At 45.0% G+C, this 70,477-nt stretch overlaps 5 protein-coding genes across 8 annotated transcripts; 2 read left to right on the top strand and 3 right to left on the bottom strand.

Moving 5' to 3' along the window:
* Positions 1 to 17,647: 17,647 nt before the first annotated feature.
* Positions 17,648 to 21,924, top strand: lyl1 (LYL1 basic helix-loop-helix family member). Its single transcript, XM_041867362.2, has 3 exons — positions 17,648 to 18,787; positions 19,960 to 20,054; positions 20,454 to 21,924. The coding sequence occupies exons 1-3, from the start codon at positions 18,102 to 18,104 to the stop codon at positions 20,975 to 20,977; spliced, it is 1,305 nt and encodes a 434-aa protein (XP_041723296.1). The 5' UTR covers positions 17,648 to 18,101; the 3' UTR covers positions 20,978 to 21,924.
* A 3,085-nt stretch (positions 21,925 to 25,009) lies between these two features.
* Positions 25,010 to 37,162, bottom strand: LOC121553872 (pleckstrin homology-like domain family B member 1). 2 transcript variants are annotated; one of them, XM_045205712.1, is made up of 7 exons: positions 36,360 to 37,162; positions 34,958 to 35,304; positions 34,425 to 34,658; positions 33,156 to 34,170; positions 32,892 to 32,957; positions 32,368 to 32,792; positions 25,010 to 26,436 (listed from the first exon to the last, which is right to left on the bottom strand). In XM_045205712.1, the coding sequence occupies exons 2-7, from the start codon at positions 35,300 to 35,302 to the stop codon at positions 25,231 to 25,233; spliced, it is 3,291 nt and encodes a 1,096-aa protein (XP_045061647.1). In that variant the 5' UTR covers positions 35,303 to 35,304; positions 36,360 to 37,162; the 3' UTR covers positions 25,010 to 25,230. The 2 variants fall into 2 exon arrangements, with proteins under 2 accessions (XP_045061647.1, XP_045061646.1); XM_045205711.1 differs by having other exon boundaries at positions 34,958 to 37,162.
* A 99-nt stretch (positions 37,163 to 37,261) lies between these two features.
* Positions 37,262 to 42,400, bottom strand: LOC121553944 (HMG box-containing protein 4-like). 3 transcript variants are annotated; one of them, XM_041867346.2, is made up of 6 exons: positions 42,189 to 42,400; positions 41,284 to 41,464; positions 38,737 to 38,867; positions 38,101 to 38,325; positions 37,718 to 37,846; positions 37,262 to 37,587 (listed from the first exon to the last, which is right to left on the bottom strand). In XM_041867346.2, the coding sequence occupies exons 2-6, from the start codon at positions 41,453 to 41,455 to the stop codon at positions 37,543 to 37,545; spliced, it is 702 nt and encodes a 233-aa protein (XP_041723280.1). In that variant the 5' UTR covers positions 41,456 to 41,464; positions 42,189 to 42,400; the 3' UTR covers positions 37,262 to 37,542. The 3 variants fall into 3 exon arrangements, with proteins under 3 accessions (XP_041723280.1, XP_041723278.1, XP_041723279.1); XM_041867344.2 differs by having other exon boundaries at positions 42,111 to 42,399; XM_041867345.2 differs by lacking the exon at positions 42,189 to 42,400 and adding an exon at positions 41,702 to 42,032.
* A 7,983-nt stretch (positions 42,401 to 50,383) lies between these two features.
* On the top strand, positions 50,384 to 56,331 carry LOC121553904 (heme oxygenase). The gene is made up of 7 exons (XM_041867285.2): positions 50,384 to 50,500; positions 52,624 to 52,672; positions 53,358 to 53,469; positions 53,819 to 54,034; positions 54,402 to 54,674; positions 54,956 to 55,073; positions 55,643 to 56,331. Exons 2-7 carry the CDS (start codon positions 52,626 to 52,628, stop codon positions 55,768 to 55,770), a joined length of 894 nt encoding a protein of 297 aa, XP_041723219.1. The 5' UTR covers positions 50,384 to 50,500; positions 52,624 to 52,625; the 3' UTR covers positions 55,771 to 56,331.
* A 7,951-nt stretch (positions 56,332 to 64,282) lies between these two features.
* rnf11a (ring finger protein 11a) lies at positions 64,283 to 66,932 on the bottom strand. Its single transcript, XM_041867230.2, has 3 exons — positions 66,412 to 66,932; positions 65,851 to 66,020; positions 64,283 to 65,566 (listed from the first exon to the last, which is right to left on the bottom strand). Exons 1-3 carry the CDS (start codon positions 66,508 to 66,510, stop codon positions 65,395 to 65,397), a joined length of 441 nt encoding a protein of 146 aa, XP_041723164.1. The 5' UTR covers positions 66,511 to 66,932; the 3' UTR covers positions 64,283 to 65,394.
* Positions 66,933 to 70,477: the final 3,545 nt, after the last annotated feature.

The raw sequence follows: 70,477 nt of genomic DNA, 5'->3' as shown, positions 1-70,477 counted from the left end.
CGTCGCCAGTCCGGTCCGGCCCGTTCCTGCTCCCCGCACCAAGCCAGTGGTGCGCGTCGTCAGCCCGGTCCGGCCCGTTCCTGCTCCCCGCACCAAGCCAGTGGTGCGCGTCGTCAGCCCGGTCCGGCCCGTTCCTGCTCCCCGCACCAAGCCAGTGGTGCGTGTGTCCAGTCCGGCACGGCCCGTGCCTGTTCCACCGGTGCCTGGTCCGGCACCGGTCAGCTGCTCCACTCCGGAGCCAGAGCAATCCGCTCCACTGGGGTCCGGTCCAACTCCAGTCAGCGGATCCACTCCGGAGCCAGAGCAATCCGTTCCACCGGTGCCCAGTCCAGCTCCGGTCAGTGGCTCCAGTCTGGAGCCTGTACAGGTAGATCCACCGTCGTCGGGTCCAGCTCCAGTCAGCGGTGCCAGACCAGACCAGGGGCACAACTGGGAGGTGGAGAGAAAGTGGTGGTCACGAGGCGGAATGCCCACCCGGCCCCTACCCTGTTATGTTTATGTGGCGCGGTCGGAGTCTGCACCTTTGGGGGGGGGTACTGTCACGCCCTGACTCAGGGGACGTTTATTTGTAGAGTCAGGGTGTGTATATTCCTTGTTATGTTAAGTTGTCTATGTTAGTGTCTAGATCGTGTAGATCTATGTTGGCCAGGGTGGTTCCCAATCAGAGGCAGCTGTAGCTCGTTGTTTCTGATTGGGGACAATACTTAGGCAACCGTTTGGCACCAGTCTGTGTGGGATCTTGTTCCGTATAGGTATGTTATTAGGCTACCTTGGACTTCACGTATCGTTTGTTTATTGTTTTGTCATGTGTTCAGTACTAAATAAATATGTACGCTTATCACGCTGCGCCTTGGTCCGTCTCATCCGTAAACGATCGTGACAATGGTAATATACTGGACCTGTTGTACAGCCTGGTAATATACTGGACCTATATGTACAGCGTGGTAATATACTGGACCTGTATGTACAGCGTGGTAATATACTGGACCTGTATGCACAGCGTGGTAATATACTGGACCTGTATGTACAGCGTGCTAATATACTGGACCTGTATGTACAGAGAAGTAATATACTGGACCTGTATGTACAGCCTGGTAATATACTGGACCTATATGTACAGCCTGGTAATATACTGGACCTATATGTACAGCGTGGTAATATACTGGACCTGTATGTACAGTGTGGTAATATACTGGAACTGTATGTACATCGTGGTAATATACTGGACCTGTTGTACAGCCTGGTAATATACTGGACCTGTATGTACAGCGTGGTAATATACTGGACCTGTATGTACAGCGTGGTAATATACTGGACCTGTATGTACAGCATGGTAATATACTGGACCTATTGTACAGCCTGGCAATATACTGGACCTGAATGTACAGCGTGGTAATATACTGGACATGTATGTACAGCGTGGTAATATACTGGACCTGTATGTACAGCGTGTGTGTAACTTAGACCATAAAGCAACTTTGTAGCACATTTCAACAAACACAACGTTCTCATAAAGGGCAGATATTTAAAACACACTATATAGTTGACAGTTGGGCCTCAGATTATAAGAAGGGTTGCTACATTATAAATCAGGCAGAACTCCCCCATGCACCGCCAATCCATCTGTCAATCAAAAGTCATGACTAGAAATCTTTCTACACACACACACACACACACACACACACAGTCTTGTGCAGCTAACCTTGTGGGGACATACAATTCAGTCCCATTCAAAATCCTATTTTCCCTAACCCCTAACCCTAAACCTAACCCATACGCTTACCCTAACCCTAACCTTAACCCTAACCCTAACCTTAACCTAACCTTAACCCTAACCCTAAACCTAACCCTAGCTCCTAACCCTAACCCTAGCCTAAAACTAACCCTAGCTCCTAACCCTAACCCTAGCTCCTAACCCTAACCCTAAAACTAACCCTAGCTCCTAACCCTAACCCTAAAACTAACCCTAGCTCCTAACCCTAACCCTAAAACTAACCCTAGCTCCTAACCCTAAAACTAACCCTAGCTCCTAACCCTAACCCTAAAACTAACCCTAGCTCCTAACCCTAACCCTAAAACTAACCCTAGCTCCTAACCCTAACCCTTAACGTAATTCTAACCCTAACACTAATTCTAACCTTAACACAAAACCCCCTAGAAATAGCATTTGACCTCGTTGGGACTAACAAAATGTCCCTAGTTGGTCAAATTGTTCTTTGTTTACTATTCTTGTGGGGACTTCTGGTACCCACAAGAATAGTTAAACACGTCCACACACACACACACACACACACACACAACCCTGAAATGAAACCACTTCCACCACATTGTAATTTCACTCATATGATTATAACCCTGCTACAAATCTGGCCTCCATATGGTCATTCAATACAAATCCATTCAGGCTCTTATGTCTTTGAACTCGGGTCATGTTTTGTGTTTTGTGAAAGAGTCAGGCTTTTCTGTCTTTCTGGTTTCCCCCCTTTTATTGTATTTCCTAGTGTGTGAAGTGTATCCCAGCTCTGTCTGGTTGCTGACTGACAGTGGTCTACTTAGCAGAGTGCTGTGTTTGAGTAAAGCAGGGTAGGATTAAAGCTTAGAGGCCTGTATTGAGCCTGTACAGATGACTCAAGACTCATATTCAATTGTTTATGAAGTGGGCTGTCATTTATATAATGTGTCACAGACTCCATACGTTTGATTTGTATCTGATCGTGACTTTCCCTGGTATTTCATACTGACGAAAAGATCCTGCCACGTTAAAGCGAGATCGAGTCAATGAAGTTGCAGAAATCTAAAGGTTAATAATCGAATATGGCTTTTAGCTAAGCAAAACTGAGTCAATGAGTGAATAACTTGTTATTAGACAACTACAAAAGTTAATAACAATTTAACATGGGCTTTTTAACATTCAGCTAACGCATTCAACTCTGCTTTGTGGAGGTCTATTTTCTTCTCTGGTTTATCACTCAGAAAGGGGATGGGAAGGTGTTATTTTACAGCCCTTTTATACAGCCAGAGCAAAAACAACAGCCATTACGAGGCCAAAGTGAATAAAACTAATAACACCCTATAACCAAGAACATCACCACATATAACCTTTAATAGTTACAGGTAACACACAAAGGTGTGTGTCTGCATGTGTGTGAGTGTGTGTGTGTCTGTGTGTGTGCACGTGTTTGTGTGTGTGTGTGTGTGTGTGTGTGTGTGTGTGTGTGTGTGTGTGTACGTGTAGAGAGATATGAGGAGGGATAGGGTATGGGGTTAGAGGGTAATCCATTATGTTTTATTTTCTCTGCATACAGGTTGAGCTAAATCTCTCATTATGAGTAGAGGTTATTTATTAGGTCGTTCCAGCCAACTATGAGAAACGTGGTAAATAAAGTTATTAACCTTTGTCTCAATGCATGCCAGAGCCTTGTATGGGTCGCTGCCCTGCACATACACGCACACACACACACACACACACACACACACACACACACACACACACACACACAAATAACCTGACCGTTTTGTTTTATAAATTGTACGACAGCCAGGACCATAAACCCTGGATGAAAGTGCAATTACAATCTAATGCTGTGTTACAGGCCACATCTTTTCCCTGTTAGGCTTTATTTGATTAATTTGGCTGCAGCTTTCATCCAGGGTTTGCAAGGCTAAGAGCCCTGAACCACCCGTGTAGGGCATGTTAAACATAGGGTTCACCCACTGTAAGATATGTCAACAGCTACACATCGAAATACAGACACATGGGTATGTGTGGTCACTGGGAAGGACAGAGTGACAAGTGGTGTTCTTTGCTAACTGTATCCTCCTTGATGATTACAGTATCTATAGGCCTGTTCCTCTACAGTGTATCACATCTATCCCCATGGTACATACATCTCCCTTGTCATCACCGTCACATCTATCCCCATGGTACATACATCTCCCTTGTCATCACCATCACATCTATCCCCATGTTACATAAATTCTCCCTCGTCATCACCATCACACCTATCCCCATGGTACATACAGTACCAGTCAAAAGTTTGGACACACCTACTCATTCAAGGGTTTTTCTTTATTTTTACTATTTCTACATTGTAGAATAATAGTGAAGACATCAAAACTATGAAATAACACATATGGAATCATGTAGTAACCAAAAAAGTGTTAAACAAATCAAAATATATTTTACATTTGAGATTCTTCAAAGTAGCCACAATTTGCCTTGATGACAGCTTTGCACACTCTTGGCATTCTCTCAATCAGCTTCACCTGGAATGCTTTTCCAACAGTCTTGAAGGAGTTCCCACATATGCTGAGCACTTGTTGGCTGCTTTTCCTTCACTCTGCAGTCCAACTCATCCCAAACCATCTCAATTGGGTTGATGTTGGGTGATTGTGGAAGCCAGGTCATCTGATGCAGCACTCCATCACTCTCCTTCTTGGTGAAATAGCCCTTACACAGCCTGGAGGTGTGTTGGGTCATTGTCCTGTTGAAAAACAAATGATAGTTGCACTAAGCACAAATCAGATAGGATGGCATATCGCTGCAGAATGCTGTGGTAGCCATGCTGGTTAAGTGTGCCTTGAATTCTAAATAAATCACAGACAGGGTCACCAGCAAAGCACCCCCACACCATCACACCACCTCCTCCATGCTTCAAGGTGGGAACCACACATGCAGAGATCATCTGTTCACCTACTCTGTGTCTCACAAAGACACGGCGGTTGGAACCAAAAATCTCAAATTTGGACTCATCAGACCAAAGGACAGATTTCCACCGGTCTAATGTCCATTGCTCGTGTTTCTTGGCCCAAGCAACTCTCTTCTTATTATTGGTGTCCTTTAGTAGTGGTTTCTTTGCAGCAATTCAACCATGAAGGCCTGATTCACGCTGTCTCCTCTGAACAGTTGATGTTGAGATGTGTCTGTTACTTGAATTCTGTGAAGCATTTATTTGGGCTGAAATTTCTGAGGTGCAGTTAACTCTAATGAACTTATCCTCTGCAGCAGAGGTATCTCTGGGTCTTCCTTTCCTCTGGCGGTCCTCATGAGAGCCAGGTTCATCCTAGCACTTTTTGCGACTGCACTTGAAGAAACTTTCAAAGTTCTTGAAATGTTCTGTATTAACTGACCTTCTTAAAGTAATGATGGAATGTCATTTCTCTTTGCTTATTTGAGCTGTTCTTGCCATAATATGGACTTGGTCTTTTACCAAATAGGGCTATCTTGTCACAACAACTGATTGGCTCAAACACATTAAGAAGGAAAGAAATTCCACAAATTAACTTTTATGAAGGCACACCTGTTAATTGAAATGCATTCCAGGTGACTACCTCATGAAGCTGGTTGAGAGAATGCCAAGAGTGTGCAAAGCTGCCATCAAGGCAAAGGGTGGCTACTTTGAAGAATCTCAAATATTAAATATATTTTGATTTGTCTAACACTTTTTTGGTTACTACATGATTCCATATGTGTTATTTCATTGTTTTGATGTCTTCACTATTATTCTACAATGTAGAAAATAGTAAAAATAAAGAAAAACCCTGTCCAAACTTTTGACTGGTACTGTACATTCTCCCTCTTCATCACCATCACATCTATCCCCATGGTATGTACATTCTCCCTCGTCATCATCATCACATCTATCCCCATGGTATGTATATTCTCCCTCGTCATCACCATCACATCTATCCCCATGGTATGTATATTCTCCCTCTTCATCACCATCACATCTATCCCCATTGTATGTTCATTCTCCCTCGTCATCACCATCACATCTATCCCCATGGTATGTATATTCTCCCTCTTCATCACCATCCCCCCCTCTCTCATCCTTTACACTTTTCATTTCATTCCATGAAGTTCACATCTGGATGGCAGATGTCTATCTCAGGCAGAGCATATTTGTTCTCTCTCCCTCCTTCTTTCCTCCCTCTGTCTCTCTCTCTCTCCCTCCTTTCCTCCCTCTGTCGCTCTCTCTCTCTCGCTCTCCCTCCCTCCCTCTGTTGCTCTCTCTCTCTCTCTCTCTCTCTCTCTCTCTCTCTCTCTCTCTCTCTCTCTCTCTCTCTCTCTCTCTCTCTCTCTCTCTCCTACCATTTTCTCTTCCAGTGTATTCTCTTTTCCCTCCCTCCCTCTTTTTTTGTCAGCTCAGGCATGGTGATAATTCTTCTCTCTTCCACCTGGCCTGGACCACCCACTCTCTCACAGCACTATAGAACTGAGCCAGCAGCCCACCAGCAGAGACGCAGAGCAGAGGAGAGGAGAGTCTGGGGGAATACCAGAACAGCACCACCATGTGGTGAACCTGGAGAACTGCACCGGGAATTACCAGGAGGATTTGAACTGTAGTGGTGCCAGCTTTGACTATAGACTACTGGTAACTGGCCTATGTCTCCACCTAGAGGTTGTATTTGGGAAGTGTACAGAGACTGAGCACGAGGTGAGTAGTGATTGGAGGAGGGTAGGTTAACATCACATGGGAACAAGTTATTTGGAAAAATTTGAGTTAAAAGTGTGAGTGAGTGAGTGAGTGAGTGAAAGTGGCGGTATTTCCTATTTTGCAGGACGGACAAGGGTTTTGACAAACATGGCTCACCGCCACCGGCTTCATCGTCGGTCACGCTGGATGAACCCGGAACACCAGAACGCATTTCGAGTGGAATTTGGACGGTGCCCGTGCTGTTGGTGGGGAATATGAGTGGACAGGGGAAGAGGATACTTTACACACACACACGGATACATACACACACACTTGTACCCGCACACAGACCTGCGTGCACACACACTAACACACATGCACACAGAAACACTTGCTCGCAAGAATACAGACACACACACACACACACACACACATTCACACACTGGAAAGCACGTATGCACACACACACATACACTTACACACACTCACACTCAATGAGCACACACACACACTACCACTACCACAACCCCTAACCCACTCAGCCATTGTACTTTCTCCTCTTGGAAGTATCTGTGATGGCTTTGCCAAAAGGGGAAGTGGGATGAGCACATAATAGAATGAGGATGAGGACTTGCCGGGGGTCAAGGGTCATATAGGGAAGTTGATTGTAGCAGAGACCGTGGCTGTGAGGATAGGGCCCATGTACCACTTACCAATTGGTAGGTTTGCAAATGCATTACACAGTGTTTAATGCTTTAACAGTGAGGACAGATGTGAAATATCCAGAAATGGAAGCTTTTGCTTTGTGGCTGTGAACTTGAACTTTGTGTTAACCGTGGCATCTGCTGTTAAAGGAAACGATCATCTTGTATCATCCCAACAGCCACTCTCCCTCTCTTTCCCAGTGGGTCAAGCCTCTGTCCATAACTGAGTTGCTATAGTACGTCACTGAAGTAGAAGACAATAAAATTACCCCACCCCTCTCTAACTCTCCCCCATCCCACGCTGCGCTTCCCAGCCAGTCAGAAACATGGGGTTCTCAGTGCAGTGGGATTCGGCTGTGCGTGGTGTGTGAGTGATGAGCGTTGGTGCTCTGCTGCTTTCACACCTGTGGCCGTGGCAGACATATCCTGTTTGGAAAGGACCGAAGGCCTCACCAACACCCTTACGACAACCCCTACACACACACACACACACCCGACACACACGCACGAGTGCACACACACACCATCTCCCCTCCTCTGCTGCCAACCAGGAAGTGTGTACAGGAAACAGCTGTCCCATGCGTCCGCTCGACCCCCTTCCGGCCAGGTGCATCCTGGAAAAGAAGTGATGTGTGACCGTTGACATCGACTGACGTTCAGCTCTTCTAGGGCATCGTTACAAGCCAGCCAAATCACTATTATGACTGAGTGTAGACAATTGAGTAGCTTGACATATTTCCCTGTACTGCAATTATATTGATAATGCTAACCAACATTTAGTAAGTGCAATGTTCGTTTAGATTCTTCCTGACGATTACGGGGACCAGATAGAAATACAATTAAAAATACCACAGTCTACCAGTAGTATCTCCTATCAAAGTCCTCTCTAATCAAAATGATAACATTTGGCACATTCACCCAGCTCTCAAATTGCCTTAGTCTTCCTATATATTGGCCTAAATTCCAGTGGACTCACCTAATGGGAGTTCCCCCCATCATAACTAATGCATCTTGTTCTGTTTGAAGCAGAATGGCCAGACTCCAAGACAACCAGGAAAAATAAACACCCAAATACATCTGTGGTAATGAGCTTAAACGTGTCTGTCGTCTGTCCCACTGGCCGACACACACACACACACACACACACACACACACACACACACACACACACACACACACACACACACACACACACAGACGCTGCACTGCATTGTTTGTCACTTTCTCCATCAATAGCACTGCTAGTATTGCCTCAAACAATTAGGCCCTTCTGATTCCTATCACCAGACACACAATAGTGTTTACATGAGGCTGAGGAAACGTGGCCATGGAGCCCAGCTGAGTGTGTGTGTGTGTGTGTGCTTGAATGCTTATGTTTGTGTTTGCGCGCGTGTTTGTGTGTGTGTGTGTGTGTGTTATGAATCATGTAGTCATTTGTTAGTGTGTTACATGATGTCTACTTAATGGTGTCTAAGATGTACAGACATATAGATGAATATCTGTACATCATGAGTACTCTGTCATTAGTATATGGTGATCCTGTACAGTGATTACTTTGGTGATCCTGTACAGTGATTACTTTGGTGATCCTGTACAGTGGTTACTTTGGTGATCCTGTACAGTGATTACTTTGGTGATCCTGTACAGTGATTACTTTGGTGATCCTGTACAGTGGTTACTTTGGTGATCCTGTACAGTGATTACTTTGGTGATCCTGTACAGTGATTACTTTTTCCATTTCACCTTGCTCTTCACTCATCGTTAGGACATGTTGTACAAGCCAACTGTGATCAATATTGTTACAGTAACACACACACACAGTGGTGGAAAAAGTACCCAATTGTCATACTTTAGTAAAAGTAAAGATACCTTAATAGAAAATGATTCAAGGAACATACTACTTGTATTAAAAGTACATGTAATGGCTCAAATATACTTACGTATTATCAAAAGGAAAAGTATAAATCATTTCAAAATCCTTATATTAAGAGTACCAGATGGCACGATTGTCTTGTTTGTTTAATTTACGGATAGCCAGGGGCGCACTCCAACACTCAGACCTAATTTACAAATGAAGCATTTGTGTTTAGTGAGTTCGCCAGATCAGAGGCAGTAGGGATGTTCTCGGGATAAGTGTGTGAAATTGACTATTTTTACTTAAGTACTTTACACCACTGCATATGCACAAACGAATTCACGCATGCACGCACACACACACACACACACACACACACACACACACACACACACACCAATTACCTGCAAATCCTCACTATTTACAAAAGCTGTAATTAGTAATTACACTATAAAGGCTCCTGACAATGTCTCAGGACATTTTTATTAAGAAGAATGTTGAGAGAACGTGAGAGAACGTTGTCGCTCTAACATTAAAACAATGTAACATTCAAACAACGCCGAAACAACTCTGATTTCTTCCTCGGGACATTTTTATTGAGCTGATTGTTTAGTGTTTTGCATGAGAGAACGTTGTCGGTCTAACGTTAAAACAATCCTCCATGCTTTCTTCCTCACTCAGGGGTGAAGTGGAAGTGGTCTGTTATGGTTTTGTTGCTATTATTATTCCTGGTATACAGTTTGGGTTTTCACACAGTACGGCAGGAGTCCAAATGAAAATGTCAACAATTTGTCTAGTTTCTTTTCTCTTTTTGTTACGGGTGAGAGAGCATAAAGGAGTTGATTGTCTGTGAACTTTGAGGTCAGTTAGGCATCTGACTGGGGATGTTTGGTGTTCAACTGGGCTGAGCTACCGTGCAATCTCTTGATGTCAGCTTTTAGAACAGATTAACACTTTACAGACAGAGCAATATAAATGATCTTATGTACATGTATTTGTGATGAAGTTAGTTAAACACTTGCCTCTGCTCTGAAGTGTCTAGCTCCCTTCAGCTCACTCTCTCTTACAAGTATATTGTACTATACAGTGAGGGAAAAAAGTATTTGATCCCCTGCTGATTTTGTACGTTTGCCCACTGACAAAGAAATGATCAGTCTATAATTTTAATTGTAGGTTTATTTGAACAGTGAGAGACAGAATAACAACAAAAACATCCAGAAAAACGCATGTCAAAAATGTTATAAATTGATTAGCATTTTAATGAGGGAAATAAGTATTTGACCCCCTCTCAATCAGAAAGATTTCTGGCTCCCAGGTGTCTTTTATGCAGGTAACGAGCTGAGATTAGGAGCACACTCTTAAAGGGAGTGCTCCTAATCTCAGTTTGTTACCTGTATAAAAGACACCTGTCCACAGAAGCAATCAATCAATCAGATTCCAAACTCTCCACCATGGACAAGACCAAAGAGCTCTCCGAGGATGTCAGGGACAAGATTGTAGACCTACACAAGGCTGGAATGGGCTACAAGACCATCGCCAAGCAGCTTGGTGAGAAGGTGACAACAGTTGGTGAGATTATTCGCAAATGGAAGAAACAAAAGAACTGTCAATCTCCCTCGGCCTGGGGCTTCATGCAAGATCTCACCTTGTGGAGTTGCAATGATCATGAGAATGGTGAGGAATCAGCCCAGAACTACACGGGAGGATCTTGTCAATGATCTCAAGGCAGCTGGGACCATAGTCACCAAAAAAACAATTAGTAACACACTACGCTGTGAAGGACTGAAATCCTGCAGCGCCCGCAAGGTCCCCCTGCTCAAGAAAGCACATATACATGCCTGTCTGAAAGACAATGAACATCTGAATGATTCAGAGGAGAACTGGGTGAAAGTGTTGTGGTCAGATGAGACCAAAATGGAGCTCTTTGGCATCAACTCAACTCGCTGTGTTTGGAGGAGGAGGAATGCTGCCTATGACCCCAAGAACACCATCCCCACCGTCAAACATGGAGGTGGAAATATTATGCTTTGGGGGTGTTTTTCTGCTAAGGGGACAGGACAACTTCACCGCATCAAAGGGACGATGGACGGGGCCATGTACCGTCAAATCTTGGGTGAGAACCTCCTTCCCTCAGCCAGGGCATTGAAAATGGGTCGTGGATGGGTATTCCACCATGACAATGACCCAAAACACACGGCCAAGGCAACAAAGGAGTGGCTCAAGAAGAAGCACATTAAGGTCCTGGAGTGGCCTAGCCAGTCTCCAGACCTTAATCCCATAGAAAATCTGTGGAGGGAGCTGAAGGTTCAAGTTGCCAAACGTCAGCCTCGAAACCTTAATGACTTGGAGAAGATCTGCAAAGAGGAGTGCGACAGAATCCCTCCTGAGATATGTGCAAACCTGGTGGCCAACTACAAGAAACGTCTGACCTCTGTGATTGCCAACAAGGTTTTGCCACCAAGTACTAACTCATGTTTTGCAGAGGGGTCAAATACTTATTTCCCTCAATAAAATGCAAATCAATTCATAAAATTTTTGACATGCGTTTATCTGGATTTTTTTGTTGTTATTCTGTCTCTCACTGTTCAAATAAGCCTACCATTAAAATGATAGACTGATCATTTCTTTGTCAGTGGGCAAACGTACAAAATCAGCAGGGGATCAAATACTTTTTTCCCTCACTGTATGTGTAATGTACATTTAAAAAATACTTTTTCTAAGTATATTACTACCAATTTAATGCAGAAGCACAAGGTTAAGTTATTGCCTGGGGACTCACGCGTCATGGAGCAGAATATATATTTGGTAGCAGGCAAAAAGCCTGACTCGGGGGAATCGTCTTCAGGCCGCATGTTGCTTTTTATACGTTACATGCAAATCCACCCAGATATATACAGCCTTGTTACAGTATTGTAGTTGTAACTCTTTGAGTGCTTTCAACTGGAACTGCAGGTGCTAAACTCATAGAAGCTAAACTCATAGGAGCTAAACTCATAGGAGCGAAACTCATAGGAGCTAAACTCATGGGAGCTAAACTCATGATGATTGGTTTAATATGTAAACCTACAGTGATACGTAGCCTATGCCATCCCAGGTCCCGAATGGTCATCATTCCCTGGGGCCCTTGCAATGTTTGTCTTTCAGACTGTCTGGGTAGGAAATGACCGAGGATTAAAAAAAGAGGAATTGACCTTTTGAGAGAGAGAGAGAGAGGAAGCAGGGTCTTGAGGAAAGTTACTGAGATGACAGTATTGGCTACCATGCAGTGCAGTACCACAGGTGTGATGATGTAATCACAGAAACAACCAGGACTCTCTCCATCTCTCTCCATCTTCTCTCTATCTGTCTACCTTTTCCCACCTCTGTTGATCCTATGGTAAACAATTGTCAGGGCCATGGTGCTGCAAACAGGGAAGTTGTTTAAATAAGAAATTGATATATTAGGTGTTCCCAATAAGCTCTATTGTCTGTACGTGTCTGTATGTCTTCATTTGTGGTGTTATTCTATTGTGATTCAAACACATTCCCTCCATTATGGTTACCATCCAAGTCCCTTCATATTCTAGGATTGGCTGCACTGGTGGAACGACGCGTGCATGTGTGTGTGTGAACACATGAGTGTATGTCTATACAGAATGAGTTTGTATGCGCATGCGCATGTATGCGCGAGCGTGTGTGTGTTGGCATTGGGGTTGGGGGGAGAGGAGAGGAGGGGAGTACATTTTCTTATCTGTGGGCCACAGGCGGCTTTGAGAGTGTTATCAGTAGACACCACATTGTACTAGCACATCCTCTTGTCCAGCGGGGAGCGGAAAAACTCTCCTTGCAACGTGGTTCTCTCTCTCTCTTTCTCTCTCTCTCTCTCTCTCTCTCTCTCTCTCTCTCTTTCTCTCTCTCTCTCTCTCTGTCTCTCTCTCTCTCTCTCTCTCTCTCTCTCTCTCTCTCTCTCTCTCTCTCTCTCTCTCTCTCTCTCTTTCTCTCTCTCTCTCTCTCTCTCTCTCTCTGTCTCTGTCTGTCTCTCTCTCTCTCTCTCTCTGTCTGTCTGTCTCTCTCTCTCTCTCTCGCTCTCTCTCTCTCACCTCTCTCTCTCGCCATCCAACTAGAGCGCTGTCTCTTCCTGGCATGGAGGGAGAGGAGGGAAGAAGGTAAAGAGAGAGTGAGAACAAGAGAATGACATAAGAACACGAGTACGACATGGTCAGCATCACCTTGTCAGCTTGTACGCCTTCGTTCAACAGAATCACCACAAAGGATTCAAAAGGACATTTTGTTATTCCTTGGCCAATTTTTAACTTCATCTCTTGGTGATTTTGGATGTTTGATATTACCTCTTTTTTTTAAAGCATTTTAATTATATCATACTGGAGTTCACAATTGATATAAGGAGGACGGAAAGCAAAGTAGATGTGCCATGTGCTACCCTACCTATTCTACTGTAGGGTCCTGTGGGTAAACAAGTCTACTGACAGAGCACGCTGGTTTTCATGCTGCGTAGGTGAGTAGGTCTACACTGGTCAATTGAAATATTACTGTATAGGGCAAATGCTATTGAGTTCAAAGCCATTTCTCAATTTATCGTAAGTTATTATTGTTAATTTATTGTATGAAGTTATAGTTAGTTTTTATTTGTGCTAAATTATTTTATGGAGGAAAACCTGCTATGGGTTATTGCCTGTTTTTTAATCAAATGAATAATATAGAAACCTAACCATTGCAGACAATAAAATATATGTTTGTGTATATACCACCGCTATAATAAACATAACATTTTGTGATCATCTAAATTATATACATAAAATATATCTTTGCAGCCAAACAGATATAAGACCACCAAATTATATTAATAATTCATTACTTGAAATTAACAACAAATGAGTGCATTGAGTTTACACAAAAATACAATATGTCAAAGGAAACAATGAATAACAAAAACTAATCTGAAAAGTTATGAACATTAATTAAAATGGAATCAAGTTCAAATTGAATTGATGACATGCAGCTGAACACAGAAGGTGACATACTGTTCTTGACACAAATAAACAGCGAAGCAATTAAGCAACATTATATTTTGATTGCAAATAATAAAATCTTACAAAATAATATTGCAAAAAGAAAGACTTCAACACATCTTTGGGAGTATATTTGTTCCATTGTATATTTTTAGATTAAACTTTTCTATGATCTAAATGTTTATATTCAAAGCTCACCTTGCCTGCTCTCTCTCGCTCTCTCAAAAATGTGTAGATTTATATGTCATTTTTTATCAACGATCTACACAGAATACTCTGGAATGTCAGTGAAAGAAAAAATTCTAATTTTTTAAAAAAGATTAATGAAAAATTAAACACTAATATATCTTGATTATATATATCTACCAGCTCAGCTGGTAGAGCACGGCGCTTGTAACGCCAAGGTAGTGGGTTCGATCCCCGGGACCACCCATACACAAAAATGTATGCACGCATGACTGTAAGTCGCTTTGGATAAAAGCGTCTGCTAAATGGCATATTATTATTATTATTATTATTAGATAAGTATTCACCCCCCTGAGTCAATACATGTTAGAAACACCTTTGGCAGTGATTACAGCTGTGGGTATTCTTGGGTAAGTCTCTAAGAGCTATGCACACCTGGATTGTGCAATATTCTGCCATTATTATTAAAAAAATTCTTCAAACTCTGTCAAGGTGTTGGGGATCACGGCTAGACAGCAATTTTCATGCAGATTTAAGTCAGAACTATAACTTCACCACTCAGGAACATTCACTGTCTTCCCAGTAAGCAACTCCAGTGTAGCTTTGGCCTTGTGTTTTAGGTTATTGTCCTGCTGAAAGGTGAATTTGTCTCCCAGTGTCTGTTGGAAAGCAGACTGAACCAGGTTTGCCTCTAGGATTTTGCCTGTGCTTAGCTCTATTCCGTTTCTTTTTATCCTGAAAAACTCCCCAGTCTTTGCTGATGTCAAGCACACCCATGCCTTGATGCAGCCACCACCATCCTTGAAAATAAAGAGGCAGGTACTTAGTGATGTGTTGGATTTGCCCCAAACATAAGGCTTTGCATAAGGAGAAGAGTCTGTTGCAAAATCCATTCATGAATCATGAATCATCCGAGTCTTACAGAAGCAGAACTTATAAGACAACTGTGAACTTCCTTGAAATTACGAAAACATACACGCAGTATGATACCAAACAATGGTCAACCATGACAACCATGTTCAGCATTGCAGCCAGTCATCAGCTCATGAGAGGGCCGGGGATACTATATTTTGCTTTGATGCAGATTATATATGGAAGAATACAGTGGGGGAAAAAAGTATTTAGTCAGCCACCATTTGTGCAGGTTCTCCCACTTAAAAAGATGAGAGACGCCTGTAATTTTCATCATAGGTACACGTCAACTATGACAGACAAATTGAGAAAAAATAATCCAGAAAATCACATTGTAGGATTTTTAATGAATTTATTTGCAAATTATGGTGGAAAATAAGTATTTGGTCACCTACAAACAAGCAAGATTTCTGGCTCTCACAGACCTGTAACTTCTTCTTTAAGAGGCTCCTCTGTCCTCCACTCGTTACCTGTATTAATGGCACCTGTTTGAACTTGTTATCAGTATAAAAGACACCTGTCCACAACCTCAAACAGTCACACTCCAAACTCCACTATGGCCAAGACCAAAGAGCTGTCAAAGGACACCAGAAACAAAATTGTAGACCTGCACCAGGCTGGGAAGACTGAATCTGCAATAGGTAAGCAGCTTGGTTTGAAGAAATCAACTGTGGGAGCAATTATTAGGAAATGGAAGACATACAAGACCACTGATAATCTCCCTCGATCTGGGGCTCCACGCAAGATCTCACCCCGTGGGGTCAAAATGATCACAAGAACGGTGAGCAAAAATCCCAGAACCACACGGGGGGACCTAGTGAATGACCTGCAGAGAGCTGGGACCAAAGTAACAAAGCCTACCATCAGTAACACACTACGCCGCCAGGGACTCAAATCCTGCAGTGCAAGACGTGTCCCCCTGCTTAAGCCAGTACATGTCTAGGCCCGTCTGAAGGGTGCATTTGGATGATCCAGAAGAGGATTGGGAGAATGTCATATGGTCAGATGAAACCAAAATAGAACTTTTTGGTAAAAACTCAACTCGTCGTGTTTGGAGGACAATGAATGCTGAGTTGCATCCAAAGAAACTACTGTGAAGCATGGGGGTGGAAACATCATGCTTTGGGACTGTTTTTCTGCAAAGGGACCAGGACGACTGATCCGTGTAAAGGAAAGAATGAATGGGGCCATGTATCGTGAGATTTTGAGTGAAAACCTCCTTCCATCAGCAAGGGCATTGAAGATGAAACGTGGCTGGGTCTTTCAGCATGACAATGATCCCAAACACACCGCCCGGGCAAGGAAGGAGTGGCTTCGTAAGAAGCATTTCAAGGTCCTGGAGTGGCCTAGCCAGTCTCCAGATCTCAACCCCATAGAAAATCTTTGGAGGGAGTTGAAAGTCCGTGTTGCCCAGTGGCAGCCCCAAAACATCACTGCTCTAGAGGAGATATGCATGGAGGAATGGGCCAAAATACCAGCAACAGTGTGTGAAAACCTTGTGAAGACTTACAGAAAACGTTTGACCTGTGTCATTGCCAACAAAGGGTATATAACAAAGTATTGAGAAACTTTTGTTATTGACCAAATACTTATTTTCCACCATAATTTGCAAATAAATTCATTACAAATCCTACAATGTGATTTTCTGGATTTTTTTTTCTCATTTTGTCTGTCATAGTTGACGTGTACCTATGATAAAAATTACAGGCCTCTCTCATCTTTTTAAGTGGGAGAACTTGCACAATTGGTGGCTGACTAAATACTTTTTTCCCCCACTGTATATCATTTTAATTTCCTAATTAATTACGAAATTTAAATCTAGCTTTATTTTTTATTCACCACTTCCAGAAGAAGAATTATCACTGAATTATCACAGTGAATGATTGTAGTGTTTGTTTATGTGTCAATTAATCCCATAAGGGATGGATTGCCAACTGGTGATTTGACAAAAGAAATAAAATTCATTCCCGTATTTGACCCACTAAATCATGTAAAACAAATGTGTCTTGTCTTTTTAGTTGTACAGGTTCTTTGAAAACAGTCCAATCTTTATGCACCTGGGACAATGTGGATTGTACGGACAGTTTGATTCATATCCGAAAAGACAGACAGACAGACTGGGGGACTAATCAACAGTGTCGGCCGATGGTGACTCATTCAAAGACAACGTACTTGGCTATTCCTCAGGATGTACTATGGAAAAAAGACGTCTAGACTACTACATTTAAAGCTAGACCAACCAGTCTGCTGTGGAGCTCCAGGAAGACCCAGAGACGCCTCAGTCACGCCACTAGTAAACACTGACACTTGATTATTGATGTGAGCATCATCTGCCCAGCCACTGTAGATTGGACACAGCCTCTTGAGTGGGGCCATGAATGCAAGATCACACTCCCACACTCTCTCTTTTTGTCCTTCTCTCTCTCACACACACACACAAACTCACACACACACTCGCTCTCTCTCTCAAACACACAAACGCACACACACACACTCGCTCTCTCTCTCACACACACAAACGCACACACACACACTCGCTCTCTCTCTCAAACACACAAACGCACACACACACACTCGCTCTCTCTCTCACACACACACAAACTCACACACACACTCTCTCTCTCACACACACACAACAGCCCTCAGAATGAGAGGTGACAATAAGACTGGACTGAGCCAAACCCGAGGGCATCAGCCTTAGCTTCAACACCACCCCCCTTGTCCCCTGACCCCTGACCCCTGAAAACCCAGGACCCAGACAGGCCATCACAGACATCCCTGGACTGGCTAATAAGAGCAGTAGACAACCCTTCGTCCAGGAGGACCAGGGGACTAACCAGCATAATAAGGGAATATTAGCTGGAGTAGTAGCAGAGGCTCAGCCAGGGCTGAGAGGTCTGTGGAGGTCTATAGGAGTCGAGCGGCAGCAGCTAGTGGCCTAGACACCATACTGGGTGAGAGAGACAGAACAGCAGAAGGGGAGAGGGGTGCAGCGGCGGGGTGCCCGCCCACAGGTACCATGATGGAGAAACTGAACCCCCCTTCTGCCTCCCCCCCCTCTGACCCCCTATCGGAGTCTGAACGACTGAGCCCTCAGCAGGCCCCCTCACCGGCTTCACTGGACGCTAGCAGCCCACTGCCGATGAATAAACCAGGGAGTCCGGGAGACAGGTTTGTCCCACCTGGCCCCCCTGCCTCCCCTCCTCCACCTCCAGAGCCCCCTACCAAGTTGCTCGACCACCCTGCCGCCACCAACATCGAACCTGAGCCACCTGTCGCCATGGAAACAAACAACGCCAAGGGAGGAGGTCTCATTCATTCCTCTCCGACAGCCCCCTCCTCCTCTCCGCCTCCCCTTCTCCCTGCCCCAGTGTCTACATCCACTACCCCTGCCGTCCTCCCCCCATCCTCCTCCTCCTCTTCTTCCTCCTTTTCCTCCATTGCCCCCCTCCCTCCCCACATCCCTGTTATTAGTCTGGGACACAGTAAACCCCCCCATCCCCTCTCCCTCCCCAGTAACACCCCTCTTACCACCCTGCACCCCATCCCCACCCACCCCTACCACCATGACCCCCACCACCACGGGGGCATTCGCCTCACCCAGCTCACCTCCCTGTCAGGGACCAGACCAGGGGCCCTAGCGACCCCCTCCCAGGGCCCCCTGCTGCCCCACCAGTACCTGCCATCACACCATTTCTTCAACAGGTGATAGGGAAATGTTTCATATTCATATTATACTGCATTATCCAGTGGAGGCTGCTGAGGGGAGGACGGCTCATAATAATGGCTGGAATGGAGTCAATGAAATGGCATCAAACACGTGGTTTCAATGTGTTTGATGCCATTCCATTGACTCCATTCCAGCCATTATTATGAGCTGTCCTCCCCTCAGCAGCCTCCACTTGCATTATCATATTTCATGTTGTGACTGGCTTTCTGATACTGTATGGCCAACTGTTTCACTATAACTGACAGTTTCACTACTACAACTGACAGTTTATATCATAGATTTCTCTTTCTGTTTTTCCTAACCCGTAATCCTAACCTCTTACTAAACTAGAACTACGGTACTTCCTCATAGAGCCCAATTTCCAACAATCACTATGATGAAATATCCTTCTTCTTCATTTTCAGCAGGAACATTGTTCTATTTTAGCAGCATGTCTCTGCCAGTGTCAGCTGGTTGCAAACCCTAATGAGACATAGCCTGCTGACAGCCTGCATACTCAATCAACATCCCAAACATAATTACCATACAGATAGCTTTGGTCGCATTCTCTCCCTCAGTCAATTTGAAACGTTTTTGCCATTTGAAAACCATTTAACAATTTGAAAACCATTTAAAATATGATTACTCCCCTGAATAGCATGGTTTGTACTTTTAAAGTTGTATTATTTTATTGCTTGGATAATTGTATTTGTTATCTTTCATTTCCAATGCACCCTCTCTCACATTCCTCCCTCTTTGGAAGTCACTTTAATAATATGTAATAATGTTTACATACTGTTTTACTCATTTCATTTGTATATACTGTATTCTAGTCAAGTCCACCCTATTCAACTAATGCTGTACATATACTATTCTTCAGATATACTATATATTCTATCCACATACTGTCCATATTGTCTATACATCCCATCACATCTATATATATATATATACAAATATTTATATTCCGGACTCCAACATTGCTTGTCCTAATATTTATATATTTCTTAATTCCAAGATTCATGTGTATTGTGTGTATTGTTAGATACTACTGCACTATTGGAGATAGGAACACAAGCATTTTGCTACACCCGCAATAACATCTGCTAAATATGTGTATGCCACCAATAAATTTGATTTGATTTGATTCTCTCCTTCTCTCTCTCAGTTCTCATCTTGGTCCCTCTGGTAACTATGGAATCTTTACCAGTAGAAGCATCAAGAGACGGCCCTCCTCACACTATGAGTTAGATCTCAATGATGGTAAATAGAAGCTATACTGGTGTGACTGTCCATGGACTACTGATCAAAACCAGCATATGATAAATTAATCAGATACAGTATGTGTAGTGTATGTATGTACATATTCACCACAGGAGGCTACTGAGGGGAGGACGGCTCATAATAATGGTCGGAACAGAGCAAATGGAATTGCATCCTGGAAACCATGAATTTGATGTATATGATACCACTCCACTGATTCCGCTCCAGTCATTACCACGAGCCCGTTCTCCCCAATTAAGGTGCCACCAACCTCCTGTGATATACACTGAGTATACCAAACATTAGGAACACCTTCCTAATATTAAGTTGCGTGTATGTACATGTGCATACTGGTACGTATGTGTATTTAATGAACTGTGCCTGTGTATCCTCATCCAGTGGGCCCTCCTCAGAAGCTGGCGAGGCGTGTGTTCACCAACAGCCGGGAGCGCTGGCGCCAGCAGAACGTCAACGGGGCCTTCTCAGACCTCCGCAGGCTCATCCCCACCCACCCTCCGGACAAGAAGCTCTCCAAGAATGAGATCCTCCGCCTTGCCATGAAGTACATCGACTTCCTTGTCACCCTGCTCAACGACCAGTCCCAAGACAAAGCCAGGGGCTCGCCTGATGAGGAGACCCAGGATGAGAGGGCCGAAGCTGGGTTGAATAACAAGGATATGCACCCACTTTTCCAGGGTGACACTCCCTCTTCAACTATAGCCCACCACGACAGAGGAAACTCCACAGACTCATCGGTCATCGTCTTGGCAACTTCCCCGACCTCCAGTTGCTATAGCAACACAGACAGCGAGGAGAGCCTGGGGGGCGGGACTAAGAGCTCAATGGTGGTGCCGCGGGGCATTCCGGAAAAGGTCAAAGCTCAGATTCGGACTGTGGTGACACTCGTCAGAGACCAGCGGTGACATGACACGTGACGTCACAAAGTGGACAAAATGGAATATTTGGTGGTAAATCGTAACCGGCAAACTGACATAAAGGACAAAAATGTGCAGTATACTTACTACTCTACCAGACAAGCGATCTTTGACACTTTTGGAATTGATATAGTTCTTTCAATGACATGGTGTATCTGCAAGGTCAGTTCTGAGTTCTTGCAGTAGTTTGTGGTCGTTTTTGACCGCCCCTCTGTTTGGAATTTGTGTCCTGCAGTGTGGGACTGAGGCTTTCTGGGTAACGTAAGCTGTTTCATCAGAACTGAGGCTTCTATAGGGCTACCTGGGAAATGTAGGCTTGACTGTTTGTACATGCAGTCAGCACAGTGTCAGTTGCCCTAAAACATCTGAAGGAGCCATGTTGACCTCATGGCTTTGCTTCCTACAGTTTGAGACATCAAAAACATAAACGACGGTAACCTTCAGCCAGTAGCTTATGTGGCAGTTTTTGAAGTTTCCTATTTCCTTTCTTTAGTCTGATGGGAGGGGAACATGGTCCCACCCTCCCTCCCTTAGAGGAGAAATTGTGACACACTTGTCACAAATGACACCCTATTTCCCATTTAGTGCACTACTGGTCAAAAGTAGTGCACTATGTAGGGAATAGGGTGCCATTTGGGACACACACTGCTAGCTGACTGAAATAAAGAGTGTTTTAGTTCTCTCTTCCTTATTCAACATCCTCTTATTGCACTCCAGAAAACATGCAGCTCTTTTATCAGCACAATTTCTCAACCCATCGAATTGTTTTGCTGCTGTGTCCAGTTTGAGAAACAGACAGTGTAGTTGCTGCCAAGAGTATTGTTGTGTGAAGGGGTGAAGATGTGTTTTGGTGTAAAGACAATCAACGTAGCTTATTTTATGGCTGGTTCGTGATTCTATAAAAAGTGTGTTGTGAAAAAGTGCACATAAGAGCATTTTGTATTTTTATTGATCTAATATGAATGAATGAATGAATGAATATGAACCCTAACTTCATGTCCACATCCCAGCTCACAGCTCAACCCAAGCCATAACCCTAACCCTACTCACTGTGCACAGACAATTCAACATCTATTCCATGTTGGAAACAACATTGATTCAACCAGTGTGTGCACATCCCAGCTCAACCCTAAACGTAACCCTAGCCATAACCCTACCCCTAGCCCTAACTCTAATCCTATAATACCACTGAGAGAATGCCTTGTCTGCACTCAATCAGTCATCCAGTCCATTACATTTAGGAAATGGGCTTCGTTCAATACATGGTTTCAATCATTCTGTTTATGGTTGTTTGTTTGCGTTGGTTAGTTACATGACAGATTTATAACCATGAGAGCGAGAGAGAGAGAGAGAGAGAGAGAGAGAGAGAGAGAGAGAGAGAGAGAGAGAGAGAGAGAGAGAGAGAGAGAGAGAGAGAGAGAGAGAGAGAGAGAGAGAGAGAGAGAGAGAGAGAGAGAGAGAGAGAGAGAGAGAGAGAGAGAGAGAGAGAGAGAGAGAGAGAGAGAGAGAGAATTAAGAACAAAACAGTAATCAAAGTACCGGTTCGAAAAAAGAAAGGTGGAAAAACGTTCCCTGCTGATGTCCCCAAGCCGGACATAGCTGACCCATGACAGTACAGTGAGAATCCCGGATGTGGAAAAAAAATTGGTGGCGGTAGCGTTGCTTTGCTTTAACCTCCAGTCCACTATGGCCAACGTGTCCATTTTTTCCCTTCAGTGCAGCTGCAAATGGGGGTGGAGATGGAGGTGGGGGTGGAGGGTAAGGGGTGGTTGTGGTAGTGGTGGGGGAGTGTAGATATGAAGATAAGTCAGTTGCAGGGTTGCAAGGAGCTCAAGTAGGTCTTGGTTTGAGCGGGTGAGATGAGCGAGGTTAAGGTTGGTTTTGGGGGATGGTTGGGGGTGTTGGAGGGGTGTTGTGGTGTTGTGGAGAGACGGCACATGGCCTGCCCTGTGGTGGTTGGCGTTAGGGCTGGGCGGTAAACTGTGTATTGATGCATGGACTGGTTTGGATTTTTACTTTACTTCACATATCGGTATTTCAATGTTTGGTTTGTTAAATGTAATATAAATGTAATAACTGAGTGATGAAACTTAAAAAATGATGGCAACCGTCCGTTCTTACCGCCAGTAAGAGAGAGTTATAACAGTTGAGAACAGCAAGAGCTTCTGGTGTGTTTCCTTGCCATGAATCTTGCCTGTGAGGTAATGCTGGTGCCAAAAGCACCCTAGAAATCAGCACAATGCCCCTTATGGCGAAAGTAAGAACTGCTATTGAATCCATTGAAAATACATGGTCTCTAACCACGTTTACATCCACAGTTTTTATGCGAGTAAAGCCATACCACATAAAATCATGACAGCTGTGATGGAAACAGGAAGTTTCGGTACAATCAGAAGAGAAAGCCACCTAAATGTATTTGTTGCCACCCTACCTACGGTCATGCACTACTCATGAAGCATATTTAGAACTTTTATTATTAAAAAACATAAAATACTGTCAAATACCAAAATAAGAAAAATATAGTGATATGATATTTTGGCAAAATCGCCCAGCCCTAGTCGGTGTCCCCCCCTTCCCCCGGTTGGCTGCGTGTCTCTAGCTATCAGGTGGCCAGGAAATGGCTCTACAGTTAGTGCTGGCTCATCTACAGCCATGGAGTTTCCTGATGGGGATACTGTGGTGGCAACCAACCACTACATGCATAGAAGAGAGGAGCGAGGGAAGGGCAAAAAAAGAGGCGGAAATAAGAGAAAAACAGCCACAAGGGCCCTCGTTCCCTCTCTCTCTCTCAGACCCCCGACCACACCCGGTCGTTCTGACACAACAGGAAGGACTGGTTACATAACCCTATTGCCTCTGCCTCTAGCCTCCATCTCTGACATGCCAGCCTGGCCCTGGATCCCTCAACGCCCAACAGTGGTGAACTCCACAGCTCCAGGGCTGGTTCCTTCCGCGATGCCCAACATTGTGCGCTCTGCGGCTCCAGGGCTGGCTCCCTGTAGATGGGGGTGGTTGTAAGCATCTGCCTGCGGATCCAAAGGGCCAAAAGTTGCATGTTCGAATCCAGTGATATAAAGTTGCTTTTGATATTTTTTTTTAAGCCTATGCCAAACAATCCTTACATTAACCATTCGGAGTTAATGCCTAAACTTAACCTTAAACACTTCGAAATTTGACGTTTGAGATGAACGTCTAATTCTGGCGTGAGCGTGTAGGGTGAACTACGGAGGCCCCTGAGGATCATATCTGACACAGAGGAGGGGTGGTTGGTGTGGTAGGGGGTGGTGTCCTAGACCTGCTCTATCCAGTCCTACTGATACAAGAGGCCTGGAGGCTGATGCAAAGCAGTCTGGGACATAGAGATAATAGCCCCTTGCCTCTGCCTCCCCTCTAGGTTTTATTACCTATTGCAGGAGCGACTTTGGCAAACCCTGCCTTGTGGAACCATGAAGCCATGTTCCATCTGATTGAGGCAAATGATGACTTCAAACCCAACTGGGTGGTATTATCATGCAATGTGTTTTATTAGCATTAATAAAAACATGAACTATATGCACAATAGTAGTTTAACATTTAAAGAAACCATGTTGAATAAAATGTGTATAATAATGACGGAGCACATGTAAGTTATTGAACAAGTCATAATTGTAACAGCTGGAAAAGAAATAGAACAAATGTAGTCAATGAGAACCGGTATTTGCCGCAAAACAACTTAGACATCAGTATGTTGTACAATGTTACCAACATTATATTCACAGATATACAGTATACAATGTTAACAACATTATATTCACAGATATACAGTATTCAATGTTAACAATATTATATTTAAGCAATAATGCCCGAGGGGGTGTGGGATATGGCCAATATACCACGGCTAAGGGCTGTTCTTATGCACGACGCAACGCTGACTGCCTGGACACAGCCCTTAGCCGTGGAATATTGGCCATATATCACAAACCCCAGAGGTGTCTTATTGCTATTATAAACTGGTTACCAACATAATTAGAGAAGTTAAAAAGAAATGTTTTGTCATACCCATGGTATACTTTCTGATATACCACGGCTGTAAGCAAATCAGCATTCAGGGCTCGACCCACCCAGTTAATAATCACAAATATACAATGTCTGCACAGTCACAGGCAATCACCTGTGGATATATATCATAGGTAGAAACCTATCAAATAATCTCTCATAGGATGCTGTACATCCATATCGACTTGTGTGGATCTGACTCTTTCTCACTCGGTTTTCAACACTTTGTCCAAGATTTCTCCCTCTATTCTCCCTGTGGCGTCTGTCTCTTCTGCTGAGTTTTTCTTCTTGCTAAATCTCCTTCTCCCCACCTCAGTAAACACAGATCCAGCAGTGGCCCCTATAGCTCCCCCTATGGGCCCTCCAAAGAACACGCCCACCACCCCACCCAGCAGCGCACCCCCAGCCGTCAGCTTGGGGACCTTACTCGCCCCCGCACCCACCTTCTCCCACACCGAGCGAAGGAATGAGGAAGACGGGGCAGAGGAGGACCAGAGAGACGGAAGATTCTCCAGTTTAATGGAGCTCACACTCTTCGCCCCAGCTCCCATTTTATCCCAGACGGAACGAGAGAACGAAGCAGATGGGGTAATGGAGGAGAGAGAAGGAAGAGAGGAAAGAGAGGGAAGATTCTCAAACTTCATGGCATCCAATGTCTTCGCTCCTGCTCCTCCCACTTTATCCCAGACGGAACGCATGAACGAGGGAGACAAGAGGGAGGACGAGAGCAAGGGAAGACTCTCCAATTCCAGGGGGCTCACACTCTTCTCCGCCTCCTCTCTCGTTCTCTCCATCTCCTCCTCTTCCACCTCTTCCTCTGTCTCTCCCAAGGGCTGCATGGAGTAGGAATGAAGCGCTCGTCTCTCCACCTCTTCTCCTCTTCCTCTCCTCTCCCTTGCTATCTCCTTCTGTCTCTCTCTCACCCTATCCTCCGCCTCCTGGAAGAGGGGACAGGAGAAACACTCTCCTCCTCCCTCTCTCACAGTCTGCTCCACCTTCTCCAGTAACTCCCTCACACTCCTCCTCTTCCTCTCCTCCTCCTCTTCTCCTCCACTCCCTCTCTCCATCACATGATACCGATCCCCACATCGTTCAACCAACTCCAACAAATCTCTCCTCTGGCTCGAAATATACTTCTCCACTCCTTCCACTCCCCCCTTTCCCCTCTCCTTCAACCGATCGGAGTGAGTGAAGAGGACCAGGGTGTGTGTACGGACCGCCCCGGGGCCAAAGACTTTCTCCAGGGCCCCTAGAGCCTGTAGCTCTGCCTGGGCTGGTTGGTCCACGGGGACACAGAGGATGAAGGCGTGGGGGCCAGGGGCCGAGAGGGCCACACAGGAGGACAGCTGGGAACGGACCACGTCTGGAGGGTGCTCGGAGCGGAACCAGTCTGGAGTGTCCACCACTGCCACCTGCAGGGAGGATAAAGAAGAAGATGATTTGTTGAGGTCTGAAATGACTGGCATGTAGCTCGTCATTTGAGGTCCCTACTACATTGATTCTACTGATGCAAAAGGTCAACTTGACCCAACCATTTACTGTCAAAGTGTTTACAGTCATTAACACTATAACATTATTTGAAACAAGACTTGATGGGATTCAGTTTGAAACAAGTCAAACTGCAGATCTCAATAGAATTCAACAGACCTCAATAGACCTCATATTATTCAATGATTTGTCTCCGTGCTGCTCTGCTGTTTGTTGCTACTTGGCTACCTAACAAACTATTCACGTTTTACTTTTAATAAACGTTTAATCAATCTCTGTGTTCAACAAATTTACCAACTTTTTAGTTTTGTCCTCACTCATCTTTTTTCGTTAAACTTTTTCACCCCGGACGTTTATCCCGAGACAGAAGAGTCATTTTCCTGTGCGTTTTAGCTGCCAACTTTACGTTATTTTCCTTTTTTCCATCGCAACTTTTTTCCCTTATTCAACTTTTTCACTCCGGACGCTTTATCTGGACATGGTTCATCAACATCTTCAACAGCCGAAGCTAAGTAGTAACATTAACATGATGTCTTCTAATTGCAGTCGCTGTACTCATAATATACAGGAGAATTCTCGCCTTACGGCGAGAATAGCTGTGCTACAAGCCCAGCTTCAGACGCAATCGTTAGGCAAGGGTAATATCAGTGTAGGAAAGGAAGAAACAGCGTCTGTGCCACCAGTAAGTACAGACAGTAATGTTAGTATAAATCCCCCCGCACAGTCCCCGCAGCCGGACAACTTTCTCATGGCTTCTGGAGGGAAATACTGTTGGAATGCTCAACCGGTGTCGCTCATTCAGCCGACAGAAACCTTCAACCGGTTTTCCCCATTATGTAGCGAGTCGGAGTTTGAGTCTGAGTCTTCTCTAGTCTCTACTCCTCCCGTTACGGGGTCTGAGACTCCGAAGGCTCCCACCATTAGCTCTGACAAATTGAAAACCCTAGTCATTGGCGACTCCATTACCCGCAGTATTAGACTTAAAACGAATCACCCAGCGATCATACACTGTTTACCAGGGGGCAGGGCTACCGACGTTAAGGCTAATCTAAAGATGGTGCTGGCTAAAGCTAAAACTGGCGAGTGTAGAGAGTATAGAGATATTGTTATCCACGTCGGCACCAACGATGTTAGGATGAAACAGTCAGAGGTCACCAAGTGCAACATAGCTTCAGCGTGTAAATCAGCTAGAAAGATGTGTCGGCATCGAGTAATTGTCTCTGGCCCCCTCCCAGTTAGGGGGAAGTGACGAGCTCTACAGCAGAGTCTCAGCACTCAATCGCTGGTTGAAAACTGTTTTCTGCCCCTCCCAAAAGATAACATTTGTGGATAATTGGCCCTCTTTCTGGGACTCACCCACAAACAGGATCAAGCCTGACCTGCTGAGGAGTGACGGACTCCATCCTAACTGGAGGGGTGCTCTCCTCTTATCTACCAACATAGATAGGGCTCTAACTCCTCTAGCCCCACAGTGAAATAGGGTGCAGGCCAGGCAGCAGGCTGTTAGCCAACCTGCCAGCTTAGTGGAGTCTGCCAATAGCATAGTCAGTGTAGTCAGCTCAGCCATACCCATTGAGACTGTGTCTGTGCCTCGACCTAGGTTGGGCAAAACTAAACATGGTGGTGTTCACCCTAGCAATCTTATTAGGATAAAGACCTCCTCCATTCCTGCCATTATTGAAAGAGATCGTGATACCTCACATCTCAAAATAGGGTTACTTAATGTTAGATCCCTCACTTCAAAGGCAGTCATAGTCAATGAACTAATCACTGATCATAATCTTGATGTGATTGGCCTGACTGAAACATGGCTTAAGCCTGATGAATTTGCTGTGTTAAATGAGGCCTCACCTCCTGGTTACACTAGTGACCATATTCCCCGTGCATCCCGCAAAGGCGGAGGTGTTGCTAACATTTACGATAGCAAATTTCAATTTACAAAAAAAAATGACATTTTCATCTTTCGAGCTTCTAGTCATGAAATCTATGCAGCCTACTCAATCACTTTTTATAGCTACTGTTTACAGGCCTCCTGGGCCATATACAGCGTTCCTCTCTGAGTTTCCTGAATTCCTATCAGACCTTGTAGTCATAGCAGATCATATTCTAATTTTTGGTGATTTTAATATTCACATGGAGAAGTCCACAGACCCACTCCAAAAGTCTTTCAGAGCCATTATCGACTCAGTGGGTTTTGTCCAACATGTCTCTGGACCTACTCACTGCCACAGTCATACTCTGGACCTAGTTTTGTCCCATGGAATAAATGTTGTAGATCTTAATGTTTTTCCACAAAATCCTGGACTATCGGACCACCATTTTATTACGTTTGCAATCGCAACAAATAATCTGCTCAGACCCCAACCAAGGAGCATCAAAAGTCGTGCTATAAATCTCTCAGACAACACAAAAATTCATTGATGCCCTTCCAGACTCCTTCTGCCTACCCAAGGACGTCAGAGGACAAAAATCAGTTAACCACTTAACTGAGGAACTCAATTTAACCTTGCGCAATACCCTAGATGCAGTTGCACCCCTAAAAACGAAAAACATTTGTCATAAGAAACTAGCTCCCTGGTATACAGAAAATACCCGAGCTTTGAAGCAAGCTTCCAGGAAATTGGAACGGAAATGGCGCCACACCAAACTGGAAGTCTTCCGACTAGCTTGGAAAGACAGTACCGTGCAGTACCGAAGAGCCCTCACTGCTGCTCGATCATCCTACTTTTCCAAATTAATCGAGGAAAATAAGAACAATCCAAAATTTCTTTTTGATACTGTTGCAAAGCTAACTAAAAAGCAGCATTCCCCAAGAGAGGATGGTTTTCACTTCAGCAGTGATAAATTCATGAACTTCTTTGAGGAAAAGATCATGACCATTAGAAAGCAAATTACGGACTCCTCTTTGAATCTGCGTATTCCTCCAGGGCTTAGCTGTCCTGGATCTGCACAGATCTGCGAGGGCCTGGGATCGGGAGAGACACTTAAGTGTTTTAGTACTATATCTCTTGACACAATGATGAAAATAATCATGGCCTCTAAACCTTCAAGCTGCATACTGGATCCTATTCCTACTAAACTGCTGAAGGAGCTGCTTCCTGTGCTTGGCCCTCCTATGTTGAACATAATAAACAGCTCTCTATCCACCGGATGTGTACCAAACTCACTAAAAGTGGCAGTGATAAAGCCTCTCTTGAAAAAGCCAAACCTTGACCCGGAAAATATAAAAAACTATCGGCCTATATCGAATCTTCCATTCCTCTCAAAAATTTTAGAAAAAGCTGTTGCGCAGCAACTCACTGCCTTTCTGAAGACAAACAATGTATACGAAATGCTTCAGTCTGGTTTTAGACCCCATCATAGCACTGAGACTGCACTTGTGAAGGTGGTAAATGACCTTTTAATGGCGTCAGACCGAGGCTCTGCATCTGTCCTCGTGCTACTAGACCTTAGTGCTGCCTTTGACACCATCGATCACCACATTCTTTTGGAGAGACTGGAAACCCAAATTGGTCTACACGGACAAGTTCTGGCCTGGTTTAGATCCTACCTGTCGGAAAGATATCAGTTTGTCTCTGTGAATGGTCTGTCCTCCGACAAATCAACTGTACATTTCGGTGTTCCTCAAGGTTCCGTTTTAGGACCACTATTGTTTTCACTATATATTTTACCTCTTGGGGATGTTATTCGAAAACATAATGTTAACTTTCACTGCTATGCGGATGACACACAGCTGTACATTTCAATGAAGCATGGTGAAGCCCCAAAATTGCCTTCGCTAGAAGCCTGTGTTTCAGACATAAGGAAGTGGATGGCTGAAAACTTTTTACTTTTAAACTCGGACAAAACAGAGATGCTTGTTCTAGGTCCCAAGAAACAAAGAGATCTTCTGTTAAATCTGACAATTCATCTTGATGGTTGTAAAGTCGTCTCAAATAAAACTGTGAAGGACCTAGGCGTTACTCTTGACCCTGATCTCTCTTTTGACGAACATATCAAGACTGTTTCAAGGACAGCTTTTTTCCATCTACGTAACATTGCAAAAATCAGAAATTTTCTGTCCAAAAATGATGCAGAAAAATTAATCCATGCATTTGTTACTTCTAGATTAGACTACTGCAATGCTCTATTTTCCGGCTACCCGGATAAAGCACTAAATAAACTTCAGTTAGTGCTAAATACGGCTGCTAGAATCCTGACTAGAACCAAGAAATTTGATCATATTACTCCAGTGCTAGCTTCCCTACACTGGCTTCCTGTTAAGGCAAGGGCTGATTTCAAGGTTTTACTGTTAACCTATAAAGCGTTACATGGGCTTGCTCCTACCTATCTTTCCGAGTTGGTCCTGCCGTACATACCAATACGTACGCTACGGTCACAAGACGCAGGCCTCCTAATTGTCCCTAGAATTTCTAAGCAAACAGCGGGAGGCAGGGCTTTCTCCTATAGATCTCCATTTTTATGGAACAGTCTGCCTACCCATGTGAGAGACGCAGACTCGGTCTCAACCTTTAAGTCTTTACTGAAGACTTATCTCTTCAGTAGGTCATATGATTGAGTGTAGTCTGGCCCAGGAGTGTGAAGGTGAACGGAAAGGCTGGAGCAACGAACAGCCCTTGCTGTCTCTGCCGGGCCGGTTCCCCTCTCCACTGGGGTTCTCTGCCTCTAACCCTGTTGCAGGGGCTGAGTCACTGGCTTGCTGGTGCTCTTTCATGCCGTCCCTGGGAGGGGTGCGTCACTTGAGTGGGTTGAGTTACTGACGTGATCTTCCTGTCTGGGTTGGCGCCCCCCTTGGTTTGTGCTGTGGTGGAGACCTCTGTGGGCTATACTCGGCCTTGTCTCAGGATTGTAAGTTGGTGGTTGGGGATATCCCTCTAGTGGTGCGGGGGCTGTGCTTTGGCGGAGTGGGTGGGGTTATATCCTTCCTGTTTGGCCCTGTCCGGGGGTTTCTTCGGATGGGGCCACAGTGTCTCCGGACCGCTCCTGTCTCAGCCTCCAGTATTTATGCTGCAGTAGTTTATGTGTCGGGGGCTGGGGTTAGTTGGTTATACCTGGAGTACTTCTCCTGTCTTATCCAGTGTCCTGTGTGAATTTAAGTATGCTCTCTCTAATTCTCTCGTTCTCTCTTTCTCTCTGAGAACCTGAGCCCTAGGACCATACGTCAGGACTACCGGGCATGATGACACCTTGCTGTCCCCAGTCCGCCTGGCCTTGCTGCTATTCCAGTTTCAACTGTTCTGCCTGCGGCTACGAAACCCCTACCTGTCCCAGACCTGCTGTTTTCAACTCTAAATGATCGGCTATGAAAAGCCAACTGAGAGACCTGAGCCCTAGGACCATACGTCGGGACTACCGGCCGTGGTGACTCCTTGCTGTCCCCAGTCCGCCTGGCCTTGCTGCTATTCCAGTTTAAACTGTTCTGCCTGCGGTTATGGAACCCCTACCTGTCCCAGACCTGCTGTTTTAAACTCTAATGATCGGCTATGAAAAGCCAACTGAGATTTATTCCTGATTATTATTTGACCATGCTTGTCACTTATGAACATTTTTGAACATCTTGGCATGGTTCTGTTATAATCTCCACCCGGCACAGCCAGAAGAGGACTGGCCACCCCTCATAGCCTGGTTCCTCTCTAGGTTTCTTCCTAGGTTTTGCCTTTCTAGGGAGTTTTTCCTAGCCACCGTGCTTCTACACCTGCATTATTAGCTGTTTGGGGTTTTAGGCTGGGTTTCTGTACAGCACTTCGAGATATTAGCTGATGTAAGAAGGGCTATATAAAATAAAATTGATTGATTGATTGATTAAGAAAATAGAAACCCAATAAAGCTGTAATAATGATTAATCAATCACTAACCCGTCTCCCGGCAACGAGGGCTCTCCTCTTCTGACAGTCCTGAGTGACGGCTGTGGTAATGTCTGGTCGAGACACAAACTCCTCCCGACCGAGTATGATATTACCTGCTGCACTCTTCCCTGACCCTGACCTACCCAGCAGAACCACACGCAACTCTGACTGGGAGGAGGAGGAAGAGGTGTAGGAGGAGGAGGAGGAGGAGGGTAAAGGAGAGGATGGAAGGGGGAAGGAGGGTGGCTCTGGAGTTCTAGACACCAGTGAAGAGGCGGAAGGTGAGATACGTAAAGTGGAGGTTAAAGTGGAGGATGAAGGAGGGGAGGTGGAGGGAGAAGCCTCAGGAGTTCTAGAAACAGGGGAGGAAGATTTGGAAGAGGAGGAAGGAGAGGAGGTTGTCGTCTCTCCGAAGCTGTTGATTCTGTGGTAGACTGACAAGGACAGACATTATGCTTAGATCATTCTCACATTTAGATGAAAAGGGAAACAGTTAAAGAACACCACAACTGATATTGTTGTGTTACACTTACGGGTATTGACAACTTTCTGGGTTGGTTTTGCTTTGACTTCGGACATCCGTGAGAGTGTAGCGCCCTCTAGAGACAAAAAAAGACAATTACAACAGCGGAACATACAGTCTAGTGTAACAACCGTGCATTACCACACATATGCCCTTTCAATGTCATAGTAGTTTGTTTGAGCATGGTTTGAGTAATGGACATATATAGTAAAAATACTGCAGTCCATACTGAAGCGTGACTAGTGGGCAGTTTCCACACAAAATGGGTCTTTACCTTCAGTCAGATGGAAACTTGGGATCCTCGTGAACAGTGCTGGACCACCATTCTGGGGCTCTGTTGGATGCTGCTGTGGCTCTGGTGTTGGCGTTGAACGAAGACAGTTAACCAAGGGTTTCACAGTCACTCTCTCTTCCATCTCTTCCCTTCTCTTCTCCGTCTCTTCCCTTCTTCTCCTCTCAATCTCTTCCTCTCTTCTCCTCTCTATAGCAGAGTTAGGCGTACCCTCTCTTTTCTGGCTTCCCCAATATCTGCGTGTCTCTGTGTTTCTGACGTGTCTTGATTCCAGCACAGTCTCTCTCTCCTCCTCCCCCTTCACTTTGTACCTCTCCCTCAGTTCCCTCTCTCTCTCCCTCGCTTGTTCTTCCACCTTCTCCCTCAGTTCCCTCTCTCTCTCCCTCGCTTGTTCTTCCACCTTCTCCCTCAGTTCCCTCTCCCTCGCTTGTTTTTTCACCTTCTCCCTCAGTTCCCTCTCTCTCTCCCTCGCTTGTTCTTCCACCTTCTCCTTCCGTTCCCTCTCTCTCTCCCTCGCTTGTTCTTCCACCTTCTCCCTCAGTTCCCTCTCTCTCTCCCTTGCTTGTTCTTCCACCTTCTCCTTCCGTTCCCTCTCTCTCTCCCTCGCTTGTTCTTCCACCTTCTCCCTCAGTTCCCTCTCTCTCTCCCTCGCTTGTTCTTCCACCTTCTCCTTCCGTTCCCTCTCTCTCTCCCTCGCTTGTTCTTCCACCTTCTCCCTCAGTTCCCTCTCTCTCTCCCTCGCTTGTTCTTCCACCTTCTCCTTCCGTTCCCTCTCTCTCTCCCTCGCTTGTTCTTCCACCTTCTCCCTCAGTTCCCTCTCTCTCCCCCTCGCTTGTTTTTCCACCTTCTCCCTCAGTTCCCTCTCTCTCTCCCTTGCTTGTTCTTCCACCTTCTCCTTCAGTTCCCTCTCTCCCTCCCTCGCTCGTTCTTCTATCTCTCTCTGCAGGGTGTTTTGTCGTATGTAGCATCCTCTGTTCTTTTGTACCATGTTCTCCACCTGCAATAAAGCACAGTACCTCAAATATCAAATACCAACAGGGTGGTTATACGTATTTGCAACATTCCGTTGATATAGTAATAAAGTATTTGAACGTGATGTGTCAATAAAGTAATGTGTCAATAAAGTGGGTGGGTCCTACAAATTGACAGTAGAAGAGGCGACTTCTCCTCCTTCAATGTAAAGCACATTGAGCACATACATCAATTGGATCCATTGTCATCATTACAAGATGTGATGGTTGTCATGGTTACCTTGTCCAACAGCTCTCTGACCTGCTCCCTGTCCTGCGGTCGGCGGTTGTTGATGACGTGGTATTGGCCCCCACACCTGTCAATCACCTCCCTGAGCCCAGGGTCCTCCCCCTCCAGGTACTGTCCCGCCCCCCGGCCCATCAGGTAGTCTCCACAGGTGAATAGCACCAGGGTGTGTTTCAACACCCCCTCCCCAAACACCTCCTCCAGCTCAGCCGGCACCCTGCGCTCCACCTGGGACAATTAGAATGATGGAAATAGATGTTATTTGTAAGGACAATGTGCATCATTACATTTTACATTTACATTTTAGTCATTTAGCAGACGCTCTTATCCAGAGCGACTTACAGTTTAGTGAGTGCATACATTTTCATACATTTAAATCAACAAAAGGAAATAACACAGAACATAGAGACAGTTCAAGACTCACATCACCATAGTAAAACTACATGACAAACACCAGAGACACAATAACAAAGAAAACAGAACCTCTCTGAACAACCTCTGAGCGATTAGACAACTATTAGACCCACCTCAGTGAACTGGCCGACAGGAACCAGCAGCAGGAAGACGTGTGGCCCTGGGGCCGCCAGCTCCAGTGCCCTCTCCGTCTCCTTCCTCACCCCAGCCTCAATGTGACCCCCGCTCCAGTACCAGCGAGGGGCCTCCACCACAGTTAACCTCCGGCCCTCAGAGGCCCCACGCCTCAGCTGGCAAAGCCTGGCGGAAGAACCAGAGGTGGCGGGAGAGGCAGAGGAGGGCTGGCCCAGGAGGGTGTCTCCTGACAGGGTCTTGCCACAGCCGATGGTCCCTAGGAGGACCAGGCAGAGCTCTGGCTCTGGAGTTCCGGCATGGCTGCCGGGAAGGACCTCACTCATAGCTGAAAGAGAGAGGAGATTGGTTACAGATACTGAAGAGGTGTTACTTACAGTACGCCTGATGGTCAAGTTGATGTTCATTTGCATGAATAAATGACTTTGTTCTCCATACCACTAGTTATCAGCATGTGAATAACATGTAAGGGTGTGTCTCTGTGTGTCGCCGCTGGCTTCTCTCACACATACCCACAGTCTGTCAAACCACCATGATTAACACACCTGAAAGTTAAACTGGAAATGTGGGCTGGGTTGCCTCCTGTCTTAACATCTAATCTAGGTCAGTCATCCTATGACAATTATAACTAAAAATAATCTAGATGAGTTATTAAAAATGAATGATTTTGTATTCATGCTTACTACCAGTGAATACCTTCGAAGTTGTGTGTATCCATCTTTCCATTGTAATGTGTCTATCAGAAATGCAAAGATTAAAGTTACAGGTGAGGTATTTCAGTGTTCACTGATCTACCTATCTGGTGTCAATCTTTTCCTCCTTCCAATTTCTCTTTCCTTGTGTGTGTGTGCATCATGTGCATGGGTGACCGATTGCCAGCCACACCCCTGCCAGGCCTGTCCAACTACATTCTGTTTAGAACAATGTGTGGAATACTCAAACACACACACAACGTACCCTGCATGCTCACAGTAACAGAACATAAAAAAACAGTACAGCATTTAGGGCTACTTCAGTTAGATAGCGTATCTTGTCAACGGTTAACACTCCTATTCTCCTTCCAGTGAAACTCGAACAGACCTGATCCTGTGTATTATGTGCAGTTTAAACAACCATGTTGTTTGCTGCCTACACATGGCAGTGTGGCATTGCATCAGGTGTTGGTCAAATGAAGACCTCCGTGAGGTGTAGGAGAAACAGCACTGTAGCAACAGCTTCACTTTTACAGCCATCTTGATTTAGATTAGATCATGTTAAATATGAAGAAATTCAACGCCTTTAAATACATTATATTCTATGATATGTTTAGTTTTAAGAACCCTCCTGAATGACATACACAGTACACACATCTACCAACTAAATCTACAGAGGTATCACCCTTACCCAGATATGAGAAGTTTGTTGGAATGGGTTGCTGGGTTCTGTCCGTATCCCAGTACTTCCCTCCTTTCCTTCTCTCAGATGAACCCAATCTCTCTGAACTGACTTGTCTCTCGTACCTCCCTTCTCTCCTATATAACCCTTCTCACCTCTATCAGTCTGTTATGGCAACATCTATCCTTCCTCATCTCCCTCCATCTAAATATAGCCATTTGGATTAAGGAGTGTCAGTCTCAGGGAGTCACCTGTCTACCTAGTACCCGCTCCCTTTCTCTGTCACACGCACGCTGAAACACACCAACATTCTACCAGGCATTCCGTGGAGAGGTGGTGGTGTACACCACGCCCAATGAGAGGGGTACATGGGTGGCGATGGCCTACGACGGAGAGAGTGGGTAACAACCTGTGTGTGGTGGTACTTTATGAGTTAGATTAGTTTTACATGTATGGTTAAATATCTGGGGCGTGTTCAGCAGGACCCAACATTTTGGAATGTTCCGACAAATAGGCTATGTAGAACAAACATGCCTCTGACATGTAGAACAAGGAATCACATTGGCTCTATTCATGGCATTTCTATGCTATCTGCAACATTCAACAACTTTCGGCAAATGAACGTGGCCCTGGAAAATTACAGCCAAGTAGCAAGATACCCACATTCTATGTTTTACAGTTATGGACCCAAACCAGAAGAAGCACTCTAGCGCTTCTGGTATATGCAGTCAGTCCAAAAATATGTGGCTGGTGTGAGAAAAACCGACACTGACAGTCTTATGTGCTGAGTCAGAGCTCAAAAAGAAGAAATGATTCTCTAAATATGCAAAGTATTTCATCTGGAACAACAATTCAAGAACAGTTGATTATTAGAAGCTCTTGCCATGCCAAGTTAGAAAAATGTCAAACAATTGCATGAACAAAACAAGTTTTAATTGAACAAATAAACTAAACTAAATAAATAGTTTATCTTTCAAATTCAATATGAACCCAGATAACTTTGGATACAGGTAAATTAGAGCGCTCATTGCAGATTGGGCCGTTCGCTTAAGCCCCTCCTCTTTTAGAACACATGGCTTCTTCTTCCCCCATCCTTTCTATAGGCCCCAAACAGACAGGAAGGAACATCCGTTCAAATTATGACAACTTCCTGCTTGCCCTGGTTAAGGCTCTTCTCCTCATCAGACAGACTTCACAAACCAGGCATCACATAGGCAATGTTGTCCAGTGTCTTAGCCTAGAAGAAACATAGGAATAGTAGAAGAAGTTGGTGGTGAGGGTCCTTCAGTTACCATAGAATCATTTGACAGCTACTGAATGCCAGGATCTAGTGTGTGTGTGTGTGTGTGTGTGTGTAACAGCCTCACCAGTGTGTGTGAGTGTGAAGGGCAGCTGCGTAACTCGGGGACCAGAGAGGTGAGACAGGCCAGGGGAGCCAGGGCACACAGTAGAGAGTCCAGTAAAACAGACAGACTACCTGACACTGCCATCATCTCCTAGAGAGAAAGGGGGGAGGAGAGAGAAAGGGGGGAGGAGAGAGAAAGGGGGGAGGAGAGAGAAAGAGACACATAAATAAAGGCAGCATCAGGGCGAAAGTGAGCGAGAGAGAAAGAGAGAGTGTTAGAAACAGAGAGACAGATTCATCAAACTATCAGCAATTTCAAACAAACAATGCTTGAATTACATGTCCGTATTCAGTAGCCTTTCAGTGTGTGAGGACAACGAAGCCAACAGTGTTCAACCAGCCCACCTTAGTTCCCTGAAGCCGGTGGCCAATGTGAGACAGGGATTCCCCCAGCAGCTGTAGGTGGGCCGCTGCGTTCACTGGGTCTACCTCAGGCCCTGTCAACATGGGTGAGTCTGTGGTAGCAGGGGTCACGAGACTGCAGCTAGCTGTAGAGGACTCTGCCCTTATCTCGTTCTGCTGGTCATCCATGTACATCCAGAATGATGGCATGGTAGACTCCTCCCTAGTCTGGGAGAGGAGCAGGACAAATAATAGAGGGATGAGTAAGAAGCAGAAAGATGATCAGTGGTAGTAAATTGACCAAGCACTGCCCTCTGCTGTCCATTTTACACAATAACACCTAGAAGTTGCACTTTTAGACACAGACCTAGGATCAGTACACCCTCCTATATCCTTAACGTTAAGCACTAGTGGGGAAATGCTAGACTGAACTTAGGTCAGTGTCTAGAGGGCAACTTGGTATTCCATTTACTATCTACAGAGAGAGGTCTTAGTCCCTGGGTGAATCTCAATTGTATTTTTGTTGATTCCTTGTATCCTCTCTCCTCGCCTCCTTCTCAACACGCATTGGAGGAGAACATCTGCGGCTGCAAGAAATCAAGGACATAAAATGGAGACTCACCCCACCTATTCACTCACTTCATCAATTCTCTCCCCCTCTGTCATCCATTCATCTGGTGATTCACAGGTCTGGTGGTCATGATGGGAGATACCATCCAACTCCGGTCCTGCACTGCCATTGGTCCATCTGTGAGGGTGGGTGTGGTCACCTGTAGAGAGTACAGGAAAGGATGCAGCACCTATGAGATTGAGCTGAAATTACAGGGAGAAATGTGCTTCCCAAATGGAACCCTATTCCCTACATAGTGCACTAGTTTTGATCATGGGCTCTGCTCAAAAGTAGTGCAATATTTTTTCACCTTTTATTTAACCAGGTAAGCCAGTTGAGAACAAGTTCTCATTTACAACTGCGTCCTGGCCAAGATAAAGCAAAGCAGTGCGATAAAAACAACAGAGTTTCATATGGGGTAAAACAAAACATAAAGTCAAAAATACCACAGAAAATATATATACAGTGTGTGCAAATGTAGCAAGTTATGGAGGTAAGGAAATAAATAGGCCATAGTGCAAAATAATTACAATTAGTATTAACACTGGAATGATAGATGTGCAAGAGATGATGTGCAAATAGAGATACTGGGGTGCAAATGAGCAAAATAAATAACAATATGGGGATGAGGTAGTTGGATGGGCTAATTACAGATGGGCTGTGTACAGGTGCAGTGATCTGTAAGCTGCTCTGACAACTGATGCTTAAAGTTAGTGAGGGAGATAAGAGTCTCCAGCTTCAGAGATTTTTGCAGTTCTTTGCAGTTCGTTCCAGTCATTGGCAGCAGAGAACTGGAAGGAATGGCGGCCAAAGAAGGTGTTGGCTTTGGGGATGACCAGTGAGATATACCTGCTGGAGTGCATACTACAGGTGGGTGTTGCTATGGTGACCAATGAGCTAAGATAAGGCGGAGATTTGCCTAGCAGTGATTTATAGATGGCCTGGAGCCAGTGGGTTTGGCGACGAATATGTAGTGAGGACCAGCCAACAAGAGCGTACAGGTCACAGTGGTGGGTAGTATATGGGGCTTTGGTGACAAAACGGATGGCACTGTGATAGACTACATCCAATTTGCTGAGTAGAGTGTTGGAGGCTATTTTGTAAATGACATCGCCGAAGTCAAGGATCGGTAGGATAGTCAGTTTTACGAGGGCATGTTTGGCAGCATGAGTGAAGGAGGCTTTGTTGCGAAATAGGAAGCAGATTCTAGATTTAACTTTGGATTGGAGATGCTTAATGTGAGTCTGGAAGGAGAGTTTACAGTCTAACCAGACACCTAGGAATTTGTAGTTGTCCACATACTCTAGGTCAGACCCGTCGAGAGTAGTGATTCTAGTCGGGTGGGCGGGTGACAGCAGCGTTCGATTGAAGAGCATGCATTTAGTTTTACTAGTGTTTAAGAGCAGTTGGAGGCTACGGATGGAGTGTTGTATGGCATTGAAGCTCGTTTGGAGGTTTGTTAAGTGTCCAATGAAGGGCCAGATGTATACAAAATTGTGTCGTCTGCGTAGAGGTGGATTTGAGATTCACCAGCAGCAAGAGTGACATCATTGATATACACAGAGAAAAGAGTCGGCCCAAGAATTGAACCCTGTGGCACCCCCATAGAGACTGCCATAGGTCCAGACAACATGGGCAAGTTGCAGCGGAGGGTGCAGAGCTGGTGGCCAGGGTAGTGGTAGCCAGGTGGAAAGCATGGCCAGCCGTAGCAAAATGCTTGTTGAAATTCTTCATTATTGTAGATATATCAGTGGTGATAGTGTTTCCTAGCCTCAGTGCAGTGGGCAGCTGGGAGGAGGTGCTCTTATTCTCCATGGACTTTACAGTGTCCCAAAACTTTTTGGAGTTAGTGCTACAGGATGCACATTTCTGTTTGAAAAAGCTAGCCTTTGCTTTCCTAACTGCTTGTGTATATTGGTTCCTAACTTCCCTGAAAAGTTGCATATCGCGGGGGCTATTCGATGCTAATGCAGTACGCCACAGGATGTTTTTGTGCTGGTCAAGGGCAGTCAAGTCTGAGGAGAACCAGTGGCTATATCTGTTCTTAGTTCTGCATTTTTTGAATGGGGCATGCTTATTTAAGATTGAGAGGAAAGCACTTTTAAAGAACAACCAGGCATCCTCTACTGACGGAATGAGATCGATATCCACCCAGGATACCTGGGCCAGGTCAATTAGGAAGGCCTGCTCGCTAAAGTGTTTTAGGGAGCGTTTGACAGTGATGAGGGGTGGTCGTTTGACCGCGGACCTGTTACCGACGCAGGCAATAAGGCAGTGATCGCTGAGATCCTGGTTGAAGACAGCGGAGGTGTATTTAGAGGGTAAGTTAGTCAGGATGATATCTATGAGGGTGCCCATGTTTACGGATTTAGGGTTGTACCTGGTAGGTTCCTTGATAATTTGTGTGAGATTGAGGGCATCTAGTTTGGATTGTAGGATGGCCGGGGTGTTAAGCATATCCCAGTTTAGGTCACCAAGCAGTACTAATGTACTATGTAGGGAATAAGGTGCCATTGCTCCAAATTCCAAGGTTCCACATTTCATAGTCACTCTCACTATGTAGCGGTGTTCCGAACCTGAATGTCTCCTCTTCTTCTTATATGACTTCTTGTATTTGCATTCTTTGACGACAAGTTGTTCTTCATCCTCCACTAGGTCATCATCATCATCCTCTCTCAGGAAATCTTTGTAGGATCTTTTCTTCTCTCTCTGACTGCGGCCGGTCACAAGGCCCACCTCTCCCTCCATATTCTACACCTGGGAAAAAGAGGCAGTAATATAGACATTCAAATCTATGCACATTACATGATAGGTCTATTTCATAGGCTACACATAATACAATGTATAGGCTAAAATATACCGAATAGCCTTGCCCTGACACAACAATAGGCTACTATTGCAAAGAACCTGCTTGGACTCACTGCCAAGAATATGCATTTGAATCTCCTAAAAACGTGCATTCTACCTCTAATAAACAAACATTAGTCTGCCTACCTGCCCCGCACAAATGTAAACGCACTACGGAGGCGGCTATGTTGCTCAACAGCTCGCGGTATCGTCGGGTATGAAATAGCTATTTGTGCTTTTCAACAATGAATTGGGAGCAGATCAAGAGAGCTCAATTTTGGCGTTCCGATGTGTCGTTCTCTAAAGAAAGAGAAAGAACTGATGGACCATCTCCAGACTTGTCGCCATCTTTGAAGAGTTCAAAGTTTGCTGCGCTAACAAGCGCTGCAAAACGCACACAGTAGGTGGAGGCGCGTGGTTTACGTAAAATGAGCCATTGGCCTATACTTTTCACAAGGTAACAAAACCAGTATTATTTGTGAAAGTATTATTTGCAAAACATTGCAATGTATGTTACAATTTTGCCGTGTGATAATAATCATAGGTTTTTACTTACAGACTATCAGGCTAGCCTACTCTACTCAATTTATGGGTGATAAATCGTTGCTCCATAATTTCCTGAACTTGAAGTCACCTTTGCTGGCTGGACGATTTAAAAACCATTGGAATGCGAGTCCCTGCTGGTACAAACTCCGCGGACTCATGTTTAGGAAATGGTTGACTCGTTCTCACCCCATTTAACCCCCCCTTCGCTCACGTCCACATAGTCGCTGAATCACGGTAAGGGTTTCAAGCAATATTCTTATCGCTGATTGTGCTTCGGCATGAAAATCACGTCCTAAACCTTTATGACCAATCATTTTGTTGCTACAATTTGGCGTACCAGTTATACGCAATCTATATATTTGGCTGCATTGTTGCAGACTTGCAGATTGCAACAAAGTTACAGTTATGGATTATTCTACATTAAATCAATTAATCTTTAAACCAAATCTTATTGCATCAAAATCGAATAATTATACCCTTATAATGCATAACCATATTAACAATATCACTCATATATGAATCATCTACTGATATTAGACCTAAGAGACTGAATTAAATAGTAATAGTTGTTTACTTCTCAGTGTGATACATCATTGCCAAATTGCCACTGCCATTGATTGAGTGCTTTGTTGTGACAGAGAGAGGGAGGTTGAACTTGGCAGTCAGAGATAAGTCAAACAGCATTGCATCACACTGTGTGTACAGAGACAGCGGAGAGTATTTAGGTTACACTGTTAACAATTAAACCAACAGTTGTCTATTAATCTTTCTTTACCCATTTTAATTGAATGTTTCATTTTATTTTATTTCATTTTATTTAACCTTTATTTAACCAGGTAAGCCAGTTGAGAACAAGTTCTCATTTACAACTGCGACCTGGCCAAGATAAAGCAAAGCAGTGCGATAAAAACAACACAGAGTTACATATGGGGTAAACAAAACATAAAGTCAAAAATACAACAGAAAATATATATACAGTGTGTGCGAATGTAGTAAATTATGGAGGTAAGGCAATAAATAGGCCATAGTGCAAAATAGTTAAAATTTCGTATTAACACTGGAATGATAGATGTGCAAAAGATGATGTGCAAATAGAGATACTGGGGTGCAAATCAGCAAAATAAATAACAATATGGGGATGAGGTATTTGGATGGGCTAATCACAGATGGGCTGTGTACAGGTGCAGTGATCGGTAAGGTGCTCTGACAACTGACGCCTAAAGTTAGTGAGGGAGATAAGAGTCTCCAGCTTCAGAGATTTTTAAAGTTCGTTCCAGTCATTGGCAGCAGAGAACTGGAAGGAATGGCGGCCAAAGGAGGTGTTGGCTTTGGGGATGACCAGAGAGATATACCTGCTGGTACAGTACATCCACAGAGACTAAAGTTAGTCTAGTGGAAGGAGGGTGAGTAGTTCAACAAAAGAGTACACAACAAATATAGTACAAGGTGCTATCTAGAACCTTAAAGGGTTCTTCAGCTGTCCCCATTGTAACGATCCCGGCAGTCTGAGTCGGGTCCTGTCTGTGGACTAGTTTTTTCGGCTCGTGATCTCCAGTTTCCCGAGGGTTCTGGAACGCTCCGGGGAGCTCTCTTGATTTCCGCACCTGCATCCCATCAGCAATCTGCACACCTGGTCCTGATCATCACCCTTCTTAGGCTCTGGCCTAACATCCATTCCCTGCCGGATCGTTAGCCATGAACAGTAGGTTTACCAGAGTATCAGTCTTAGAGCCTAGCGTTAGTTTTGTTGTTTTTGCACCTTGTTGTTTACTTACCTCCGTTTTGTTCCATCTGCAGTCACCCGTCCGGAACCTTCATCCAACCTCTGCCTGGTGGTCGGCGGCTGCCGACCCATGATGGGATCAACCACTGCACCCCCAACAACTAATCAACGCCGCCCGCTCTGTTCCCTGGATTATTCAGCATCACTCTTGAATTGTAAATAAACACTCACCTTCGTTTCAACTTACCTTGTCCTGGTCTGCTTCTGGGTTCTGGCTTTGCAACTCGTGACAGAACGATCCGGCCAGTAATGAACCCAGCGGACCTGGACTCTGTTCGCCATGCCATTACCCAGCAGGAGAAGATGTTGGGCCATCATAGCACGGTACTACAGGAGATCGCGTTGTCAGTTCGGAACCTTTCTACCGGTCTGACGGAGGTCCAGAACCAACGCCAGTTTCCGGTGGAGGACCCACTACCGGTTTCACCCATCTCGCCTGCCGCTTCTGGAGCTGTGTCCTTCCGTGAGCCCAAGGTTCCGACGCCGGATAAATATGAGGGGGAGCTGGGAAGATGCCGTTCCTTCCTTATGCAGTGTGGATTAGTGTTCGATCTACAGTCCTACTCTTATGCCACAGACAAGGCTAGGATAGCCTTTGTGATTGAGTTGCTGCGTGGTCGAGCGCTGGAGTGGGCTTCAGCCGTTTGGGAACGACAGGATCCCTGCATGGCTTCATACCAGGGGTTCACGGCCGAGATGAGGAAGCTCTTCGACCATTCCGTCCGAGGGAGGGACGCAGCTAGGCGCCTGTTTTCGCTTCGCCAAGGAACTCGCAGCGTGGCCGACTTCGTGATCGAGTTCAAGACGTTGGCTGTGGAGAGTGGGTGGAATGAGGAGTCTCTGCAAGCGGCCTTTTACCAGGGTCTGTCGGAGCAGCTCAAGGATGAGTTGATCTCCTATCCGGAGCCTAGTGACCTGGACAGCTTGGTAGCCTTGTCTATTCGGGTGGATAATCGAGTCCGAGAGCGAAGGAGGGAGAAGCAATGGGTTCCGTCCAACCGATCAGCTTCTCAGGTTCCAGTCGGGTCGTCAAACTGCGCGGCTCGCTAAAGTTGGGAGGACTTTTAGCGAGCCAGTTTCGACCTCTCAATACCTCTGTCAGACCCCGTTTCCGGCTACCCTTATGAACAGGAATCAGAGCTTAGCGATTAACGCTTTTATCGATTCAGGTGCCGATGGAAGCTTTCTAGATGCCGAGTTGGTGGAACAGCTGGGGCTTTCCAAGGAGCAATTGCCGGAAGCCATTGAAGCTACCACTCTGGACGGCAGTAGTCTGGCACGTATCACGATGAGGACTGAACCGGTTAAGATGCTGTTGTCGGGGAATCATTCTGAGATGATTTCATTCTTCATTCTGCCGTCTTCCCATGTTCCTCTGGTCCTTGGATACCCCTGGCTGAAGGAACACAATCCCACGTTCGATTGGGTGACGGGCAAGGTAACGAGTTGGAGCCTTGATTGTCATGCTAACTGTCTCAAGACTGCCTGTCCCCATTCGGTTCCCAGTCAGGTGATTGAGGCTAAACCCCCAGATTTGTCCCTGGTTCCCGAGACATATCACGATTTGGGGGGAAGTTTTCAGTAAGCAGAAGGCTCTGTCACTCCCCTCCCCCACCGACCATATGATTGTGCCATCAACCTGTTCCCTGGAGCTGTCTACCCCAAGGGAAGGTTATACAGTATCTCCCGACCTGAACGTGAGGCTTTGGAGACCTACATCAAGGAGTCCCTAGCTGCTGGTCTCGTTCGTCCCTCGTCATCACCCCTGGGGGGCAGGATTCTTCTTTGTGGGTAAGAAGGATGGCTCTCTTCGACCGTGCATTGATTATCGGGGGTTGAATGACATCACGGTCAAGAACAAGTATCCCCTGCCCTTGATGAGTTCTGCCTTCGACTCCTTACAGGGTGCTACGGTGTTCACCAAGCTAGACCTACGCAATGCGTATCACATGGTCCGGATCAGAGAGGGGGACGAGTGGTTGACGGGTTTCAATACACCGATGGGTCACTTTGAGTATCAGGTGATGCCGTTTTGACTGACCAATGCTCCAGCGGTATTCCAGAGTATGGTGAACGACGTCCTGAGAGATATGATCGGTCTCTTTGTGTTTGTTTACCTGGATGACATTCTGATCTTCTCGAAGGAACCTTCCGACCACGTCCAGCATGTCCGGCAGGTTCTGCAGCGATTGTTGGAGAATCGCCTGTTCGTGAAGGCCGAGAAGTGCGAGTTTCACGCCCACACGACATCCTTTCTCGGGTACATCATCTCCAGGGGAGAGATTAGGATGGACCAGGAGAAGGTTAGAGCGGTTCTGGAATGGGCCCAGCCCGGTACGAGATTGCAGCTCCAGAGATTTTTGGGGTTTGCGAATTTCTACCGCAGATTCATCCGGGATTACAGCCGTGTGGCCGCTCCGTTAACTGCCTTGACTTCCAGTATCAGGACCTTCAAGTGGAATCCGGAGGCGGATCGAGCGTTTCTGGATTTGAAGAGGCGATTCACCAACGCACCGATTCTCTCTCAACCGGACACGGCCCGTCAGTTCGTCGTTGAAGTGGACGCGTCTGATGTGGGAGTTGGCGCCATCCTGTCGCAGCGATGCTCCACGGACAGTAAACTCCATCCCTGCGCCTACTACTCTCGTCGCCTTTCGCCTGCGGAGAGGAATTACGATGTGGGTAACCGGGAGCTTCTCGCGGTGAAACTTGCCTTGGAGGAGTGGCGCCACTGGTTGGAGGGGGCGGAGCAACCGTTTATTGTCTGGACTGACCACAAGAATCTTGCTTACGTGCAATCGGCTAAACGTCTCAACTCCCGTCAGGCCAGGTGGGCGTTGTTTTTCGGACGATTCAAGTTTTCCCTGACGTTCCGACCTGGATCTAAGAACGGCAAGGCGGACGCCTTGTCCCGGATGTTCTCCAAGACGGAGGAGAGTGGGTCCAAGACCGAGACAATTCTCCCCCGGAACTGCGTCGTGGGAGCAGTTATGTGGAAGATTGAGGAGGAGGTGCTGGCGGCCCTTCGGACTCAGCCCGGTCCCGGTAACGGTCCACCCGGTCGGTTGTTTGTGCCTGAGTCGGTTCGTCCTGCTGTCCTCAAATGGTCCCACGCCAGCAAGATGGCTTGTCACCCTGGCGTGGCTCGGACAATGGCGTTTCTTCGCAGACGTTTTTGGTGGCCTGCCATGGCCGAGGATACTCGGGGTTTTGTTGCTGCCTGTCCAGTGTGTGCGCAGAATAAGAGTACCAATCGGCCCAGCTCTGGACTACTTCACCCCCTTCCTATTCCCCGGCGACCATGGTCGCATCTGGCCCTGGACTTCGTCACTGGGTTGCCCGCTTCTGAGGGGAACACGGTCGTTCTGACTATCGTGGACAGATTCAGCAAGTTCGCCCACTTTGTGCCAATTGCCAAGCTTCCTCTGCCTCGGAGACGTCCGAGATCCTGGTTAGGGAGGTTTTCAGGGTCCACGGGTTGCCCAGTGATATCGTTTCCGACCGTGGCCCTCAGTTTACCTCTGCTGTCTGGAAGTCCTTCTGTTTGGCCATTGGAGCTACAGTCAGTCTCACATCTGGTTTTCACCCCCAATCCAATGGTCAGGCGGAGAGAGCCAACCAGAAGATGGAAACCACGCTACGCTGCCTGGTCTCTTCCAACCCCACCTCCTGGGTCTCTCAGTTGCCTTGGGTTGAGTATGCCCACAATACTCTCCCTACATCTGCCACTGGGATGTCTCCCTTCCAGTGCCTGTATGGCTACCAACCTCCCTTGTTCCCTTCTCAGGAGAAGGAGCTCTCAGTGCCCTCTGTTCAGGCCCATATTCGTCGTTGCCACCGGACCTGGCATCGGGCCAGAAAGGCACTCCTTAGAGTTTCGGACCGGTATCAGCTCCAGGCGAATCGTCGCCGGATCCCCGCTCCCACCTATACCATCGGAGATAGGGTCTGGTTGGCCACACGGGATCTTCCGTTACGGACTGAGTCTAGGAAGTTGTTACCGAAGTTCATTGGTCCGTTTGTGGTGGAGAAGGTGATCAATCCAGTGGCAGTTCGACTCAAACTACCGAGGACGCTCAGAGTCCATCCCACCTTTCATGTCTCCTGCCTCAAGCCGGTTTTCCTCAGTCCTCTGTTGCCTCCTCCGCCTCCTCCTCCTCCTCCTCGGATGATCGGAGGTGGTCCTGCCTACACGGTGCGACGAATCATGGATTCCAGACGGCGGGGCCGGGGTTTCCAGTATCTCGTGGACTGGGAGGGGTATGGTCCTGAAGAGAGGAGTTGGATTCCGCGGCGACAGATCCTAGATGCTGACCTCATCCGTGACTTCTACCGCCTCCATCCTGGCGCTCCGGGAGTCCGCCCGGTGGCGTTTCGTCGGAGGGGGGTACTGTAACGATCCCGGCAGTCTGAGTCGGGTCCTGTCTGTGGACTAGTTTTTTCGGCTCGTGATCTCCAGTTTCCCGAGGGTTCTGGAACGCTCCGGGGAGCTCTCTTGATTTCCGCACCTGCATCCCATCAGCAATCTGCACACCTGGTCCTGATCATCACCCTTCTTAGGCTCTGGCCTAACATCCATTCCCTGCCGGATCGTTAGCCATGAACAGTAGGTTTACCAGAGTATCAGTCTTAGAGCCTAGCGTTAGTTTTGTTGTTTTTGCACCTTGTTGTTTACTTACCTCCGTTTTGTTCCATCTGCAGTCACCCGTCCGGAACCTTCATCCAACCTCTGCCTGGTGGTCGGCGGCTGCCGACCCATGATGGGATCAACCACTGCACCCCCAACAACTAATCAACGCCGCCCGCTCTGTTCCCTGGATTATTCAGCATCACTCTTGAATTGTAAATAAACACTCACCTTCGTTTCAACTTACCTTGTCCTGGTCTGCTTCTGGGTTCTGGCTTTGCAACTCGTGACACCCATAGAATAACTCTTTGAATAACATTTTACATTTTAGTCATTTAGCAGACGCTCTTCTCCAGAGCGACTTACAGTTAGTGAGTGCATAAATTTTTTCATACTGGCTCCCCGTGGGAATCGAACCCACAACCCCTGGCGTTGCAAGCACCATGCTCTACCAACTGAGCTACACGGGACCTTTTTTGGTTGCAGGTAGAACCATTTTGGTTCCAAGTAGGCTAGAACCCTTTTGGGTTCCATGTAGATCCCTTTCCACAGAGGATTCTACATGGAACCCAAAGGTGTTCTACCAATAACCAAAAAGGGTTCTACCTGCAACCAAAAAGGGTTATCCAATGGGGACAGCCGAAGAACCCTTTTGGAACCTTTGTTCTAAGAGTGTATTTGGACAGTGGACTTCAAGTTTACTGTGTCTGAGTCTCTGTCTTATCTTAGCTAGACATTGCGCTTGAACATCAGGAGAGTGCAATGTTGGCGAGTCCGTTATGAAATGTTGCTATGTATCAGCAAAATAATGACGCATAAACCACAATGAGACTTGTACATTGGGTAATTGTTCTTACATCTTCTGCATTTAGTGTTGGGGAATTTGCAGTATTTCACGAGTTTATGAAAAAAATGTTAATTCAATCACATGTATTTCATTACTTTATTTTTTTTTTACAATAATGGACAATAAACCGTACATAATTGACCCACAATATAATTTCACCACAAAGAGCCAACTAGTGAACTTCAAGTAGTAAACTTTCTTCAGAAAGAACCATCAACCATTAGCTTACTACCACTTCTTGACAAAACACACCATAGTCATGTGATTGTGCTGTGTAGTTTACACTGAGTCTGGATTTCAACACTCCTCTCTGCTCTCCTGAGGGGTGAAGTTACACTGTCATGTTTAGTTAGTGCTAACTTCTGAGCCCTCCTCCTAGCCTACATTCCTGTCACTATTCCAAGTTGTTCCTAAAGTTGCTCTGTCATGATAAGCGCCGGTCCCTCCTCCCTCCAGTTTTCCATTGCTTGAACTGTATTCCTAAAGTTGCCCTGTCATGTTTAGCCCTAGTCCCTCCAAACTCCCCAGTTTTCTATTGCTATTCCCTCACTCCTCCCTCTTCTTTCCAGAGTGGTAAAAAAGTTTGTCATGTTTACTCTTGGTCCCCCCTCCCTACAGTTTTCCATTGCTAGTATTCCTAAAGTTGCCTTGTCATGTTTAGTCCTAGCCCCTCCCTCCACAATGTTCCCATAGCTGTTCCTAGCAGAGCTGTTGTTGAGTCAGGCTTACTGCTTCCTGTTTCTTGGTCCCTCCTCCCTCCAGTTTTTCATTTCTATTCCTAAAGTTGCCCTGTCATGATAAGCGCTGGTCCCTCCTCCCTCCAGTTTTCCATTGCTAGTATTCCTAAAGTTGCCTTGTCATGTTTAGTCCTAGTCCCTCCCTCCACAATGTTCCCATAGCTGTTCCTAGCAGAGCTGTTGTTGAGTCAGGCTTACTGCTTCCTGTTTCTCTCAGCTCAGCTAACCCGTGAAAGAGAGGGAGGGAGGGAGAAGGGTAGGACAGTATAAAGAGAGAGAGAGAGACCGGAGAGGAGGCACACAAAGTAAGGATTGTACACTTAGGGAGAAAGAGAGAGAAGGAAAAGGCAGTCACTCATTGTGGGCATATAAAAACAGAAGGAAAGGACTAATTACTGGTGAACTGGTGAGTGAAAAAAACGAATTTACAACTTGACTTTTGTGCCATTTCTGGGTCATTGCTTTCAGTCATAACTTTCTATAGCAACTGACATTGCAATTCCTGTTTGGGTCATATAGCAACATGCAAGAATCCGATGTGTGATCATTTGAAAGGCTTATTATCAACATACAGTGGGGGAAAAAAGTATTTAGTCAGCCACCAATTGTGCAAGTTCTCCCACTTAAAAAGATGAGAGAGGCCTGTAATTTTCATCATAGGTACACGTCAACTATGACAGACAAATTGAGATTTTTTTTCCAGAAAATCACATTGTAGGATTTTTAATGAATTTATTTGCAAATTATGGTGGAAAATAAGTATTTGGTCACCTACAAACAAGCAAGATTTCTGGCTCTCACAGACCTGTAACTCCTTCTTTAAGAGGCTCCTCTGTCCTCCACTCGTTACCTGTATTAATGGCACCTGTTTGAACTTGTTATCAGTATAAAAGACACCTGTCCACAACCTCAAACAGTCACACTCCAAACTCCACTATGGCCAAGACCAAAGAGCTGTCAAAGGACACCAGAAACAAAATTGTAGACCTGCACCAGGCTGGGAAGACTGAACCTGCAATAGGTAAGCAGCTTGGTTTGAAGAAATCAACTGTGGGAGCAATTATTAGGAAATGGAAGACATACAAGACCACTGATAATCTCCCTCGATCTGGGGCTCCACGCAAGATCTCACCCCGTGGGGTCAAAATGATCACAAGAACGGTGAGCAAAAATCCCAGAACCACACGGGGGGACCTAGTGAATGACCTGCAGAGAGCTGGGACCAAAGTAACAAAGCCTACCATCAGTAACACACTACGCCACCAGGGACTCAAATCCTGCAGTGCCAGACGTGTCCCCCTGCTTAAGCCAGTACATGTCCAGGCCCGTCTGAAGTTTGCTAGAGTGCATTTGAATGATCCAGAAGAGGATTGGGAGAATGTCATATGGTCAGATGAAACCAAAATATAACTTTTTGGTGAAAACTCAACTCGTCGTGTTTGGAGGACAAAGAATGCTGAGTTGCATCCAAAGAACACCATACGTACTGTAAAGCATGGGGGTGGAAACATCATGCTTTGGGGCTGTTTTTCTGCAAAGGGGCCAGGACGACTGCTCCGTGTAAAGGAAAGAATGAATGGGGCCATGTATCGTGAGATTTTGAGTGAAAACCTCTTTCCATCAGCAAGGGCATTGAAGATGAAACGTGGCTGGGTTTTTCAGCATGACAATGATCCCAAACACACCGCCCGGGCAACGAAGGAGTGGCTTCGTAAGAACCATTTCAAGGTCCTGGAGTGGCCTAGCCAGTCTCCAGATCTCAACCCCATAGAAAATCTTTGGAGGGAGTTGAAAGTCCGTGTTGCCCAGCGACAGCCCCAAAACATCACTGCTCTAGAGGAGATCTGCATGGAGGAATGGGCCAAAATACCAGCAACAGTGTGTGAAAACCTTGTGAAGACTTACAGAAAACGTTTGACCTGTGTCATTGCCAACAAAGGGTATATAACAAAGTATTGAGAAACTTTTGTTATTGACCAAATACTTATTTTCCACCATCATTTGCAAATAAATTCATAACAAATCCTACAATGTGATTTTCTGGAATTTTCTTTCTCATTTTGTCTGTCATAGTTGACGTGTACCTATGATGAAACATACAGGCCTCTCTCATCTTTTTAAGTGGGAGAACTTGCACAATTGGTGGCTGACTAAATACTTTTTCCCCCCACTGTATATATCATGTTTATATGGTATACTCTGTTGTAGATCATACTGTATGTGTAACATTGTTAATTATCTCAGTCATATTGATGGTTTTCTCTGTTGTAGATCATACTGTATGTGTAACATTGTTTATTATCTCAGTCATATTGATGGTTTTCTCTGTTGTAGATCATACTGTATGTGTAACATTGTTAATTATCTCAGTCATATTGATGGTTTTCTCTGTTGTAGATCATACTGTATGTGTAACATTGTTAATTATCTCAGTCATATTGATGGTTTTCTCTGTTGTAGATCATACTGTATGTGTAACATTGTTAATTATCTCAGTCATATTGATGGTTTTCTCTGTTGTAAATACAGATATGGAGACAGAGAAGAAGATGCAGACACAAGTTGAGCTCACAGACAGGTAAGGCTGTGAACTGACGTTATAGCCAGCAGTATGCATGCTACTGATATCTGTGTTTTGATTTAACTTAGCAGACAGTTAATATACACTGTCTCTGTGCTTCCCTCTACCAAGCGTATGAAGATCTCAGACAAACTAAAATGTTTATTGTGTTAGTAAGTGTGTTATAAACATGTTGCTTTTGCAAGAGGCAGTGTTTCATGGGGTATTCTTCTGATATGGTGTCTAGTACTCTGACCTACCTTCACCTGCAGTGTCTTATCTTAGTTTGCAGTTAGCCTCCATTGATAGACATGTGTTGGTTTTCCACCTTTAAGTGATAAGTCACCCAGCTGTTCTATATGTCAGTAGGCATTCCTCCTCTCATCCTTCTGTCAATCATCACTCAGCCTGTAAGATAGTCTTTATCACAGGTTGAATACAGAAGTTAACATGACTCTACCCCATCTCTCTCTCACTTTATCTCTCTCTCTCTCTCTCTCTCTCTCTCTCTCTCTCTCTCTCTCACTTCCTCGCTCTCTCTCTTTCTCTCTCTCTCACTTCACCTCTCTCTCTATCTTTATCTCTCTCTCTCTCTCACACACACACTTCCTCTCTATCTCTCTGTTTGTGAACAGCACAGTAATGGTGTAACATTACAGGTTGAATACAGGGGTTCATATGTTTTCCTCTCTCTCTCCCACAGTGATCTGTCGGAGCAGATTAAAGCTGTAACCAAGGACAGCCATGTCAGAGCAGAGAACACTGAACTGATGCTGGCCTACCAGAGAGGAAAAGTCAGTCTGACACAGTACAAGGTAATCAATCAATAATATAACATTAATAAAGATAAAGATTAGTAAAGACAATTCATCTATTAATCTCTTTGTTTAAACCTCTGCTGCATGTTAGTAAATGGAGGTACTAGCATTTACAACACAATTAGTTTTGTGATTCCCTATCTATACTGTAATTCCCATCAGTTGATCTGAATCTTCAGTGTGGACATGCAACATTTTTCTAGCTGGAGCGCCATGCATCATCATGCACCATCATTCTATCATGTACTGCTATAAACTGTTGTGGGTCAAGGTACTGTATTTTGTGTATAACGGAGGTATTGAGACTAACCCTAGTTTATCTCCTTTCCTTATCTCCTTTCCTCAGCTTCTCCTGTGCTCCCTCTATGAGATCTATCAAGCGCTAGAGGAAGCGCTGGACAGCAACTCCAACCACCCGAGTGTCGCGCCTATATACTTCCCCCTGGAACTAGCACGGCTGGAGTCAGTGGAGAGAGACCTAGAGCATTTCTATGGGCAGGACTGGAGAGAGAAGATTGTTGTACCGGCCGCCACTAAAATATATGCCCATAGACTCAGACAGGTGTGTATTAAACTGGACTGGTCTGGACTCTAACCTACTGTGGAAGTTGAATCATACTATAATGCTATATAGCAGGGTTTCCCAAACTTGGTCCTGGGGTCCCCCGTGGGTACACATTTTGGTTTTTGCCCTAGCACCACACAGACTCATCATCAACCTTTGATTATTTGAATAAGCTGTGCAGTGCTAGGGCAAAACCCAAAACGTTCACCCAGGGGGGGCAACAGGACCAAGATTGGGAAACCCTGCCTTATGAAGCCATGTTCCATCTGATGGAGGCAAATGAGGGCTTGACTGTACTGACTTTCTCTCTCTCTCTTTCTCTCTGTCTCTCTCCCTCTCTCTATTTCTCTCCTTCCCTCCCCAGATCGGCAAAGACAACCCTGAGTACCTAGTGGCCCACGCATACACCCGCTACCTCGGCGACCTATCTGGGGGACAAGTCCTTGGCCGCATTACCCAGAAGTCTCTGGGGCTGAAGGGTGGCGAGGGTCTGTCGTTCTTTTCCTTCCCGGGCGTGAGCAGCCCCAACCTGTTCAAACAGCTGTACAGGAGTAGAATGAACAGCATAGAGCTGGATGAGGACGAGAGAATAGGAATGCTGGAGGAGGCTGTCAGAGCCTTCGAGTTGAACATCCAGGTGAGGAGGAGTGGAGGATGGAGGAAGAGAGGAGTGGAGGATGGAGGAAGAGAAGAGAGGAGTGGAGGATGGGATGGGTTGGGGAGATAGGGGGATGACGAGGAATAGGGAAACGGGACAGCCATGGTTTAGGGGTGTGATATAAGGTTAGATATTAGGGTTGGTGTTCAACCATAAGCTAAATGAGTGCCATTGAGGTTTTTTTAATGAGCTTCTTGGCTCTTCGTACATAAGATGACTGACTTTTGACTGACGTTGTCTTGCCTCTGTTTGTGATGCAGGTCTTTGATGATCTTCAGAAGATGGTGTCTGTGACAGAGAGGGAAAGTGAGCTCATGCATACGACAACCAGAAATAGATGCACAAGACACGCGTCGACACACTCCAAACTGGCTGATGGTAAGTTACACACACATACACACACACACACACACACACAGACATACACACACACACACACACACAGACACACACACACACACACACACAGACACACACACACACACACACACACAGACACACACACACACACACACAGACACACACACACACACAGACATACACAGTCACACACACACACACACAGACATACACAGACACACACACACACACACACACACACAGACATACACAGACACAGACACACAGACACACACACACACACACAGACACACACAGACACACACAAACACACACACAGACATACACAGACACACACACACACACACAGACATACATACACACACATACACACACACACACACACACACAGACATACACAGACACACACACACGCATAGACACACACACACACACACACACATATGCATGTGCGAACGCACGCACACACAGACACACGCACGGACACACACACTCACACCAATTGAATATGATGATGGTAATACTTAATACATATCCAATTACTGTGTTAGATAACACTAATAATGACTCCTTTCCTCTTTTCTCAGGGGAGAAACTGATGGCTAGATCCCTTCAGATCCAGACCAGTCTGATCAACGCATCACCCCTCTTCAGAATGATGCTGGGGATCTGTGTAGCCCTGGCAACAGTTGGCATGGGAATCTATGCTTTCTAAAGAAGTGCTTTCAGCAAAGTTTTATCCGTCCATAACAGAAGATTACCCTAGACCTAGAAGATGTCCTTAAAAAGGATGAAGGACCCCATATTTTATAATGTTGTTGATCCTAAATAGTTTTCAAATAAGTGTTAAAAAACGAAATACTGTACATAAGTAAGTAATAACTTAGTAATATACATTCTTATAGTTCCTGTGTTGTATGTAGCCGCATTAAACTATGAGTTAGGATGTGTATGAAATTGATACATGTATATGTGTCTGACTGGCAGTATTACCTCAATGTACACCAGTATAAAATCACTAGTACACTAGTAATAGACTAGTACTCCTGAACATTTTGTGAAATGTCAATGTCAAAAATGAAATCTATCCTTTTTAATTTACAATCTCAAGATTTAGCAATTACTACTGTAATATCTCTACGCATCGAAAAACCAATTTCTGTAAAGTCAGTTATACTGTTTGTGAAATTTGTTGAACAAAAATATTTGATGTATATACTGTATATATATATTTTTTTTAAATAAAAAGACTATACCATGTGGGGTATAAAATGCACTGATAATTTCTTCATCGTCTACATGATTTAAAATCAGTTCCTCTATGAACATCGAACCACAGCCTAACAATATAGATTGATAATTTCGTTTTATCTCAATCGGTGTGAATAAGAAATCAAGTAAAATGAATATCCTTTAAAATGAAGAAAACGACAATAAAAGAGGAATAGAAAATACAAAATATCAGGCTGTTACAGTTCCGTTGTTGTTGGAGTCTTGTGGGGTTTCTAATCAGAAATGCCAAGGCCCAAATCTAATCAGAAATGCCAAGGCCCAAATCTAATCAGAAATGCCAAGGCCCAAATCTAATCAGAAATGCCAAGGCCCAAATCTAATCAGAAATGCCAAGGCCCAAATCTAATCAGAAATGCCAAGGCCCAAATCTAATCAGAAATGCCAAGGCCCAAATCTAATCAGAAATGCCAAGGTCCAAATCTAATCAGAAATGCCAAGGTCCAAATCTAATCAGAAATGCCAAGGCCCAAATCTAATCAGAAATGCCAAGGCCCAAATCCCATAATTCTATTTCCAAAATAATAACAGACAAATTAAATAACAATGTCAGGCTGTTAGAATTCTCTTCAAATATAAAAGTATTGTGGTGATAATAGATAGTTCCGTGGGCTCCATGTTTAAACGCCAGTCAGAAACAACAGCTTGGGAGGGTTCCGATTCCGGCACAGGGTCGCTAACTTCCTCAAAGTTGCTATTACCTTGCTCCTTCAGCTGTATTTCTTCTTTGAACAAGAACTTAGAGCATGGCTCTCCATCATACTCTGGCTAATAAGTCCCTCCTCCTTGTCAGCAGCACAGTGATCAGGTACTTAGCAATCCACAGAGCTATGAGGCGAACCACATAGCGGTTGAAGATCTTTGATCCCAGTCCAAGTGCTCTCGCCAGCACCATTCTGGGGCTTAGTATCTCCTCCACGTTCTCCATGATGTTCGTGGCCACCTCCAAGTGATCTGTGGACTGCTGAAGAGTGTTGACCAGCTGCTTCCCCCCCGTGACCTGGACCCATAGCAAGGACCATAGGAGAGCTTCTGCATCCTTCAAAAGAGGGGTAACCTTCAGAGAAAGTCAGTTCCGAAAGGGTTTGTAATTCACTTGAAGAAGCACCTGGGAGATAATGTGACTGATGGTATAACTGAGCACCACGACCTGCTTCGGGAAGGTCTTGGAGCAGCTTTCGTCACCTTGGTCCTAATTTCAGCGAGGGCTCTTTGGACGATGTCCCTTGTGCTGTCTCCTTCTGCCGCCGTGTCCACCAGGCTCTCCACAACCTCCCTGACTTCCTGTGGAATCTCCAACTGAGTTTGGCTGAGGGGCTCTACCTAGAGCATCTCCTCTGAGCTGATCTCAGGTTGGGCATGTTTCTCTGCGTTGTCAGTGAAGAGCTGCTGTTGCTCCACGATGAACTTCACATGGAAAAGAGAGAAATACATGTTATCTCTAAATGCTCCTCTTATAACTATTGATATAGGTTAAAACAGCAGTCTATAATTAGATATTTATATATTTTATTTTCAATTCATTTGCAAAAATATCTAAAATCATGTTTTCACTTTGTCATTATGGAGTTTTGTGTGTAGATGGGTGTATACATTTTTTTAAAAATCAATTTCGAATTTCAGGCTGTAACACAACAAATTGTGGAATAAGTCAAGGGGTATGAATACTTCTGAATGCACTGTTTGTATTTCTTATGAAACATACAGTAGGCCTCTATTACTACAATATTACACTGAAAATCATCCCAAACAGGGATAAGAGAAGCCAGTCATACCTTTCCAGTAGACTGGAGAGACGGGCATCGTTCCACCTTGAGCTCTCTCTGAACATCCTGCTCCATGTTAATGAGCCTGTGCCGACTCCTCACCTTCAAAGTTTGTCTGTGAGTTTGGATTTAGTGGAATATTGAGTTGCATATTAGCAGTGGCAAATATTTGTACAAATGAAGGCATTTACAACTCATTTTGCACACCTGACACACTTGACAATGTCATTTTGATCAGGCTATTATAGATATTTTACATCACGCTGGTTATAAAGTTAAGTATATTTCTTACCAGCTCAATGAGGTAGGGGTTTCTCCCCTCTGTCACTTCCTGAAATCTACAAATGAAACACAGAATGCATATCAGTCACTTTGTGTCATATATTCAGCAAAGAGACTTATTAACGTGCTTTGGCCATGTATTTCACTTTATCATTAGCTAAACAGGAAAGTGTTGGACAGGTTGAATTCCTGTGGACCTTGAGGTCTCACTCACTGTTTCAGGAAGGCTTTCTTAGCATTGAAGATGACAGGCCACCATTAGCTCTGGTTCATTTGAACTGGTACAAACCTATAAGGGATATGACAGGCCACTTTCAACCTATTATCATTTATCACTTCCTATGTAGGTCTACATTTTAAAAAATCCATGAAATGTTTTTACCTGCTCATCAAGGTATGACAGAAGCCAGTATGTGTGGATACATTGGAAATGCATTGGAAATACATGGGCCCCGTGTATCTCAGTTGGTAGAGCATGGCACTTGCAACGCCAGGGTTGTGGGTTCGATTCCCACGGGGGGCCAGTATGAAAACTTTATTTTTATTTTTATGTATGCACTCACTAACTGTAAGTCGCTCTGGATAAGAGCGTCTGCTAAATGACTAAAATGTAAAATGTTCACTACAACCTATTCTAAAGTGAAGAGAACCAAGGGAACCTATAAATGTATCATGGACAGAATCAAACAAATATCAGAGAGCGATGTGTATGCCACAACGCCAGACAGAGGTTATGAAGTTATTTCACCTTCATAAAGTAATATTGAGGTGTTTTACACAGTGACGTCACTAGATGGCGCTCAATGTCAAGCGATGTTTTTGTCGTCATACAATTGAATTGGGCCTCATGCGGGCCCGCAGTAAACACATAGAGATCCTATTAAATTACTAGAGGGGCTTTGTCATAAACCCTCAAAGTTGCATAATGGGGCAAAATCCAAAACCAGTCTAATTGGAACGAATGGCAGTATAGACATAGGTAATATAAACTCAGCAAAAAAATTAACTTCCTCTCACTGTCAACTGCGTTTATTTTCAGCAAACTTAACATGTGTAAATATTTGTATGAACATAACAAGACTCAACAACTGAGACATAAACTGAACAAGTTCCACAGACATGTGACTAACAGAAATTGAATAATGTGTCCCTGAACAAAGGGGGGGTCAAAATCAAAAGTAACAGTCAGTATCTGGTGTGGCCACCAGCTGCATTAAGTACTGCAGTGCATCTCCTCCTCATGGATTACACCAGATTTGCCAGTTCTCGCTGTGAGATGTTACCCCACTCTTCCACCAAGGCACTTGCAAGTTCCCAGACATTTCTGGGGGGAATGGCCCCTAGCCCTCACCCTCCGATCCAACAGGTCCCAGACGTGCTCAATGGGATTGAGATCCGGGCTCTTCGCTGGCCATGGCAGAACACTGACATTCCTGTCTTGCAGGAAATCACGCACAGAACGAGTAGTATGGCTGGTGGCATTGTCATGCTGGATGGTCATGTCAGGATGAGCCTGCAGGAAGGGTACCACATGAGGGAGGAGGATGTCTTCCCTGTAACGCACAGCATTGAGATTGCCTGCAATGACAACAAGCTCAGTCCGATGATGCTGTGACACACCGCCCCAGACCATGACGGACCCTCCACCTCTAAATCGATCCCGCTCCAGAGTACAGGCCTCGGTGTAACGCTCATTCCTTCAACGATAAACGCGAATCCGACCATCACCCCTGGTGAGACAAAACCGCGACTCGTCAGTGAAGAGCACTTTTTGCCAGTCCTGTCTGGTCCAGCGACAGTGGGTTTGTGCCCATAGGCGACGTTGTTGCCGGGGATGTCTGGTGAGGATCTGCCTTACAACAGGCCTACAAGCCCTCAGTCAAGCCTCTCTCAGCCTATTGCGGACAGTCTGAGCACTGATGGAGGGATTGTGCGTTCCTGGTGTAACTCGGGCAGTTGTTGTTGCCATCCTGTACCTGTCCCGCAGGTGTGATGTTCGGATGTACCGATCCTGTGCAGGTGTTGTTACACGTGGTCTGCCACTGCGAGGACGATCAGCTGTCCGTCCTGTCTGCCTGTAGCGCTGTCTTAGGCATCTCACAGTACGGACATTGCAATTTATTGCCCTGGCCACATCTGCAGTCCTCATGCCACCTTGCAGCATGCCTAAGGCACGTTCACGCAGATGAGCAGGGACCCTGGGCATCTTTCTTTTGGTGTTTTTCAGAGTCAAAGTTTTCATAACTGTGACCTTAATTTCCTACCGTCTGTAAGCTGTTAGTGTCTTAACGACCGTTCCACAGGTGCATGTTCATTAATTGTTTATGGTTCATTGAACAAGCATGGGAAACAGTGTTTAAACCCTTTACAATGAAGAAGTTATTTGGATTTTTACTAATTATCTTTGAAAGACAGGGTCCTGAAAAAGGGACGTTTCTTTTTTTGCTGAGTTTATACGGCATTTAGCAGACGCTTTTATCCTAAGCGACTTACAGTTATGTGTATATACATTTTACATATGGGTGGCCTGGAAATGGAACCCACAACCCTGGCGATGAAAGCACCATGCTCTACCAACCGAGACATAAAGGACCACCATATAGGTGATGCATTTCCTGCTTTTACTTATGCAGGAAAATTAAAGTAAAACATGTGATGTATCAGAAATTGTGTAATGGAATTATAGTCAACCTTAAATATTGTCATATAATTAATTATAAATACAGTTTATACTGGTTTTCCACCAATTTACTATGTAAATAGCCTCAAAAATACCTTAGGCATGCTGCAAGGAGGCATGAGGACTGCAGATGTGGCCAGGGCATCCTGTGGATGTGATATATACTGGAATCATAATACACTTCAATCAAGCTAACCTGTTATGCCAAACATGGTGCACTTGCAATTCATTATTACAATCTGTTAAAGCAATGTAACAACTATGACGAAACAGATACAAAATGAGAATAAGGTCATAAGAAACCATATCTGGAAGATAATTCAGTATATAATGAAGAAGCTTAAATTTAGCATCCACTTTTTATTGTAGTTTGTCCTGAAAGCTGAGCCCTCATTGCAAACACATTATAAACCCCAATAACAGCAACCAGGAACACTTTGACTAATCATATTCTTCTTTTAGTAGAAACACTCCATCTCCAGCTTCAAGGAACACTAAAACAATGACATGAGTATCAGAAATGATTGTACTTCACAGGAGTTGGCTCACGTTCACCTAAAAGGGCATAGATCTAGGACTGAATTGAATAGCAGGCCTATTTGTAGAGAGTTGGTGATGAGGGCACATTTCAAATACTGTCCAGGTTTTGACTTCACCACAGTAGTGTCCACGATCAGATAGTTACATTCAGAATGGGTTCAATTCATTATCCATTCTATTCTCCTCAGTTTGAGTCTGCACCCTCTCTCACTTGTCTTTACTTTGTTAGTTGTTAGTATCAAATCACACAATCAATCAATCAATAACAGTTTCCTATTAATTTTAGTCCAATAATCAATCGACAAACAGTTAAAAAAGTTTCTTTCCAGTCCTGGGGGCTCTGGAATTCCATCATGTAGAATAGATCATCACTATAACACAAAAAAAACAGATCAATATTCACACACATTTTCTGACTACATTGGAAAACACTCTAGATACAACCTTTATATGCAGTATCCAAACACCGTAAATTAAAATGACTTTTTTAAAATTTTGACACGTTCTCACTCTCTTTTACTCTTGTCAAACACTTATACAATAAAGTTATTCAAAGAGACACTAGAGTGAGTAGTAGGAGAAAGAGGGAAAAGGAGTACAAACAAGAGATTTCCTCTGTCCTGGTTAAGGGCCTGTATTCAATTATGATCTAAAAGGCTAAACTGATCCTAAGACTATACAGTCCCAGACCTACACAGTACCAGAGGAGATCCCAAGGTGCATAGAGTTTGGGGATGGATAATTGCACAGCGTATTTGGCTACATCCAAAATGGCACCCTAATCCCTACATAGTGCACTACTCTTGACCAGTTCCTGCATAGTGCTTTGCTCAAAAGTAGTGCATTATATAGGTATTAGGGTGCCATTTCGGACGCAAAAGTCATTCACTGACAGTAAACATAACAATGAGAATGAACAACAACAACAAACCATGTTCTCATAAAAGTAAGACAGCACACAGTCAAGGCAAAGCTTTGTAAGGAAAAAGATCCAAGGTGAAAAAGCAGTTTAGGGTACTAAGAGCTAGCCTAGTAAGGCTTGCCACCTTGGCAAGACAGCACAAACAGATCTGGGACCAGGCTAACTAACAGCTACAACAACACACCCAAACACACCCCGTAAAACATACATACAGTGGGGAGAACAAGTATTTGATACACTGCCGATTTTGCAGGTTTTCCTACTTACAAAGCATGTAGAGGTCTGTAATTTTTATCATAGGTACACTTCAACTGTGAGAGACGGAATCTAAAACAAAAATCCAGAAAATCACATTGTATGATTTTTAAGTAATTAATTATCATTTTATTGCATGACATAAGTATTTGATCACCTACCAACCAGTAAGAATTCCGGCTCTCACAGACCTGTTAGTTTTTCTTTAAGAAGCCCTCCTGTTCTCCACTCATTACCTGTATTAACTGCACCTGTTTGAACTCGTTACCTGTATAAAAGACACCTGTCCACACACTCAATCAAACAGACTCCAACCTCTCCACAATGGTCAAGACCAGAGAGCTGTGTAAGGACATCAGGGATAAAATTGTAGACCTGCACAAGGCTGGGATGGGCTACAGGACAATAGGCAAGCAGCTTGGTGAGAAGGCAACAACTGTTGGAGCAATTATTAGAAAATGGAAGAAGTTCAAGATGACGGTCAATCACCCTCGGTCTGGGGCTCCATGCAAGATCTCACCTCGTGGGGCATCAATGATCATGAGGAAGGTGAGGAATCAGCCCAGAACTACATGGCAGGACCTGGTCAATGACCTGAAGAGAGCTGGGACCACAGTCTCAAAGAAAACCATTAGTAACACACTACGCCGTCATGGATTAAAATCCTGCAGCGCACGCAAGGTCCCCCTGCTCAAGCCAGTGCATGTCCCGTCTGAAGTTTGCCAATGACCATCTGGATGATCCAGAGGAGGAATGGGAGAAGGTCATGTGGTCTGATGAGACAAAAATAGAGCTTTTTGGTCTAAACTCCACTCGCCGTGTTTGGAGGAAGAAGAAGGATGAGTACAACCCCAAGAACACCATCCCAACCGTGAAGCATGGAGGTGGAAACATCATTCTTTGGGGATGCTTTTCTGCAAAAGGGGACAGGACGACTGCACCGTATTGAGGCGAGGATGGATGGGGCCATGTATCGCGAGATCTTGGCCAACAACCTCCTTCCCTCAGTAAGAGCATTGAAGATGGGTCATGGCTGGGTCTTCCAGCATGACAACGACCCGAAACACACAGCCAGGGCAACTAAGGAGTGGCTCCGTAAGAAGCATCTCAAGGTCCTGGAGTTGCCTAGCCAGTCTCCAGACCTGAACCTAATAGAAAATCTTTGGAGGGAGCTGAAAGTCCGTATTGCCCAGCGACAGCCCGAAACCTGAAGGATCTGGAGAAGGTCTGTATGGAGGAGTGGGCCAAAATCCCTGCTGCAGTGTGTGCAAACCTGGTCAAGACCTACAGGAAACGTATGATCTCTGTAATTGCAAACAAAGGTTTCTGTACCAAATATTAAGTTCTGCTTTTCTGATGTATCAAATACTTATGTCATGCAATAAAATGCAAATTAATTACTTAAAAATCATACAATGTGATTTTCTGGATTTTTGTTTTAGATTCCGTCTCTCACAGTTGAAGTGTACCTATGATAAAAATTACAGACCTCTACATGCTTTGTAAGTAGGAAAACCTGCAAAATCGGCAGTGTATCAAATACTTGTTCTCCCCACTGTACATACAAATCCAACATCTCCAATGAAGGTATGAGGCCAGTAGTAACATCTCCAATGAAGGTATGAGGCCAGTAGTAAGTCATGAAGTAGCCTACTAGACAGGCATGGGATGGAGACCTCATAGTTTATTCTCATTACTTTGTGAACTTTTTTCTCTCTCTATGATTGCCCTTTGATTAGAAAAAAATGGCATTCTAGTAAAGAGCACTGTGCTTTTTGAGAGACATTCAAGGCCATACCAGTCTTAAAGCGAATTGGCCGAGACAGCAGTGTTAAGGTCGGGGTCACCTTCTTTTGACCAATCAGAACAGAGCAATTCTTGCACTTCCTCATATCATATTGCACATTTTGGTCTGGAGGGGGATGAACCAACCACATAAACTAGGCTATAGCCTGGTCCCAGATCTGTTTGTGCTGTCTTGCCAATTGTTGTGCTGTTGTTAAGAAGACAGCACTAACAGATCCAAGACCAGGTTACATAAACTAAACTAATGGGCCAATCTCTAGTCTACCACCCTCAGATCATCCAAAAGTGAAATCAGTTGTCAATAATGTCTCTCATCATGACTTCTAAAGTTCTCCATCTATATCCTTTACATGTATTTGGCAACAAGTCTGAAAAGGCGAAAGAGAGACGTTCCTAATTACAAAAGCCCCATTTTCAACACTCTCAGTGTGGCACATCATAGCACACCCTACATATTTTGACACAACCCACCTCTCCTCCCAGGGCAGCTGTCTGTGTGACTAGAACAGAACATCCGGGTTAAAGGGGTGATGTGTCATAAGGGCGTTTGGCACCTCTATTAGAGGGGAAGTCGCTAGGATTCTGTACAAAATGGCACCCTATTCCCTATATAGTGCACTACTTTGGATCAGGGCCTATAAGGCTCTGGTGAAAAGTAGTACATTAAATAGGGAATAGTTTTGCAACTGAAAACATTTGAACGAGCGTTTCGTATTGGACAAGTCCCTCCCTGTTTTAATCTGTTTTCTTCCGTTTGGCCTAATGAACAGGACCCAGCCAGAGACTGCTCAGCTCAGTTCAGTTGGTCTCATAGGAGGAGAGCAGGGCTGCGTCCACAGGCTCCATACAGGAAGGACAGGTAAAGGACCTCATCAGCCAGGCGTCGATGCAGTCCACATGGTAGATGTGCAGGCAGGGAAGGAACCGGATGGGATCGCCGTACTCAAAGTCATTCATGCAGATCGCACACCTGGAGAGAGTGAGGCGCAAGACATGATAGCGTTTAGTCAAAATTTGGGACCAGTTTCAAATAATGAAAGGCCTACAGCTGACTTACATACGCTTTGTAATGGATGAGGTGAGTTTCCCCCCCCCCCCCCATAGAATGGGTTGGGACCCACACATTTTCTTTTGGGTCATGGCTCAAGATAATGTGGCTAGAAATAGGACATTGCTAGGAAATTAGTGTCTAAATTGGTTGTACTACAAGAAAAATGACATGGTTTGTCACAGGGCACAAAAAGACAGACTCACTCTTTGACTTTCTTGTCAGAGGGCTCAGAGCCGGGGTCGAAGATGCCTCTGGGGAGGTGGTGGATGAGGCCGATCCGCTGGGCGATACGGACCTGCTCCTCCTCTGTCAGCTGGCTGGCCAGGCGCGTCTGACTGGGGGTGGGGTGGTATACTGGCGCCTGGACACGCTCCTGTATGGCATGTGGGGAGAGGGGTACAGGGTAACCCATGATACAGTCATCAAGGAGTCTCTGGACCCCCCAAAACTACATGCAGATCCTCTACTATATCAGACAGTCAGATTTTATACCATTGACTTGATGGGGAAATGGACAGACTTCAAAGGTATGGAGAAGCCATGGAAGAAAGCCTTTATAGAAGTGTTAGTAAGCTAAACCATGCCAGAAATTTTAACATAACAGGTATAGCTTACTATGAACCCTACACTTCTGACAGAATACGAAATGAGTCTGGCAACAAGATACAAAACACAGCCCATGCAACATACAACGTGGGCAGTTAGCTGACATGGTTATCAATGGATCCCCGGTATAGATGTGATCCATCTCCCCCTGAACTTACCTGGTAAGGCGGTGGAGGCTCCCCTGGAACACTGGCTCCCTCGGACTCGTTGAGGAGAGACAAGTCGTCGGCGCCTTGCGAAAACAAACAGTTCCCCATTGAACTGGACCAGCACACACAACACCCACTACGACCAGGACAGCTAGCTAAGAGGACAGCAAGATAAGCACGTATTTTTTTTGACGTGTCTTGCTAGATAAGTTGTTCTTTATCAGTAAGCTTAGCTTAGCTAGCCAGCTGGGTAGCTAGCTAGCAGGAACGAGCAGAAGCCCTCCAACGTCGATGCAGAAAAACAATAATAATCGCCGTGCAACTTGGAAATAAAAGTAAATATCGCTCCAAACAACGACATGTAAATACTGTACCTAATTATACCTATACCAAAGTCAGCGAACTGTGCATGACACCGATTACAATTTGTGCTATTTGGTTATTCGATCTGGCTTATTTTTAGATTAAACCTTTTGATGAATCCATCTTTGTTTTGGCTATGTTTACAAACTGTATACACAGAAGTGACGTAGCTAGTTAATAGGAAGTTGGTAGATCCGGAAGTTGCCTTTTGAAAAAATGTGCGGGTAGGTGGACCAGAAAATGTGCCTAATAAGCGGTGGTGTGAAGTACTACTTAAGTCGTAATTTGGGTTATCTGTAATATATTTTACTATGTATATATTTGACTACTTATACTCCACTACATTCCTAAAGAACATAATGTACTTTTTACTCCATACATTTTCCCCTGACACACAAAAGTACTCGTTACATTTCGAATGCTTAGCAGGACAGGAAATGGTCAAATTCAAGTACTTATCAAGAGAACATCCCTGGTCATCCCTACTGCCTCTGATCTGGTGGACTCACTCAACACAAATGCTTCCTTTGTAAAGGATATCTGAGTGTTGGAGTTAAAGAAAAGAAAATCATGCCGTCTGGTTTACTTAATATAAGGAATGTGAAATGATTAAAACGTTTCCTTTTGATACTTAAGTATATTTTAGCAATAACATTTATACTGAACAAAAATATAAATGCAACAATTTCAAAGATCTTTACTGAGTTACAGTTCATAGAAGGAAATTAGTCAATTTAAATACATGTATTAGGCCCTAATCTATGGATTTCACATGACTGGACAGGGTGCAGCCATGGGTGGGCCTGGGAGGGCATAGGCCCACCCACTGGGGAGCAGGCTGAGGCAATCAGAAATTCAGAAATGTCCATCCCCAACTACAACATTTTCCTTTCTAGATAGAACTGCCAAAGGGGGTGGAGTTGCAATCTACTGTAGAGATAGCCTGCAGAGCTCTATCATACTATCCAGGTCTGTGCCCAAACAGTTTGAGCTCCTACTTCTAAAAATCCACCTTTCCAGAAATAAGTCTCTCACTGTTGCCGCTTGCTACAGACCCCCCTCAGCCCCCAGCTGTGCCCTGGACACCATATGTGAATTGATTGCCCCCCATCTATCCTCAGAGTTCGTACTGCTTGGTGACCTAAACTGGGATATGCTTAACACCCCGGCCATCCTACAATCCAAACTAGATGCCCTCAATCTCACACAAATTATCAAGGAACCTACCAGGTACAACCCTAAATCCGTAAACATGGGCACCCTCATAGATATCATCCTGACTAACTTACCCTCTAAATACACCTCCACTGTCTTCAACCAGGATCTCAGCGATCACTGCCTTATTGCTTGCGTCCGTAACGGGTCCGCGGTCAAACGACCACCCCTCATCACTGTCAAACGCTCCCTAAAACACTTTAGCGAGCAGGCCTTCCTAATTGACCTGGCCCAGGTATCCTGGATGGATATCGATCTCATTCCGTCAGTAGAGGATGCCTGGTTGTTCTTTAAAAGTGCTTTCCTCTCAATCTTAAATAAGCATGCCCCATTCAAAAAATGCAGAACTAAGAACAGATATAGCCCCTGGTTCTCCTCAGACTTGACTGCCCTTGACCAGCATAAAAACATCCCGTGGCGTACTCTATTAGCATCGAATAGCCCCCGCGATATGCAACTTTTCAGGGAGGTTAGGAACCAATATACACAAGCAGTTAGGAAAGCAAAGGCTAGCTTTTTCAAACAGAAATTTGCATCCTGTAGCACTAACTCCAAAAAGTTTGGGACACTGTAAAGTCCATGGAGAATAAGAGCACCTCCTCCCAGCTGCCCACTGCACTGAGGCTAGAAAACACTATCACCACTGATAAATCTACAATAATCGAGAATTTCAACAAGCATTTTGCTACGGTTGGCCATGCTTTCCACCTAGCTACCACTACCCCGGCCACCAGCTCTGCACCCCCACTTCTCCTTCACACAAATTCAGACAGCTGATGTTCTGAAAGAGCTGCAAAATCTGGACCCCTACAAATAATCTGGGCTAGACAATCTGGACCCTTTCTTTCTAAAAATAGCCGCCGAAATTGTTGCAACCCCTATTACTAGCCTGTTCAACCTCTCTTTCATAACGTCTGAGATCCCCAGAGATTGGAAAGCTGCCGTGGTCATCCCCCTCTTCAAAGGGGGTGACACTCTAGATCCAAACTGTTACAGACCTATTATATCCATCCTGTCCTGCCTTTCGAAAGTTTTTGAAAGCCAAGTTAACAAACAGATCACCGACCATTTCGAATCCCACCGTAGCTTCTCCGCTATGCATTCCGGTTTCCGAGCTGGTAATGGGTGCACCTCAGCCACGCTCAAGGTCCTAAACGATATTATTACCACGATCGATAATAGACAGTACTGTGCAGCCGTCTTCATTGACCTAACCAAGGCTTTCGACTCTGTCAACCACCGCATTCTTATTGGCAGACTAAATAGCCTTGGTTTCTCAAATGACTGCCTCGCCTGGTTCACCAACTACTTCTCAGATAGAGTTCAATGTGTCAAATCGGAGGGCCTGTTGTCTGGACCTATTGCAGTCTCTATGGGGGTGCCACAGGGTTCAATTCTTGGGCCAACACTTTTCTCAGTGTATATCAATGATGTCGCTCTTGCTGCTGGTGACTCTCAGATCCACTTCTACGCAGATGACACAATTTTGTATACATCTGGCTCTTCATTGGACACTGTGTTAACAAACCTCCAAACGAGCTTCAATGCCATACAACACTCCTTATGTGGCCTCCAACTGCTCTTAAACACTAGTAAAACTAAATGCATGCTCTTCAATCGAACGCTGCTGTCACCCGCCCACCCGACTAGAATCACTACTCTCGACGGGTCTGACCTAGAGTATGTGGACAACTACAAATACCTAGGTGTCTGGTTAGACTGTAAACTCTCCTTCCAGACTCACATTAAGCATCTCCAATCCAAAGTTAAATCTAGAATCTGCTTCCTATTTCGCAACAAAGCCTCCTTCACTCATGCTGCCAAACATGCCCTCGTAAAACTGACTATCCTACCGATCCTTGACTTCGGCAATGTCATTTACAAAATAGCCTCCAACACTCTACTCAGCAAATTGGATGTAGTCTATCACAGTACCATCCGTTTTGTCACCAAAGCCCCATATACTACCCACCACTGTGACCTGTACGCTCTTGTTGGCTGGTCCTCACTACATATTCGTCGCCAAACCCACTGGCTCCAGGCCATCTATAAATCACTGCTAGGCAAATCTCCGCCTTATCTTAGCTCATTGGTCACCATAGCAACACCCACCCGTAGTATGCGCTCCAGCAGGTATATCTCACTGGTCATCCCCAAAGCCAACACCTCCTTAGGCCGCCATTCCTTCCAGTTCTCTGCTGCCAATGACTGGAACGAACTGCAAAAATCTCTGAAGCTGGAGATTCTTATCTCCCTCACTAACTTTAAGCATCAGTTGTCAGAGCACCTTACCGATGACTGCACCTGTACACAGCCCTTCTGAAATTAGCCCACTCAACTACCTCATCCCCAAATTGTTATTTACTTTGCTCATTTGCACCCCAGTATCTCTATTTGCACATCATCTCTTGCACATCTATCATTCCAGTGTTAATACTAATTGCAATTATTTTGCACTATGGCCTATTTATTGCCTTACCCCCATAACTTGCTACAT

The sequence above is a fragment of the Coregonus clupeaformis genome, chromosome 20, assembly GCF_020615455.1.
Source record: "Coregonus clupeaformis isolate EN_2021a chromosome 20, ASM2061545v1, whole genome shotgun sequence".
Taxonomy (NCBI): Eukaryota; Metazoa; Chordata; class Actinopteri; order Salmoniformes; family Salmonidae; genus Coregonus; species Coregonus clupeaformis.
This window is presented reverse-complemented; position numbering and strand designations above follow the sequence as displayed.

Excerpts from the sequence above, each read along its gene's own strand:
- LOC121553904 (XM_041867285.2), top strand. The coding sequence starts at position 52,626 with ATGGAGACAGAGAAGAAGATGCAGACACAAGTTGAGCTCACAGACAG. Across the intron at positions 52,673-53,357 it reads CAAGTTGAGCTCACAGACAG|TGATCTGTCGGAGCAGATTA; the intron begins GTAAGGCTGTGA and ends TCTCTCCCACAG. Across the intron at positions 54,675-54,955 it reads CCTTCGAGTTGAACATCCAG|GTCTTTGATGATCTTCAGAA; the intron begins GTGAGGAGGAGT and ends TTTGTGATGCAG.
- lyl1 (XM_041867362.2), top strand. The coding sequence starts at position 18,102 with ATGATGGAGAAACTGAACCCCCCTTCTGCCTCCCCCCCCTCTGACCCC. Across the intron at positions 18,788-19,959 it reads TCACACCATTTCTTCAACAG|TTCTCATCTTGGTCCCTCTG; the intron begins GTGATAGGGAAA and ends TCTCTCTCTCAG. Across the intron at positions 20,055-20,453 it reads TGAGTTAGATCTCAATGATG|TGGGCCCTCCTCAGAAGCTG; the intron begins GTAAATAGAAGC and ends ATCCTCATCCAG.
- LOC121553944 (XM_041867346.2), bottom strand. The coding sequence starts at position 41,455 with ATGGAGGGAGAGGTGGGCCTTGTGACCGGCCGCAGTCAGAGAGAGAAG. Across the intron at positions 38,868-41,283 it reads GAAGAAGAGGAGACATTCAG|GTGACCACACCCACCCTCAC; the intron begins GTTCGGAACACC and ends TACTCTCTACAG. Across the intron at positions 37,588-37,717 it reads CTTCACACTCACACACACTG|GCTAAGACACTGGACAACAT; the intron begins GTGAGGCTGTTA and ends TGTTTCTTCTAG.
- rnf11a (XM_041867230.2), bottom strand. The coding sequence starts at position 66,510 with ATGGGGAACTGTTTGTTTTCGCAAGGCGCCGACGACTTGTCTCTCCTC. Across the intron at positions 66,021-66,411 it reads AGCCTCCACCGCCTTACCAG|GAGCGTGTCCAGGCGCCAGT; the intron begins GTAAGTTCAGGG and ends CATGCCATACAG. Across the intron at positions 65,567-65,850 it reads TCTGACAAGAAAGTCAAAGA|GTGTGCGATCTGCATGAATG; the intron begins GTGAGTCTGTCT and ends CACTCTCTCCAG.
- LOC121553872 (XM_045205711.1), bottom strand. The coding sequence starts at position 35,389 with ATGCAAATGAACATCAACTTGACCATCAGGCGTACTGTAAGTAACACC. Across the intron at positions 32,958-33,155 it reads AAGTTTCCATCTGACTGAAG|AGGGCGCTACACTCTCACGG; the intron begins GTAAAGACCCAT and ends TTTTGTCTCTAG. Across the intron at positions 26,437-32,367 it reads CCCTCGTTGCCGGGAGACGG|GTGGCAGTGGTGGACACTCC; the intron begins GTTAGTGATTGA and ends TCCTCCCTGCAG.